We start from the raw sequence: 71139 nt of genomic DNA on the forward strand, positions 1-71139 counted from the left end.
GCAAATGAAAGTATATTGCCTTAATAGTGGCCCAAAGAAGCTTCAGATTTTTTCCTAGGTTTTGTTAGGAAATACTTAATTTAAATTTATAAAATTTCTCCTGCCCTCAGTGCATCATGCTGATCTCTGGGAAACGTCCTGGTAAGTTGGATAGAAAAAGACTGCTACTTTAACCACTTGAAGCTTACGGTTCAGTTCACATCCATATATTCTTTTGTCCTGTTTTCTGTACACTCTCTCTCTCTCTCTCTCTCTCTCTCTCTCTCTCTCCCTTCCCTTCCTTTCTTTTTTGAGCATTGCTCTCTATCTTTCCTTTTCCAAACAAAAGGTAACATGTTTCAAAGCATTTGCCTTTTCCTAATGCTTGAATTTATCTTCACCCACAAGGGATCAAAACAACTAAAAGACAATACACATTGGGGGAATATCGGTGTGGCATATTAGAATACATGGCTCTTCAGATGCTCGAAGTTATAGCAGATTGTAAGCCGTTGGACGCCATTATGTGTGACTATGTCTGCATAATATGCTCTTATTCACTTAATACACTTGACATGCTTGAGTTGAGAATAATATCTGAATAGTACACTTAGGACAGTGCATTAACAAGTATCGGTTCATTATCTTAACTTCAGCTTGCTATGATAAAACGAGGTTCTTATGAGGACATGATTCTGATCACGGGTTAATGAAAGGCGCCCCAATAAAATTTGCTAAAAGGGATAAAGTTGTGGAAGAGAACCCATTTTATGTGGCTTTGGGCGGAGAGGAATAATCCAATTCTTGACTTGAGAATAAGACTTGTTGCTTTATAGGTTTTAAGTTAAGATTCTCATATTCCATTCCTCTGGAATTGGAATCTGCTAACTTTTTTCTTTCCTCTCTCTATTCCTCATGACTTTTTTCCCTCCTCCACAAGGAATATCATTCCGTGGTCATTTCTCACTTTCCATTTGAGCCAAAGCAAATCTCCTGTGGTCAGAAACTTGTAACCAATCAGAGCTTCACAAGTTTTTCTGTCGTTGTGATGGACTAGTCGTATGATGATTCTCATATACTTTAATATTGCTTCTCTTTTCAGAGCTTGGTCTCACCCCAAAAGTGGCATTACGTATTAATGTATAAACCCACAAAAGGAGATGTAACTTGTAAGTACAAAGGAGGAACATTTAAGTCCATGTTCTGTCTCAAAAGCGTTAGAATAACATCAATGGATGAGGAAGTGAAACAATAGTTAGTTACCGGTTGTTAAAGGTAGGCGTTCCTGAGTTTCGGGCAACATAATGTGAAGTTTAATGCTTTAGATGTGCCGTTTTGGTCATCGAGTGTTCAGGGACATGAAGTGAAAGCAACAGAATCCTGATAGTTCTGTTCATGATTTGAGATGACTTTTGAACGCTTCGTGGGTACGGTGATTTGGTCAAACCAATCATTGAACATTGCACACAGGATTAGAGCCGTTATGCCAGTTGATGAGGATTCATCAAAGTTACATCTGCTCCTGCTCTTTCTAAAAGGTGCGACCTGTTGCATATAGATCTATGCTTTGGGCACATTCATGTAACATTTTGGGACAGTCAGTTGTTTATCTGCCTTACAAATTTACAGAAACGGGAGTTCCGTTGTGTGATTCTGGTGCATGCCCTATAATTTGTGTACAAGACTCGGCTTAAAACAGAAGGAGCATGAAGAAATGAGCTTGCTATAACGTTCTTGGCCATCTCGTGACAACTTGAAGTTTATTAGATCAGATGATTGTTTGATGGTATCAAATTTAGGTCGCACTTATGGTTTTCGGCACTGCCTTGTCTGTTTTAATGCTTTTATCATTTCATTATTGGTTTCCGCTCTCCCGGTCCTTTCTATCTGGTCAATTTTACACACCAAAATTCACGCGTAAAGTCCACTGTACACATGGAAAAATCTTATGGCTCGCTATGCATATCAATTTGTATGATTTTACGGGAGAAACAGTTGCCATCCTAGATTAGGTAGGACATCAATTTGTATGTTTTTTCTTACGGGACAAACAATTGCCATCCAAGATTAGGTAGGACATATCAATTTGTCCAATCTCATTCATTTAATGTTCTGTTGCATGATTAAGTATTCATCTCTCTTTCATGGGCATGTTCGGGTCGTCTCCCAGTTAATCTTTTTTTTAGAACATACACAAATTGAACACTAGAGAAGAGGGCAAGCAGTTTTTAAGTCTCTTGAAAAGTCTTACATGTAATATTCCTGTTATCCTTCAATATGCATGACAAAAGTGCAAAAATAGTTGGCAAAGTCAATGCAAAATAAATTATGTTGCAGGAAAAGTCGACAATAACATGAAACTGAGTTTGCAAAGCAGCTGCAAGTTCATGTTGCGACTGTCGGGGTATCGGACCGCGCCTTGTACAACTTATTCCTATCCACATGCCCAACAAATCATTCAGGAATTCCACCTTTAAAAAGCTTTAGAAAAAGCCTGTCACTTCAGGAGATTCTCCCGATCTGCATAAATATCTTTGCGATATCGGAATTGAATGGTTTTCCAGGAAGAGGCCTTTGGGAACCAATGGAACGATATTGTTCCAGAGATGTTAATGTAAGTCATGATTTATTTTGTCTGCGAGTTTGCGGGTGTCCTTCGATGGACTGTGATGTTTCCTCAAGACATGCTCCGAGTAGATATCATATAAAAACCCACCAATTACTCAATTTGAGGAAATACTAGATCCTTACAAATAATGCAAATGTGACTGTTTGACAATGGAACACTGCGCAGACAACATTTCTCAGCGGAAACCTTAGACACGTGATTTCTAGAATTCAAGCAGATTATCCATGTCTTTCCATACTTTTTATATGCACAGGCAGTGCACAAGTTTTTATGAATGAGCGACTTTATACTCGGTGGCGATGAGCACCCCTGCGCTGCGATACAAGGCCATGTGAAACGGCATATAAACATCAACAAAAGGGAAAGACAATAAGCGAAAAGTGTAGAGATTCACGCAATACAAGAGAATCCGAAAAGCCAAGGAGGTGGCAGGAGTCAAGGGCAAGGTCATGGGTACTCTCGGCCAGAGCTTGTCCTGTCTTTCATCAACTGCAAGTATGGAAGCAAGTACAATTCCTTTTTCCCCGCCTCTCCAATGGGTCCCAAGATGTTTAGGATTCTCCAATTCGCTGATGCGGGGCCGGCTATTTTATGCCAATTGAAGTATGAAAAAGATTTTGGACCAGCTTCCTTCTAATATTATGCGCTATGCAGGCTGAATAAGTACCAAACTTCTGAAGAAGACAAAGTGGGAATGTATTCCTTATTCCATGCCTTGCTTCCGACACTCCAATGAAGAGCATCTCATCACCGAATTTTTAATCTCCATTTTGTAATGTATCAATTTCCAATGCTCAAGTCAACAGAATCTTCTAACATTCTGCAAATACAACCAATAAAATCATTTTCTTAGGGTCTCAATTAGAATGAAGAAACCGAAAGGAAGTCCATCACAATCAGATTTAGCTTATTTACTTGTGATCGCGTAACCCCAACAAGAGGATAAAAATGAAAGCGAGTTCTTCAGAATCTTCCCTAAAGGTGAGAAGGCGAAACAAGGTCTTTGGAGCTTTCAAGGCACACAGATGTAGTGGATTCCCTTCATCCAAGTCAGAAATTCCCCCATAAATATCCGGGAATCAGGTTCCTGCTTTTGCCAGGCAGAGAAATATGAATTGCCTAGGAAAAGGAAAAAAAAAAAATATTAGACAGAGGGATCTATTCTGGTGCTCGTTGCGAGGCTTTAGGGGCTATGGAAAGGTGTATTGAAGAGATTTTCAAACTGGTGGGCACTGTCTGAGAATGGAAACTAAAGAAGGCGTGTATGGCCCCGCGCTTAACAAAGTAGGAAGGACAATATCTCTTTTTGATGTCGCTATGAATATTGGATTGGGTCCAGCCCTCCCCGTGGCTCTGTCGAAGATTCTGTCCTCTTGAGCTAAACTCCCTTTATAAATGTCATTCCCTGCCGAAACCTTTCATTGAGCAAGATCAGAAGGCCAAGGATCAACAGTATAGGCTAGAGAGATCTTAGGAAGTTATCTCTGAATTTACTCCAATTCTGGACGAGACGCTGCGTGGCGTGGAAGATAGAATAAGTTAGTTTTGTTTGGAGCATAAACATATTGGATCACGAGAAAAGTGAAGCGCAATTCAGGTAAATCCTAGAGCTCATTTTAAATCAGGCAATATTGTTGCCTGAGCTCGTGCATCGAGTTTGACATGAGCCAGAGTCATTTTGCTACAGAAAAGCAAGTATGTACCATCACAACCAGCATCTGGGAAAGAACATCAGTCCTCCTTCAAGAATGCCGATCCCTTCAGACAGGCATATGTTTATACAAGGTGGTAATGGTCCTGGAGATTCAGGACTTGTCCTGTCGACTGATGCGAAGCCTAGATTAAAATGGACACCCGATCTCCATGAGAGATTCGTAGAAGCAGTCAACCAGCTTGGTGGAGCAGATAGTGAGTAAAGAAACGTTATGATGCAGAGTTCTTTCTGGAAATTTATGTGGAAAAAAATGCTGTGAACACCTGCTGATGCAAGTATTATCCTTTTATATTGCAGAGGCCACGCCCAAAACAGTCATGAAGCTTATGGGAATTCCAGGCCTCACCCTATACCACTTGAAGAGTCATCTCCAGGTAAATTGTTCGTCTTTGCTGAGCATTCATTCTAGCGCTTTCAGTGGTTGACTTCCATTTCAAACTCATGGCATGTTACTTTATAGCTCATCGAACAATGGACAAGCAACCCTTCTTATTGTTGAAATCTATATATTTTTCAAGATCGTTGAGAGTGAGCAAGTTGGGATATGCAGAAAATTTCCGGTTACTATATGTTTGGCAAATAATTCTAAGATCAAGTGCCTGACAATATAGCATGACGTTTCCAAACAAGACACAACCTTTCGCTTCTTAGTTCTTTCTTATGTAATAACTATAAAGTAACCTCATTTTTTTCCGGTGTAGAAATACAGGCTCAGTAAGAATCTGCATGGACAAGCAAACAGCGGGAACAACAAAATCGGTATGTGGAGATTATTTTATTCTCTGCAGATTCTTTACATGACAAGAAACCTAGAGATTTGTGGTGGATTCTCATAGAGAAAATCTAACTGGAACAAATTGCCTGGCACAGGTACTGTCGCTGTTGGAGGAGACAGAGTACCCGAGACAAACGGATCTCACGTTCACAATTTAAACATCGTACCGCAAACAAACAAGTAAGAACACAAACATTCTCCGAGTGGCAACAATTTTCATAAACAACTTGGAGCCGGCGCCTATCTATTTATACTAGACATCTTTCCTGAGTAAACCTTTTCCGACACAGAAACTTGCCTTTCAGTGAGGCGCTCCAGATGCAGATTGAAGTGCAGAGGAGACTCCATGAACAGCTGGAGGTAAAGAAGATTCCAAGCTTGTCCTTCACATATCACTCATTATGAGCATTAGTAGTGATCCATGAATCGAAGAACCAAAGGAAGTTTCAACCACAAAGATAAAAATGATCATGCGGGCATACTATTTTCATTAGAAGCAGAAACAGTAGAACCTAGAAAGAGCCAAAAACCAAAAAATGGTTAATAGAGTGCAGATTTGGATTAATATCTTAAATGGATAGACCAACTCGTGGCATAACTTATTATCAAAGGTCAGACAGTCCGGTCACTTCTATCAAGATTTTGTAAGGACGGTTACTTCTGTCTCCATCTAAATTCAGATTTCCTCGCTACTCTTCTCATTTAGATGTCATTATTAGGATAAAGTTCACGATCTCCCTACTCTGTATGTCATTATACTGTCTGTATTCGTAGAAAAACGTCCTGAGAAACCTGTCCAAACTCCATCAGGTACAGAGACACTTGCAGCTCCGGATAGAGGCTCAAGGAAAGTATCTCCAGTCAGTGCTCGAGAAAGCACAAGAGACTCTGGGGAGGCAAAACGTGGGCTCGGCAAGCCTGGAAGCCACCAAGCTTCAGCTCTCCGAGCTGGTGTCCAAAGTATCTACACAAAGCCTGAACTCTGCATTCCCGGACTTAAAGGAACTTCAGGGCTTATGTGCACAACAAATACAGACGAACCCGCCTACTGATTGTTCCGTCGACAGCTGCCTCACTTCCTGCGAAGGATCACATAAAGACCAAGAGATTCACAACAATGGCATCGGGCTAAGACCTTATAGCGGTGGTAGTGTGCTCTTGGACCCGAAAGGAATCACAGATGAGCCCAGAACAGAGAAGATCGAATTTAAGTGGGGTGGGGATCTGAAAGAAGACAGGATGTTTCTTTCGTATGGAGTGAAGGAAATGGAGAGATCTTTCCCTGGAGGACTAGGACAAGGCCACTTGTCCATGAGCATAGGCCTTGAAGGAGGACTAGGCTGTTCCGAGGTGAAAAACAAAGCCAAAGAAGTCGGAGGCAGCGTGAATTTCCTCGAAAGACTACACTCCAGAGCAGATTCAGTGAATATGGATAGCAATCAGAGATCCTGCGGGAACCAATTGCATTACTTTGAGGCGAAACTTGACCTCAATGCCCGCGAAGAAACTGATGTCGCCTCGAGCGGCAAACAGTTCGATTTGAATGGAAATGGATTCGGCTGGGGCTGAGAAGGGTCTATCTCGAGCTAAACCAGATCAATTCAATGGACAAACGCTTCCCAAGCTAGCGTTCCCCTGCAGCGAAGGATCAGTAGCTGGGAAGATGGCCAGCCACCGGCCATTGAGCCAGGAAATAATTTGCGTCGCCCAAATGTGTACACTATTTATAAGTAGATAAGCAATGGGGGCTTTCTAAAGCATACAAAACTATATTGTCGTAGGTAATTTTTCAATAATGTCAAGTTATATAATTGGAGCACAATTGGTGCTTAATTAATCTGAATAGAAATGGTTGATGCATCCTCAACCATAGAACTGTAGATCACAAGTGTTTAGTCTCATCAGATGGGAATTCTGAGAAACTGAAAAGCAGACAACTTATATAAAATGCTCATTCCATTTTGTAGAAGCTCAGCAGCATTGGAAATCTCATTCCCAAGATCAATCAAGATGGGATCACTCTGTTCCAGGCTACTCGAAGACCTTTCGTTCTGATACGCACACGTTAATTAATTGAGAAAATGTTTACTTCAAGAACTGAATTTCAGATTTGAAAGTTCATCTCTAGCTCAAGAAACTATTCATCAATCAATGGATATGGTGATTAGCTTGATATCAGTTGGAGAGCTCATCCTCACAGTTCACAACTAGTGAACTATATATAGGATATATCCGACACCGTCGGTACTAGTATTCTTATCAGGGTTCTTCACATGATTATTCGTGTCATTATTTTCGCAGATTGAGCGAGGGCAAGTGGATTGAGAGGCGATAGTTTCCTTCTCTCCTGGTTATTATAATTAGGCTTTGCCGGCGTTGCTTGGCATATTTTCTGCTTCTCCTTCTTCACCTGTTCATGCTCATTCAAATTGAAGCCTTCAGATATATATATTTTGGTAAGGTAATAATATATTGAGCTTTAACCAAAATAAACACAAGATTCAGCGTCACAAAACTTACACTCAAAAGACAACAAGTCAAAATGAGTGGAAGGGCGCCGAATGCAAAAAGCTTCTAAAAAGGGGGCAAGAAAAGCAGGCAACAGCAGCACTGCAAACAACAAATACAAAAAAGAAACCAAAACAAGCCAGAGCTAACAACGGCCCGCATCCAATCCAAGCTTCAAGAATGGCAGCAAAGATAACCGGGTGAGCAAGAATTATTGAACTCTCATAGAGGCTAGAAGCAAGAATTATCGCAATGACTATTTTCGTGGATTTCAAGGTCATTTATTTATTAGGCATCATATATATTGTCAAACTTCAATCGTTGGTCATATAGTTAAATGTTCTCACTTGTGTTATTTATCTTTTGTTTCATAAAATATGAATGGTTCGAAAAATACTTTCCTAAAAATAATCGCTTTTAAAAAAATAAATAAAAGAAATGATTAATATCCTGAAAAATCTCCAAACTAGTACATCAGTGACAAATTTATTGCAAATTAATTTTTTAACTATCAAAAATCCCAAACCGGTACATCCATGACAAATTTATCTTGACTAATCATAAAAAACCATAAACTGATACATTTATGATAAATTTATTTCAAACTAATTTATGCGACTGTCAAAAACACAAAACTAATACATTTGTGACAAATATACTCTTCATTAAATTAGATTAATAGCACGAAAAATCAGAAAAAAATTGTACAAATGTAACAAATGAAGAATAAAATCTCAAACTAGTTATTCAATTTAATAATTTGACGGTAAAATTTAATGGAAACTAACAGAGAGTAAAATTGTCATAATTATATCGGTTTTTGATAAATTTGTCAAAAGTATACCAGTTTGAGTTTTTGGTGGTCAAAAAATTAGTTTAAGGTAAATTTATCGCAGGTTTACTAGTTTGAGGTTTTTCAGGATATTAATCTTAAAAGAAATAAAATTTCACTATTTTTTAAAATATTTTAACACAAATTGTTATTGATAATAAAAACGTTATTTCATTAATTAATTATTTCAAGTGATACAAACAATCATTTTTAAGAAAATATTTTCCAAATTATTCATTTTCAGTGAAACAAATAGAGTTTACAAAAAATGAGCAATTTAGAAAACATTTTCTTAAAAATGATTGTTTATATTGATTATAAAAATGAATAAATAAAAATATTCTTATCATTTACAAAAATATTTAGATATAAATTGTTATCATTGATGAAAGCATTTTTTAGGAAAATGTTTTCCAAATTATTCATATTTTTTAAACAAATGAAGCCTAGCATTATTTCTAAAAGGTAAACATTCTTATTATGGTAATATTTAGTCTACTTTTGTTTCATAGAAAAATAATAATTAGAAAAAAAAATTATAAAAATAATGCTTATGTTGCTTACAAAAAAGAATGGTTAATACCTTAAAAAACTCAAAACTGGTACAACTCGACAATTTTATCCCAAATTATTTTTTTGACTACCAAAAACCCAAAACTAGTACATATGTGACAAATTTACCCTCCGTTAGCTTCCATTCGATTTTGTCGTTAAACGTGGTTGCTGACGTGGCAAGCCATGAATTCACAAGTTTAATACCATTAAAAACCCAAAACTAATATATTCATGACAAATTTAACCCAAACTGGTATATTTATGATAAATTTACTCTAAATTAATATTTTTGATCATAAAAAACCTAAATTGGTAATGTGCGGCACATTTACCCTCTTTCAATTTTCCCAAATTTGACCGAGTTGTGATGTCCGATCAATTTTATTTTCCGGATTACTCTAACATTGCCACCATATCATTAATACTTGATTTTTTTTTCTTTTTATTGGAATCATTATTAGAAAACTATTCAAAGACTACCAAATGTGCACTTCATTCTTGTGCCGAGAGGATGCCCATTAACTAAAAGATGGACAGATCGCTTGCACATATATACAAAAGAAGTGCACATATCGCAGTTGCTTCGCTCGTTTTTGGTTTGTTACAAACTTGGCTTTATATTTATATGTCTCAGCCCCACATGGTTTACTGCTTGTCCACAATCTATTTGTACGCTTACATATTACTCTTGCTTTGCTGGTCATTCGTGTTAGTCCATGTCCTTATTAGCGTTACATAGTATTTCCTACCTTGCATGTGAATGGTATGATTGACTCGTACATCACATGCTCATTGAAATGCCGGAACCAAAATCACTTATGTTTGTCACTGATCAAGTGTACTTTCAGTGTGATTCTTTTGTATATGTGCGCTAGCAATCTGTCCATCTTTTAGTTAATGGGCATTCTCTTAGCACAAGAATGAAGTGTACATTTGGTAGTTTTTGAAAAGCTTTCTAATAATGATTCCAATAAAAAGAAAAAAAATCAAGTATTAATGATATGGGAGCAATGTTAGAGTAATCTAAAAAAAAAAGAAAATGATTAGACATCACAACTCAGTCAAATTTGGGAAAATTGAAAGAGGGTAAATGTGTTGCACATGTACCCAATTAGATTTTTTATTATCGAAAAATTAATTTAGAGTAAATTTGTCATAAATATACCAGCTTAGGATAAACTTGTCATAAATATACTAGTTTGAGGTAAATTTGTTATAAATATATTAGTTTTGGGTTTTTAATGGTATTAAACTTATGAATTTCCACATGACTTACCACGCCAGCAACCACGTCAGCAAGATTAACGGCAAAATCGAACGGAAGTTAACGGATGATAGATCTATCACATATGTACCAGTTTGGGGTTTTTGGTGATCAAAAAAATAATTTTAGGTAAATTTGTCACAGATGTACCAGTTTGGGGTTTTTTAGGGTATTAACCCAAAAAAGAATGAATGAAAAATATTTTTATTATTCACGAAAAATATTTAGGCATAAATTATTGTCTATAATGAAAATATTTTCATTTAATTAATGATTTCAAAAAGTATAAGCGATCATTCTTAGAAGGATATTTTTCAAATCACATTACCATGATACAAACAAAGCCTTAGAGTATATAACTAAGCTAATAGTCCCCCATCTTTTAACACCATTCGCAAGCACTTTACGTCCTCTTGGGATAAGTTGATTATAGTCCTAAAATTGATCTGTTTTACTGTTCGAAATTACTAGCCAATAAAAAAATGTATATGACATTTCAGTTCTAAAACTCAAATGTAACAAATATAACATGTCTCTTCTCTTAGGGAAGATTGCATTGCAAATTCTAAAACTTTCATTCCGTACATTTAAGTCTTAAAGTTTTTAACTTTATATACTCGAATTCTTCTGTTATCTTCGTGAATGGTAAACACCACGGGGATTTCTTTACTGCTTTTAAAATTTTATGTAGCCGTTAATGCTGTGGGCGTTTACTCTCAACGCCAAAGCAAAGTCGTTGCTTTCCCGCCACACCAAGATATAGAAAAAATTAAAAGCTGAAAAATAGTTTCTTAAAATAAAACTAAAAAATAAAATTGAAATTGAATGTGAAATAGTATTATTCTAAAAATAAAAAGGAAGGTTGAAAATAAAATAAAAATAATGATCACTGCGGCCTTCGTCCTACTGGACGCCCCTCCCTGGCTTACGAGCACCCTCGCCAGCTTCGATGTTGCCACCATCGGGCAGCGGCGATGCCCCCAATAGCCTACCACCCCACGATTTTTTTTTTTAAACTTTTTTTTTATTTCGAATTTTCTTCAGAAAATTCTAATGTCGTTTTTAAACGTGTCATTTTCAGTTAAAGGATTGAAACGGTAACTAAAAAAGCCATGTATTGTAAGATATTAAAAACCCATATGACTCACGCGACCTTTTTGTCGACTTAAAATCTGACGTAGTCGATGAATGAACTTAACTACATGGAGTTAATAAATTTTATGACTTAAATGCTCGATATTCAAATTTTAAAGTAAGAGTGAACGAAGTTAACGAGTTTTTAGATTTGCGACTGAATGTTTCCCCTTTTACCTTCTAGGAGTACTAGAATCAAACTCTAGCTTCGCAAGCGAAGGGCAATTATCATAAAATAGCTCGTTCAAAAAGAAGGAAAAGTATAAACCCTAAAATTCAATTTCTGAATTTCAAACAACGACAACGTTTCAAGGCTAAAATGGAAATAATTTTTCTTTTGGTATTTGTTAAACATACAAGGTAGAATGTAATTTAATGTAGGATAAGATTGACAATTTTGGTAATATGGATCCTGACATACCAAATTACATTCAATAACTTTTGTGTTCAATAAATTTACTAGACCTTATCTTACATTAAGACATTACCGAATGTTATATCAGACTACCTCATTTTTCAAACCAAAATAGCTAATGTTACCAAAATCGCTTTTAATCGTAATCCATGTTGAATACTTTAATTTCGACATTTAAAAAGTTACCTAAGAAGACCTAAATGCACCGAATAGGCAGATTTGCTTGAAATAATCGTAGCTTGAGAATTTAACTCAATTTCTCACATGACAAACAAAGATTATTAATTCCTTTATCTATTTAATTTCAATAAATAAACAGATCCTCTCATGCACCTAGGTAATGTCATTTTCAAAAGTATATATTAGATCCAGTTAGATTTCAAACAATAAAATACAAAACCGAGATCCCGTTGGGATTACCTCTTTAAGCACAAAAAAGTTACTTATCGACATTAAACTAAAAATCAGACAAAAAAAATATCTAAGCTACGAAAAGAATTAGGAAAATATATCGAATGCATCGGTATAATTTATATTTATATATATAAAGACAGATGAGAGATCATTTTGGAAAATTTATAATGCTTAACGCGGAAGTAAAAAAAATTAATATAATTTTACAATGCTATAAGCGGAAATGAAAATTTGAAAATCCAAGGATCGCTCCAATAAAAAAACAAATACACCCTTTTTATGCCTGGGGAGACCTATTATGGAAAATGTATAATTCTTTCAGTATTTGGGATTAAAAAAAAGCGATTTTTCTTCCTTTTTCGCTGCGTCGCCTCCTCTGCCAACCTCCCAGACCAGAGCCGAAAAGCGAAATCCCAGAGGGCCCCACCCCCCCCGGGGGGGTTCAAGTTCAATGCCATGCAAGCGGGCCCCGCAGCGACGTCGTTCCCCCGCCTCGCCACCCTCTCCCTTACTCGCTCGCGTCCCGAAGCGAACGACAAAATCCTCTCTCTCTCTCTCTCTCTCTCATCTCTCGTGTTCATTTGGTGGCGTTACGAGCGTTCGAGCAAAACACTCCCCCGAAGCACTCGCCTCGCTCTCCCCTCACTTCAAAAATTCCCAACTCTCTCTCTCTCTCTCTCTCGCTTTCCGCCGTCGCCGGACGACACCGCCGCGCCCGCCGGCCGGGGGATTCGCAATGGGAGCCAGCCGGAAGCTCCAGGCGGAGATCGACCGCGTCCTGAAGAAGGTCCAGGAAGGCGTCGAGGTCTTCGACGGCATTTGGAACAAGGTCCGCGCGGCCGCGATCGCTCCGAAAAATTCCCTCGCCTTCGTCCTTTCGTTTCTTTCCTCCCCTCGCGATCGGGAACGTGCGCGGGGCCTTCTTTTTTTTTTTCTCCGTTCGGTTAATCGTCGCGTTGAATTCTCTTCTTATTCTTCTTCGTCCGTCCTTCCTCGTCTGACTTTGGCTGCAGGTTTACGACACGGACAATGCGAACCAGAAGGAGAAGCTGGAGGCGGACCTGAAGAAGGAGATCAAGAAGCTGCAGCGGTACCGCGACCAGATTAAGACGTGGACGCAGTCGAGCGAGATCAAGGATAAGAAGGTCTCTCTCTCTATTCTCGTGCTCTCTCGAGCTTGCGTCCGTCCTCAATTATCGTTGTGTTTTTTTGCGATCGGTGATCATCCTGCGACCATTTCTGTTTCGATCGTGACGTTTCGTCGGCCTCGTTTAGTTTGTCGTTGGCTGTCAGTTGTTGTAACAGTGTGCATGCAGGGTGGCTATGTTGTGTCGTGCGTCCAGAATAGTCGCCCTCGCATTTGGAGTTCTCGCGCGGGCTGAATTTTTCGATCGATCATAATTCGTTGTCTAATTCTTTTGTCGTGCGTTTGATAACACTCGATTTCATAAGTTGTTGGTGGTCCGGAGACTTTCGTCGGCATTACTCTGTACTCTGTTTGATTTAGTCTCGTGATCTTTTCGAGCAGGGTTAAGCATTTGATTCCCAGGAATGGCTTTGCATATTGATGTATAATATATGACATCTGCTATCCTGGAAATCAACTTTTGTATAAATCCGTCCTCCTAGATTCAGATGTATATTAAATTAAAGCAGCATTTGATGATCTTAGGGCAGAGCAGCAGTGGTGAATATTGATGTAGAATCATATTTTAGTTGAAGCTACAGTTGGGCTAAATATATTGCTTCTGTAGTAAGGTTAGCCAGTAGCAGTCTGTGCTGGATGTGTATGAAGCATAGTGTGGGCCATATGTCCATAAGAGCATCTACAATGGTTATTGACCTGACTTTTTTGTCATTTCATGGCCGGTGGCTTACCCATTCCGCAAAGTTCACAAGTATCCTGTTGGTAACTTCTGTTTTTGAAGTTTGATGTTCTTTTCAAGTAACCGTTATTTTTTGTGTGTTAATTAGGCATTTCCCATGTCACAGGAAAAGGATTGGTATTATGATAGCTATTTTGTTTCACAAGTTTTGGTAGTTGTCAAAATAGTCTAAGTTCTATCAAATTCTGTAGTAATTCAGCATTTAATGTAGATGATAGGAAGCATTGCTGACTTTGTCGGAAAATAAGCTTCTCCGCTATGGTAATAAAATCGTGCTGGAAATTTAACGGCTACTTCTTCCTTCCAAGACTTCGTTGTGAAATCTTCATTCAGTGATATTGACACCATATTTTTGCATCTCTCTCTCTCTCTTGTGCATGCACATCAAGTCGCACGCTTGCTCTCGGCTATCTAAGATCTGCTGTTGTATTGAAAATTGCCTTTTTATAGCTCCCTGCGAAAAATGAATTTTCCATCGTTCCTTACATTTTCAGAAATGGACTTTATATGGCATCAGCCAAATCTCTATTCCTCACCCCAGATTGTGGGATAACAATGAGTAGTTCTTCAATTTCCAATCCTAATATTTGTGTTTATTACTGAATTTAACTAATATCTGCATCATCAGATTTCAACAAGGCACAAATTAATTCAAAGTGCAATTCTGGTTCCTCGCTCTTACAAGGGGTATTTGATAAACGTTACAATGAATCTTTTTTTGTCATGTCAGAAGTCTGACTAGAAGTAATCTTAATTATTGAAGTATCTGTAATCTTAATTATTGAAGTATCTCAAATTGATAAGATGAGACTTCCCACAATATACTGGGCTATCAAAGTATCTCACATCAATTGCATTTGAGGTCTGAAATGGCCTTGTATGCATGTGATACCCCTCCACCTAATAGTTTAAGCTTTTGGGGTTGAACCTACTAACATTGGACTCAGGTCAAGTTTCAACTTCTTTTGATTTTCTTTGAATTGCCAAGAAAATGATTGGAAATATCATCAGTTTCTAGGGATAGTAGGAGCTCCAGTTGCTCTGACCACTCCAGTGGACTAGGAGAGTCCCACTTTATTTGTTGTATGCAGATCCTTCTCGATCTCATTCACCATTCTCCATCTCCAAGCTCATTGGATGATGTCATTCTGGTTTGCACATGAGGAGGGGACTTGAAGTACCCCACATTGCTAGCATATTGGATTCGTGCATGTGTAGTATTTCCCCATTTAATAACTTTAAGTTTTCACGATATGCCAAGATAAGTTAATTAGAGCTTTGTTATATTCCATGCCAAATAAAAGCTGCCACAACTTCTACTATGACTGGACTTAAGGTTTGTCAATGCAAGCAACTAAATGTACTGCTTATGAGGAATTGCGAGTTGTGGAAAGTATGATCTAGAGTTTTGTCTAGATGGAGAAACTAGGAGCAAAGATGTCATTTTTTTTAGCTATGTATGATAAGCCAGGGTAAGGTTGTGTTTTACTTATTAGTCTTTAGTTGCTTCCGTTATTCCTAAGATTTAAATAAGCAATGAGTATGGATTGCACAATATCATTAACTATGGCTTCCTCTGCTAATTAACTTTATTAACTACGTGAATATTTCTTTAGCATTCTTTATGCTTTGACTTGTCTAGATAAAGTAGATATAGAGTTGGAGGTGTTTTACCAAAGCGTTCGGGCACAAGGAGCATTAATTTTGTACATTGGCCTGCTATTGAGTAGACTAAGAGAATTAAAAGTGTTGCTTTTTCTGAACAAGCATTTGCTTAAAATGTTCATAGGCTTATGTTTCATTATTAGTTACTCATAGAGGATGGCTTATTTGTTGGTTGAAGACTGGAAATTGGCTGGACATTGGAGAGCAAATCACCAATTACTATGGACAACATTAATTAGGCATTTATTCCTTCTCAATGTTCTTGTAAATGTTTTCAGTTTTCTCATAGGTTTTGAAGCCAAAAGCACACCGAGTGGTACCCTGCCTTTTAATATCCACTCTGTAGCATAGCATTTATATAGTATGAGGGCAGTAATTTTAATAATGTCCAATCATCTTATCTAGTTCTTTATTTAAAATATCCCCCCACAAAGCAAAAGAAGAAGTTTAGTGTAGTTGTCATTTTATTTGGTATTTTGTTCATAATAGGGCAGAAATATAGTCACGACAATGCAACTGCATTACGCCCTTTGAGTTTCTTCTAAGAAGAGTTAGAAGGCGATAGTGGAAAACCTGGAAAATTTCCCGCTTCACATGGCCCATTTTGGCGTAAAGATGCCTGCAATTCCAATTGAAAGATCAAATGATTATATTCCATAACAATGATAATCCTGATGTTTGTATAAAAGAGATTACATGCTTCATTAATACAATGTTCCTTGCTGGATAAATAATCAGATATAGTTTTAGTTCCGCAATGGGTGTGCTAAATCAAGTGATACCATAGTAATTGAAATCATAAATGTGATGCTTTTGGAGTTTCTTTCCTTTAAGACGGTTGACAGTGCCTTTATTTCTGAGTGCATGTATTGGTGCTGTGCTTTGAAGTTGACGATGTTTGTTTTGGAACTACAACTCTATCACTATTGTACTCTGTATTGTGCATCTTGCTGCATTATTATTCCTTTTGGTCAATAAGTGCACGTATCATCTACAGTATACCTTTTCCTTTGCACAGTGTTTCCTTAAGGTGGCAGATGTACTAACTTAATTATTTTTGACCTCGCTGGTGAGACTAAATTATGAGTTCCTTTTGAGGTTAACCAATATCGGGTGCTCCTTGAAATGGTCTGTTTGTCGTAACATTGGTTCTTTGAGCCGAAGTCATCTATTAAGTCAGTTGACTATAACATACTTTCTTTTGTTGATCTAGGTCAGTGCCTCTTATGAGCAGTCTCTGGTGGATGCCCGAAAGCTCATCGAGCGTGAAATGGAGAGATTTAAGATCTGTGAGAAGGAAACAAAGACGAAAGCATTCTCTAAAGAAGGCCTTGGTCAACAACCTAGAACTGTAAGAACTGCACACTTGCATTGTCCTTTTGCATGGTGTTAAAAAGAATTTGTCCTCTCCTGGTGGGACATAAGGTTAATTTGGCTATATATACAAAATTCTGAATATAACCCTTTTAATTCTAGTAGATGAGCTTCATGATTATTACTGGGCATTTGTTTTCTGTTTTTGGCTAATCTTTGAAGAATTAATCACCTTTTGTCTACTTGATGCAATCTCTTTCTGAAAAGAAACGAACTTGACAAATCTCAAAGGCATTGGCTGTTTTAAGTTTTGATGAATGTCTGTTATTACCACAATTTTTACTCACATGAAAAGAATTAATTCAGGTTGAAAAGAAGGGGTTACTAGTAATATGGGGAAATTGCTGTCGAACTAAATTTGAAGAAACTGCATAGGGTATTCTGTTTCTTTATTATTTTTTACAATACTTCATGGCAGTTCCTCTTTTGGTTGCTATATAGATAAGGATGCTTGAAGGACATGTTTGATGTTCAAGTCTCTTATGCTTTGTCCGTGGAACATGGAGAGTAGGAAAGGGGGGAGAATATTCAAAATCATCCTCATTTTCTCTTCCTAGAAATCTTAAGATTTTCCCATTTTCTACACCTGCCTCCCATTTTTCTGCCCCTCCCCTCCTTCCCAAACAAAGCATTGATCTTACTTTTCTTGGCCTCCTACATTTTGACGAGATTGGACATTTTATTGCTTAATTGAAGAGCCCCAGTAATATTAGTGTGTTTGCTTGCCTATTCATCTTCTTGCGATAGGATCCAAAGGAGAAAGCTAAGTCAGAGACAAGGGATTGGATAAACAATGTGGTAAGGGATTAATCTTTTGTTCCTTTATTTTTCCATTATGCTTCAGCACCTGAGAAAACTAAGTCACCTGAAAATGCTACTTGCCCTCTAAGATCTATGTGAAGTACTCTCGTAAAGAATTTTTAACTCTCTCCTTGGACAGGTTGGCGAGTTGGAAACCCAGATTGATATTTTTGAAGCCGACATTGAGGGGCTTTGTGTGAAGAAAGGAAAGACGAGGCCTCCTAGACTGGTAGGAACTATAAGGGAAAATCCAGTATTTTGTTAGTAATTTGGCTGGGTGTTGATTCACTTGGTTAACATTGCTCTTTTACAGACACATTTAGAGACATCCATCGCTCGCCATAAGGCTCATGTTATGAAGTTGGAATTGATTTTGAGGCTGCTGGATAATGATGAATTGAGTCCTGAGCATGTTAATGATGTCAAAGACTTTTTGGATGACTATGTGGAACGAAATCAGGTTAATTTTCAGTTTCTTCTGTTGTTCATTGTCGCATGGACTTGGCTGCTAATATGACAGCATTGATCCTACAACATATGCATACAAATATGAGATGCATGCAGTACCACCTTGTAACATTGGAAAGGATAATAAAAACCATTTGCTGCCCTGTTCTATCACTTTGTTTTCGTTTAAAGAAGAATATCACATGAACTGGAGATAGGATTGTTGGTGTACTCAAGGGCAAACTATGCTTAAGCACAGTCATGCTGTTGCATGTTTAAAAGAATGCAGGTAATGCTTGCAGAGTCTATTAGCTTAGGCATGGTTTATTCCATTGAATAGTATTCAAATAGATTGCAACTCATTTCATTCAACTGAATTGGGGATGTTATGATGTTTTGGCAGGGTCATTTGAAGAAGCAAAAATTTTCACTTTAGTAAATTTTACAGGATGCAATATTCATCTCTGATTTTCTTTAAACAACAATACCTTTTGAATTCATATTGAACAAAAGAAAATTTATTGTGTTCTTCCATATTCTTAAGAAGACACCATTTTCCTCAGGTGATGTGTCTGTCCGCAATGGACTAGCATCTCCTATAATACTTGATCTTTTTCTTTGGCGCCCTTGTTGGTACAATTCTTAATTTAATGCAGAAATTTTCAGTCTGTGAGCACAAGTTGTATTTTTATGTCACTTTTGTATAACAAGTGCTGTGAAACCCAGTTAATGGGACAATTGTTGATAAATTAAGTAACCCTGGAACACCAACTGTCATATGGTCTGTGGTGCTTGCATTATATACTGAACTCTTTATGCAAGGTTAAATTCAATTGCACTTCTGTCTGATTTGTATAGTCAAGTAAATATTTTTGGAAATAGTAGTTGGGAAAGCATACAAATGTAGTAGCAATTTATGTTTCCCACTTGGATGCACTATGGTACATACCTGGCCATTTCATTCCTCAATAAAGATTTATGCTTTTCTAATATAACAACCTAGTTTGGAGACATTAGAGCCCAGTCAATTTCTATATAAGACAGTTGCTGATACCTCTGACAACTTTACCTGATACTGTAATTTTAGTCCACGCTAAAGGTGTTCTGCAGGTGGGGCATTTTTCTGTTTAGTTACTTCTAATATTGCTCAGACAAATAAGTCCTTGCTTTAAGTTGATATATATTGTTGTTCACACTGGACAACTATCTCTGCAGGATGACTTTGATGAATTCGGTGATGTAGATGAGTTTTACAACTCATTGCCATTGGAGAAAGTGGAAGCTCTTGAAGAGCTGGTTACCTTCGGTCCTCCTGGTCTCTTTAAGGTGTAGTAGCCATGCTTTTAATATTTTTCAAGCTTCAGAATGATATTTTCTTTTTTCTTTTTTCTGTTTTGAGGTGCTGCACTTGAACTACGCAGGCAGCCATTGATGGTTAAATCCATTTCAAAAGTACTTGTAACATGGTGTATGTGGATAGGTCTTCATGTTTTCAAGTGTTATTATTTGTTTATAAAATGGTCCTTTTCTTTGCTCCACATGATTGTTGCAGTCCAAGGATTACGACATGAGATACTAATATCTTGAAAATATGTGACTGAAGACAATCTATTGTTTGACAGGGGACACAATTTCTGAGCTTGAAGAGTTCTCCAATTGCAGCAGCACCTCACCTGGTGGTAAATATTTATTATTCTATTTTCAACTTAGATTATATGATAAGGCCATGATTGTGCTGCTAAAGTCATGCTTGTTTCCTCAAAATTGCTGTGCTTCACCTTTATTTTGATGTTGCCTGCTGATTGTTGCTTCTTTAGGATACTACTACAACTGCTCATCATCAAGAAGGTTCCTTGGTCCAAGAGAAAGTTGAAGACACAAGCTCTAAAGATGCCAATTCAGATATTACTGCAGCAATTCAGCCAACCAAAACTAGTACCATAACTTGTGCCGTTTCAACACCTATGGGAACTCATGCTGATTCTGTTTCATCAAATATTCTTTCTCATAGCCCATCTGGTGTGTCAACTACTTCAACAGTTATTCCTGGTCCTACTCAAGTTTGTAGTGTCCTGGAAAATGAAGGTTCTGCCAATTCATCTACTTTAAATTTTTCTACTTCTGGCAAGGAGGAAGAAAATGTGAACTTCCCGGGTCGCCAACCATCTCCCTCCCTTAATGAGGCTGGGATTTTGAGTGGAATGGCTGGGGGTGCTCTATCCAGTCAATTGTCATCTAGTATACCTTCAGCCAACATGCTTTCGGGTAGTGGAACCAATATTTTGGCCCCTTCTACTTCAGACATAGCAAAGAGGAATATTTTAGAAGCTGAGCAAAGACTTGGAAGTAGTGGAACAATGCAGTCTCTAGAGTCCCCCTTGGACAATAGAATCTTCTTCCCTCAGGGGGTGAAGGCTAATGAAGTAAATGGATTTGTTGATTCTGGTAGTGGTGCTGAGGGTTCATCTATGGCTGGCAGGATTTTTTCACCTTCTATAGTTACTGGCATGGAGTGGAGGCCTGGAGTTTCTTTTAACCAGAATCAATCGGTATGCTATTGTGTACCTCTTTCAATGCTTGATTGGGTGCTGAATCATTTTTTAATTCTTGATTGTGCTTTGCTAACTCATGTTCCAAATTTGCAACCATAAAGTTCTCTGATTTGATTGTATGGCGGAATCTATCATTTTGCGTCAACTGAATCCTTAGGTTCATATCATTTCGCATTTATGTGAAAAGACTTTGCTCTGGTGCTGTGCAAGAAATTAAAACTTACTTTTGATGTCTGCTTTTCTGTCTGTCTTACCATGTGTAGAAATCTGCATAGCCACTTTTGAGTGCCATCGCTATTGGCATGTATTTGATGGTTTGCCTCAGTAATGCAAAAATTCATCTTGGACTCAGCTTTCATTTATCTTTTGTTGTCTGTATCTACCATGTTCGAAACATATTTACACCTGTTTTTATGTTTATAATGCCATGGCTTGCATTTGTTTGTTTAGATTCAGAATTTGTCCCTCTTCAGACTAAACAGTTCAAAATCATCAGTAGTGGTTACCAAAGACACTCTTGGAGAATTTTTTCGCAAACAAAGGCATCCCTTGAGGTTGCTTTTCTTGTGCCAAAGATTGCTTGAGATGATATTTTTGGGGTGGGGTGGGGGAGGGGGAAGGATTAGGGGGTATAATTAGCTATAAATGATTTGATTATGGTTGTATGGTAGTCAAAAGCACTATAGTCAGCACAATTGATGGAACTTGTTACTCTGGTGTCCGTTGACCAGAGATCTGTAAAGTGGACTGGTTATGACTTATTCTCTCAATGCAGAACAGAACTTTGGTAAGCAAAAGTCTTCCCAGAAGTTAAAGAAAAATGGAAAGAAATTTTTTCCTTAATCCTCTTGGTACTTTTAAGGAGAGTATATTGGCAGAGTTTTTAGAGGGAAAGAGACGTAATTAGAGAAAGATGGTTGGGCAGTCCTCATTGGGTAGGTGACTGAGCATTTTGTATATAGAGAGGCTACCACTGTGTGGGCCGGCATTTCCCTGATGCTTGTTTAATATAAGTGCTCATAGAATTTCTGTACTGCATTCGACCAGGGGCACGCCCGGGGGAGAACTGAAATAGCCCCTGATCAAAGGGAGAAATTTTTACAGCGTTTTCATCAAATGCAGCAACAAGGTCACAGCATCTTTTTGGGCATGCCTCCCTTGGCTGGAGGAAATCAGAAGCAGTTTTCTGCACAACAGCAAGGCCCCCCCTTGCAGCAGGTTCTTCCTTCTCGATTAATTTTATCTATTCTTTATCAAATACTCTTCCGTCAATAGTGAGTATATTGGGACACAATCTTCAGTTATCACTGGAAGTTAGTTGATCTGTGATAGATTTCAAATCTCTCTCTAGTTCTTGGCAGACACGCCCACTGTGTGCATTTTATTAGATACCTTGTTATTAGTCATGAGTAAAATTGTCTTGTCAATATTTGTACTATCTATTGAGCCAACACTTGAATTTAGATACCTTGTTATTAGTCATGAGTAAAATTGTCTCGTCAATTTCTGTACTATCTATTGAGCCAACACTTGAATTTAGTATCAGCCCCCAATAAGTCCATCTACTCCACACTATTAATGCCTATTGAAGATACAATTGTATATTCTATCCCTGACTTGAAGTAGGATCAGTGTATTCAGTGTTATTATGAGATGGTTTCTACTTAACAGTTTGCAAGCATTTCATATGCTGTAATCTTTGTGTTGTATTTTTTAGTAATTGCCCCATACGGGTAGCATTTTTTTTTTTTTTTTTTTGTGTGGTCATTTTGGCTTTGTTCTGAAGTTCAATTACTTTTTCATACCCTTTCTACAAAAATTGTGCAGTTCAATTCTCAAAGCTCATCGATCTCTCCTCAAGTCAGTATAGGGCTAGGATCACAAATGCCAGGTCTTAACAATGTATCTGGCTTGGCTCTGCAACAACAACTGGGTTCCATCCATCAACGGTTCAGTCAGCAATCTTTTGCTCTTTCAGGTCCAAGAGATTCCGCTACATAGCTCTTATTTGCAACAATATAGAGTACCATCAAATATTGGGATCAGCTTGACTCAGAATTAGAGTTTCTGAATCATTTGAGACATGTAATGGCTCCAATTTCTGGAATTTAGCCTTCTTTTGTCTTTTCGGGCTTTTAGCTCTGGAAGGAAGGGCCTGCTTTGCAGCCATTGGGTCATGAGCATTCATACTTGCTATCTGTATACTGTTGCTGGTCTGCATGGTTGTGCATGGAGCTTTATTATTCAATTTAGAAACTCAATTTGAATATTCCCAAATGGCTAGGATTGCATGGAGGCAGCCTAACACAGTTTTGAATAATTCTTCCTTGAAAGGACGTAACGAGAAAAAACAGTAGATGGAATGGACTGTGTTTTTGTTATCCATACATATATAATATTATTGTTAGTCATATAAGGCTTCAATTCATTGTCCTTCTTCAGTTTACTTTCTTTTTCCCCATAACCTGACTTATTGAATGAAGCCTTGTCACTTCAATTGTGAATCCCGCAAAGCTACACAAACCGGGTACGGGTATACCTATTGTTTAATGCATAATTAGGATACTTGACGAATTAACTTCATGTTATAGACTTTGCCCTGGGGAATTTTAGATTCCCCAGTTACATTTTCTGATCCAAACACTGATAATATGCCTGGCATCCTATATAAAACTCACAATTTTAGTTCATCCTTTTCAAAAGGTAATCTAACTCTTAAAACCCATCGATAGTCAAATGGTAAACCCATTTCTGTACTACAGCTTTAAATTATTGCTACATTATATATTTTATTTTTTCATCAAATAATTGATTGTGCATACAAAGAACTTAGGACTCTTCTTCATGGAGCAATTCTCTATCTTTATCTATTAAATACTCCAACCATCCACTGTTTTTTGTAATTTTGTTTGTTTGGGGGGACTTATGTTTTCAGCCTTTCTTTTGTTTGTTTGCGTGGTGAGCCTTGTTCACTGAGACTCCCTTTTTTACTTTTATTTAATGTCAAATATTTCAAAACTTCAAACATATAAATGAGTTTCTAAAATCATGTTTTCTTACCTTTTTTTTCTTTGTTTTGTGAAAGTCAAATGTTTGTATTTGAACTTTTATTTCCTTATGTTGATGAAAAATCTCAGTAACTTTGGGTGTGAGGCCACTTTATTTTTTCAACTTTGTTCTGTTAGAGTGCTTCAGCAAGGCTAGACTCCAATTGGAGTTATCTTAAGATCAGTTGTTGATGTGGTTTACTTCAAAAATATTTTCATCAGCCTGTATTGCAAACCATAGTTATTTGATACCAGGCATGCATCATGCAGAAGTTGGCAATGGGAAAATTCAGGAGCAGCTGGGGGAGCAGAATCTACCTGATTATTCAGGTGCTGATTCTGCTGTTAGGTCTGGAGTGGGCAAGAATACAATGAATGAGGATGATCTGATATTCCCACAAGCATCAGATGTAAGTTAATACATTTCAACATTGATGAAGCAGCTTTACTTGTCAATCTTCTGTTTCTCTTTTTCCTAGAAATGCCCTTTTGTATTTTTCTTATAATATCAATGGATACTGTTTGCTTTTCCTTTTTGATGTAAAGTCATGTGAAGCTTTGTGTCAACTGTTCAGAGAGTAATACTTCTCATCTGAAGTCATACACAATCTAATTTGAGCCATGTGGTTCTGCACTCTGCTAAGTGATTAATCCAAGCATCTGGTTTTCTTATTTTATCACGCTGGACCACTGGTTTTGCCTCTGGTTTATCAAAACAACAAAGTCATGTTGTCTGTCAGATTATCTAATGGCCACCAATTTATGGCTTTGCCCATGATGGCTGGCCTCCCTGTATTTCTTGCATATCTTCCCAATGCCCATGTGAAATGCTTGTGCTCTATCAAGCTATTGCATCATTGTTGAGGTTCAAATGCTTCTAGCTTCACAAGTCCTAAAATAGGACAATGATTTTTCTTTCACAGAAAAACTTGTTTCTAGTGGACCTTATGCAACTGTAGTATAGTTTTGACCATGTGATACTTCAAAAGATACTACCGTGAATCGCTTGTTCATAACAATCTTGGGCCATGGACCCAAGTTCCAATTTGGTATTTGGGCTGTACGAGGTGAAATTGCTAACATCAATGGTGCAGTGCCTTATAATGTATTTTGTTTTTTGATAACACAGTAAAATATATGCTTGAGTGCTGGGAACCTTATCACAAAAGTCTTGACTTTATTTAGCATTAGTTATTTAGCTGTAGATGGATCTGATCCAATCATACATATTCCTGGCGTAATTTGTGTAATAGGATCAATACTTAGAACCTTAGATTTATATGATGCAAGTATTATATCAGAGAATTTTGTTTTTCTCGTGTAATAGAATTAATATTTAGGACCTTAGATTCATATGATGCAGGAATTATATCAAAGAATTTTGTTTTTCTCTTAATGGCATCTAATCTTTTGGATTTGTTGGTTTGTTTTTATGGTCGAAATTGATATTCACTTTATTTTATTGCTACTGAAGTCAGAATCCTGATCGAGTTGACTATGCTTGAACTTAAGTGCTTCCTGATATAACATAAATGTATAATTTCAAACTGAATGATTAGTGAAATGACATGGTAAGTTAGGTGGGGACTCTGGTTGGTCAGTTTAAGTGCAGACTTGTGACTTAGCGTTGGGTGGCAGGGGTTCATGACTAGTGGGCTTGAACTATAACCAGGCAGACATTAGTAAGCCAACCATGAATTCCTAAAACATAGAGGAAAACATCTGAGTGATGAGGGTAATGTTAAATCTTTCTGAGGAGAATTCTTGCCTGGCTGTTGCTCGCCTCTTGGTACTATATCAGATGGTTTCATATGTAGAGAGTCTAAGGGATTGTTAACTGTAGTAGATTGGTCTGATGCTGGCTAGTTCTCTTGATTAAGTGTTTCTGATGTTTCTTGATCTTCATACATGTGCTAACTCCTGGTGCATTTTGTGAATGCTTCAACAGTATCACCTAAACGCAACCAACGTCTATGTGCATCTAATGTATATGCTTACATGCTTGCATAAGTTTTGGTGCTAAAGATGGTGTGAACATAGGTTCTTGTGTCTGCTTTATGCCACAGGCTGGATTAGTGGGCTCTTTTGCAGAGCCTGCTCAGCTTCTTAGAGATACTGACCTATCCCCTGGGCAACCTTATCAGCCCACTCAACCTTCTCAAAACCTGGGATTTATTGGGCGAAGCAGTAGCTCTGACCTTGGTGCTGTTGGTGATAATTTTGGTTCATCAAGTTTGAGTCATGGAGGCCATCGTGATCAGATATACAATCAGGCAATGCTTGAGGCTGCGTTTTATAACCTTCCTCAACCAAAGGACTCAGACAGGGCAAGTAGTTATATACCTGTGTTATACAGTTTTATGTTACGTTTTGCTTATAAAAGTAATAGTAATTCTAGTATATGCTCATACAATGATCTGATGTTTGTCTACTACAGAGGCGTCCTGTTGACACGCCTCCTAGCTTTCCTCAAGTACAAGCGCCCATCGTGAAGACAAAAGCTTTTTGGGAACGATTAGGCAGGGACCCTTGTTCTGTGGATACCCTTTTCTTTGCATTTTACTATCAACAGGTATCTCCTTATATGGATGACATGTTTTTTGACGCCTTACATGTGCATGCCCTAGAACGAGTGCCTTCTAGAGTCTTCCTCTTCTCTAAGGTAATACTTTCTCTGATTCACTCAATTGTATCATGCTGAAATGGTGTTCTTCAGAATACTTTTCAACAATCTATGGCTGCAAAGGAGTTGAAGAAGCAGTCTTGGAGATATCACAAGAAACACAACACATGGTTTCAGCGGCATGAGGAGCCAACATTTGCCACAGGTCAATATGAACAGGGGAGTTACATTTATTTTGACTTCCATGCTTCAGAAGACAACACGCAGCCTGGATGGTAAGTTTAATTGACTTGCAAGTCACATACATGCTCTATCTGGTAATCTTTACTTGATAAATAACACGGATATTATCAGGACTATTGAAAACCTGTGTATCAGCCATTCATCTTTGAATGTTACAAGAGGATGTTGATTAAAGGGGTTCAAACCCCAAGGGTTACTCGAGTGCTAAGCGTGTTCATTCTCCTCACCCATGGCTTGGTTTTAAATCACCACACTCACACATTTTCTTGGGGCCACACCCAGGAAAACAGACTTATGTGTCTCCAATAATTAGGCAGTGTGTATGGGAGGCGAGAATGTCACACCCGATGTAAGATTACTCAGGTGCTTAAAGAACCTCAGACACCCATTGATATCAACAGAAAGGAAAAGATTATAGAGGTCCCATACAACGTGCAGATAGTTATATCCTTATCGAAGTAAATTTCAAACCAATCATTTTGAGTCACTGAGAAAATTTTGTAGATCTATTTCTGTGAGAGCAATGTGGTTAAAGACGGACTTATACTATTCACATGCAATAGATGAATAGGATATCCTCTTAGTTGCCTACATCATAGTCCACTTGGCTTAAATATTGTAAGAAAATAGATTCCCATTGCTTACATATTTATAGTAATTAGAGTTTGATTGAATTTCTTGACTCTTGAAAGTCTCTCTTGTATTGTACCGCATCTGCTTTTTGCATTTGCCTCCACATGCTTTTGGGATGGAGTCTGTAAGCAACATCTTGGTAAATAAATCTTTACCTCTTCCTTTTCATTAGATATTTTGTTTTAATTTGATATTTTATACCCTTAGGGAGTGCGTGCATGCCTGTGTCCCAAGGCATGTGCTTGAACATGCCTGATTGGTCTATCTGCCTGAGCCACGCATGTTCACAGTGCACGTTTGTGTGATTGTTTTCTACAGTCTAAATGAAGACTTTATGTTGATTTCCAAGCTATAAATAATTTGAAAAAATGCAAGATAGAACTTTTATGGACTGTTTGCATGCCTTCATCAATTTGATTTCCAGGTGCCAGAGGCTCAAGAAGGACTTCACATTTGACTACCGTTACCTTGAAGATGATATAATGATATAGGTGACCAGTGGTTTCCAACCCTGACTCTCATTGTTCGTATTATACCGATTTTACTGGTAATTTTCAAAAAGCCCTTCTGTTTTCATTAATTTGCAGACGGTGTCATTCTATTTACATTCTGTTTTTTAAGCTCAACTCTATGATCCCTGCACGTGCTTACACGACCTTTGGCTTTGCCAGTGCAGATAGCAACAAACATACCGTGTCCTCATGTGCATTACAATCCAGTTGCAGGTTTACTGCTACATCGAGATTCTTAGCTTTCTCCTCTTTCCTTGGACCATCTGCTTTTCAACGGATGCCAAAATGTCATCCTTTTTCACAGCAACTATTATCCTCATCTCGGGACAGTTGTGTAAATTTTAATCTCCGTGTCCTTATGCACTTATATGCCAAATGGTTTTATCTGTTACCCTCACTTTAAACTTTCTCTGGACAGCTTGAATTTGAGGGAGAAACTTCTGTTTTTTACTGGAATCCTCCATCATCCAGATATCTGCATTTGGTCCATAATAATACTTTCTTGAAGAACAGTTACCGAAATCTTGTTTCTCATCCGTGTTGATATTAGGGTTGGCTTAGTCGACAAATGTGCCAAGATACAGCTTATGATCCGAAGGACTAGATACTTCGGTATGTTTGACTTACATCCTGAGTAAAACAGCACTTGCGGAGCCTGCTGTCTCTAATTTGGTGGTAATATGACCAAAGTAACTACCAAATTAGAGCGGACCAAAGTAACTACCAAATTAGAGCAGATCAAGGCCGCTAAATTTGCTCGGGGTAACTGTTGGTGTTCTGTCATTCACGTGAATCTGTTGCGCGGTTTTGTAATTTGAAGCTGGCATTTACGTTGCCAACATTATTCTTGTGGAAATCCCGAGAAGTCGGAAACGTACGAGGTCTGCGTGCTTTCTTCCTGCAGATGCGTAAAACTAAAACATAGTGAGTCAACAATATGTTCGGGCAGGTTAAAATATAAACCATCGTTTCATGTTGGTAAATCATGATAAAGTTGGTAGCTTTTCACCCGCGATCAAATTTTGGCTGGCAATTCGTTGAGTCCGTTACATGATAGTAAATTACCGGCATGTTGGTTTTACTGATCAGGCAGTCGATGGAGAGATGATCCAAGACTTAGTTTGTGCCCTAAAGTTCTCAGATTCGGCGTTTTGGTCTAAAAAATCTTAATAATCTACAAAGGACAAGTTTGGGCTTAGGTGTATTGTTGGTCTTGAGCGTCCTCGCTTTGTCTCTGGAGGGCTGCGGTGATGCACTCGTTCATTGGACTGTTGCTGCTTCACCAATATCTCAATCTCGTCTAAATCCTTTCGTATACATAAGAAACAAAAAAGAAAGAAACTACTAACAAAATTTGAAAGAATTTTCAAAAAAAAAAATTCTATACAAAATTGTCAACTGTTATTTGATGAGTTTAACATGCTAGTAATTGACTCAATAAATGTTGATAAATTAAAAAAAAAATCAAATAAACATTGGTAAGTGACAAAAATTACAGTAGGTAATTTCATAACAAATGAGTCATTTTACCACATTGGTAACTATAATTTAATAGATTCTACGAGCTTTAATGATTCTCTCGAAAAATATTAAGCATATAGACTCTACTATGACGCACAAAACAGTCATGCTTGTGTTTTCATTGCACGTGAGTTGTATTTCTCTTGCCATGAAATTATCATTCCATCTATTTTCTAAAAATCATTACTCAAAAGATTTAATTCAAGAGTTCATATTATTTATTTATCAAGTAAAGACTGACATTTATTAATTCAAGATCAATTATGTAAGAACGACGACATTTGGTGGAAGGAAGTTGAAAGTTTGCAGGAGACAATTATAAATTTCTAGATGAAATATCTATGCTTATAGAATATTTGCACCAAGAGCTAACCAGTCAACAGGGTTGGCAGCCGATCGAAGCCTTCTCTCTCCTCATGGCCTAACGAAACGAAGTGTTTGAAGTGGAGTCGAACTATTCACAGTTAATTATCAAATCAAGCTCCCTGGGAAGTACATGCACTTATCTTAAAGACTAGTTGATCTATGGGCCTTTTTGCAAGCCTGATGTTAACTCATTGTAGAAGAAAGGCAACCGAATAGCGGGTTGGTTAGCTAAGACCCAAAGGCAAAATGTTCCGTCTCCTAATCAAGCCGATTATTTTGGTGTTACTTTAGCGAGCCTTTATGTTTGAGAACCTTCTGATTCAATAAATTGGGTTTCTGACAGCAAAAAAAAAAAAATCAGGTTGGCAGCCCTTCCGCTAGCCCTTGCATTGAGGTGAAAGGGCAGGTTTTGCATTCAACCCAAAACGAAGAGACTTCGTTGTCATGGAGGGCTGCTACCATGTCAAAAATTAAAATAAAGAAAAATAAAATAAAATGAAAACGACATGAATCATGTAGGGGCTATTGTCAAATCTTAATATTAGCCATCAAGACTTATAAGTTGATCAAAGTAAGATGGATCTTACAAAATTGATGTTGAACGTTACTTTTAGGGCATGTTTGATAACGATTCTATTTTTAGATCAGAAATATTTTTTTTTTATTATAATCCTAGAAACAATTTCTAAGCATTTTAATATGTTTGGTAACTGTCCAAAATTTTTTATTCTAGAATAAAATTACGTTTAATACCGTGTTCATTGATTCCGTTTCAAATCATTTTTTTTAAAATTTTTTTACTTTTTTTCTTTTTCTCCTATTTTTCTTTTTCACCCAAACGAGGGTCGACAACCTCACCAAAGCATCACTGGCCCTCGGCCTTGGGCCTTGTTGGCCGAGCCTTGCCGGTGGCAGGCCAATTTCACCAAGGTTTCGCCGGTGGTTGGGCTTACCTCTGATGAGCTCGCCGGACCTCACCCTAGCCTAGCGAGCCTCCAACAATCGACGGATAGTGGCGGACAGCGACGGTAGACAGTAACCACGGGATGGCGATAGATGAAGAAGAAGAAAATAGAAGAAGAAGAGAAAAGGAAAGAAGATTTTATTCTTAGATTTATTCTCGAGAATAAAAATCAACTTTTTTTATTTTTTTTATTCTATTTCAAATCTATTCTCGAAAATAAAATTTTACCAAACGCGATTCTGTTTCCAAACTATCCCCGAAAACAAAACATTAGAATAAGTTACTATTCGGATAGTTATCAAACAAGGTCTTAGTTTTGGTATCGTTTGTGAGAATGATTTGATCCCAGCATGGCGCAGCAAGCGTCGTCTTTGGCCATTCAAACAAAGCAGGAGGAAACTGCAGGTGCCCTTGCACTTGCACTTTGCCCTAAGAGCAGCGGGGCATCAGCTCTCGCGCCTCTCCCTACGTAGAAGCCCGGCCACAACGGCTCTGTCGGTCGCCGACGCCGACCACGCACCTAAAAAGGTGATCTTGTTGGATTTTGCCGGTATCGATGTTGTTCAACAACGTAATCTAACACCTTGTAGACAGTGAATCAGAGAGGGAGAAAGTTGGCAAAGCTTGAAGTCATGCAACGTGTGACTTCTCCAGAGGGGAAGAGAGAGAGAGAGAGAGAGAGAATTCCCTCAAAAGCTCCCCTTTCTCTCGGACTATTTGACAACTCAGTTCGCGCTTTTTCTGATTTTCACATTGTCCGAAGCAGAAAAGCTGGCAAACATCACGGACCAAAACGGACGGAGGAGTTTGAAAAGGACGCGTAGTGGACGAGAAAAGTTCCCCTCTCTCCCCTTACGTGTCCTTCACCAAAAAAAAAAAAAAAAAAAAAAAAAACCACAAAAAACCTGAAACTTTATCGACATGACGCAAAAAAATCTCAAATTTATGCATACCCATTTACCTTAAACTTATTTATTTATGACATCAGTAATCCCATTTTTGTCGGTGACACCAAAACATCCAAAATTTGTATTTGTATGATACATTTATCCTAAAAATTTGACGTCATAAATAAAAGTTTAATATTTTTGATGTCATAAAAAAGCATAAACATAGATAAAAGTTCGGAATTTTAAATATCATAAAAAAATTTAGAATAAATGTCACAATGAGCAAATTTTAGTATTTTTTTGTGTCATTAAAAATAATTTAGGGTATGTCGCTCTATATAAAGTTTGGGATGATCATGTTATATGGATAAAAGTTTTGGATTTTTTATATTACGGAAAAAATTTAGGATAAATGTGTTATAATTGATAAAATTTGGGATTTTCTGTGTCATAAAAATAATTTAAAGTAAATGCTTCACTCTATACAAAGTTTGAGGTTGTTTGTGGCTTTTCTTCAAAAAAACAATAAAAAAAAAAAGGAGGATTGAACTTTTACGACGGCCAGAGTTCAAGACAATCCACCGATTCAACCTGAAGGATCCTTAGCTGTAACTTTTGTAGAGTTCCCAACTTCAAAACAATTCAATTTACAAAATATTGATTTTAGTCAGATATCATAACAATCCATCCATGCGCCGATTGAAGTCCTTTCAATCCCAATGCAATTTACTTTTTTATATCACTTGGATGTGAAGAATCGTCGCTTTATCATAGTCTCATATGCTCACTTTGTCGGATGTCGTGCGGTAAAGCAATCTCGACGCGTTCTTAAATCGCCCCGAAGCCGAATCGCCTTGACGTCACACGTCCATTTTCACTAAAAAGAGCACGGAGAAGAGGAGGGAATGCGAAGGCGGAGGAGGATAAGCTGGTCAATTTGGCGGGACCCCTTTTTCTTTCATCTCTCCTTCTGTCATTAAAATATTAGATCATAGTGTCTCCCGCGCGTGATTTTCCATGAACTCTGCTTTTAATGGATCGAGAACGACGTCACCGCTTTTTCTTCCCTAGGAGAATTTCTTTGCCCCCTACCTTTTTGCAGGTCAAAGTTATGTCGAGTGTCGACGACAGCACAGCAGGAATCGATGAGATTTTATAGCCGTTGCGCGGCGGGGGGCTCCATTTCCATTGTCAGCTGAAGCGGCACGCATGGCAATGACAGCTTCCCACTGATTATGGGACCGAAGTGACGGATTGTGACCTCAGGCGGTTGCCTGAACCATCTGTCCTTGTCCTCCTGATTCTCTCTCTCTCTCTCTCTAATCATTGTTTCCATTTCATGACCTTCATTTCCTTCCGTCTTTACTATTTTCTTGAGTTATTATTGTGAAAAATCCAATCATTAATTACGTGAGAAATTTACTTCAAAATCTCAAATCACTATATTTATCATAATATTACTCTCCATTAATTTATATTAAATTTTATTATTAAATTATTGAATTAAATAACATGTTATAGCGAGATAGGTACACCGGTTTAAAGTTATACATACTAGTTGATGGTTTTATGTGATATTATTTTAATTTACATTTGAATTCATCAATTTAGGATTTTTATTAGTTAAAAAATTAATTTGAAATAAAGTTATCATAATTATATCAATTTGAATTTTTTTGTAGTGTTAAACTTTTTTTTCCCTTGTTGGTAAGAAATTTGGGTGAATCTTGAAGTTATGTGATTACTCTTCCTAATAAAACTTAATCCTGGCTGATATCTCATCAATAAAAGAAATAAATCTCTTTAGCTGTGTCTAATTTGCTAATTAATCTGCACACGGAATTTTGCTTCCCTAAAAGGCATGCAGTATTCATTTCCTTCCTTCCTTTGCTTCTCTCAGAAAGCTTCTCCCTTTTTTGGAGCCTAACGCGGTTTGGGTATCGGTTTCATGCGTGTGCTCTGCTTTCCCTTCCCTCTGTTCTTCTTTTTCCGCTTTCGTCCTGGGAGGAGCGTCCTCCGTCCTTTGTCTTGCAGCTTCCTCGGCTTCTCTCGCATTCCCCTGTTCTTCATCTTATACTTTCCTCTCTCTCTCTCTCTCTGTGCTTTTACCCTTCTGGTTCGGAGCGTCGGATCTTCTTGCGGTCGTTGCGTTCTCCCATTTTGTTCGGTTGCTTCGCTGGTTCAACCATTACGTTTTTGCTCATTCATTCAATAACTTCGTTACTGCCCTCTCTCCCTCCCTCTCTCTCTCTCTCTCTCTCTCTCTCTCTCTAATAAACTCAATTCCAGAAACCAACGGATGCACAAACCAACAGTTCACATTGTACGCAAGACCCACGTTTCTCAAGAAGTTCTGGTTTTTTAACTCCGAAATCACTTCTTCATCACCATCTCAGTTCTTCCTTTCGGGCGTTCGCCGGTGATTCTTCCTCCCTTTTTTTTTTTTTTATTTTTTATAAAACGATTCGCAAACCATTTTCCCCTGTTTCTGTTACATATATATTCCATATATATTCCTGAAGTGACCTTTTCAGCGCTGGGATCTTTCCCTCGCGTTCCTCCACGATCTCGCTTTACGTGCGCGTGAGCCGCGCACATTCCGCCCATATTCCAAAACCCACCTCACAGAAAGCCGTTTTTTTCTCTCCCTTTCCCTCTCCAAAGTGAACCTCTCAATAAGGAGGAGCTTCTTTTTCGCCTTTTCCGTTCTGTCCTCCCTCTCTTTTCAGTAAAATCCCTGCATTTCCCGGGAAAAATTCAGGGGGGCGGAGATGGAAAAATTCGATCTTTTCAAGTGGGTCTTGTGCGGTAGCATTGTTCTCTTCGGGGTCGGTTGTGGTCGTGTCGATGGGCTCGGTGTGAATTGGGGAACATTGGCGACCCACAAGTTGCCTCCCAAGACGGTGGTGCAGATGTTGAAGGACAATGGGATTCAAAAGGTGAAGCTTTTCGACGCGGATCGTAAAACGATGAGCGCCCTCGCGGGGAGCGGGATCGAGGTCATGGTCGCGATCCCGAACGATCAGCTCGCCGTCATGGGCAGCTACGATCGAGCCCAAGAGTGGGTGAAGAAAAATGTCACCGCCTATAACTTCACCGGAGGAGTTAATGTCAAGTGAGTCTCTCTTGGGCCCCTTGTGATAATCGAGTTGTAATTGATCTTCATGCGGTAGTTGCTCGTTTTTTATCTCTTTATATATGTCGGCGTAGTAGCATATGAAACACAAGCTGTGGGAATATTTTAACCATGCCCGGAGCAACTTGTGATCTTTAGCTTGAAGGTATGTGCATAGGCATTGTTCATCCTGTGTCGGAATTGTTATGCCGTTGTTCGGTTCCAAGTTGCAGATGCGACATAAAGTTTGGTTCACTTGGTTTTGCATTTTCTTTAGGCGTTGTGCTTTGCTGAAGATTTTTCTATCAAGATAGACTGGAGATTGTAATCTTTATGAAGTCACGGTTAATGACCGGCACTGCGTCGTTGGATTGGAATTAGTCTGATTTTGTGCGGTCGGCAGTACCTTAATGTGCATCCCTGTTCGCAGGCAACTTGCTTGACATGTCTATATAAAAGTAATGAAGCTTTCTTCATTCTTATGAGGAATCGACGGAATGGCTAACATTGTTAATTCTCGACTCTTGTGCTCTGCCTCTTTCTCTTGATGTTTTGTATATAGATAGGCCAGGCAAAAGTGTGTTCGTGTGATCTGTTTCGAGTGGTAATTTAGTTGAAGAAATGTGATTTTTTTCCGTCGCAATTATTGAGACTGCTCGGGAGTCGAATCTAATGGCATTTAGACTACCAAATGTTTTTATCTTACCCCCGAATTGATTACAGTACTGTTCATGATATCTAATTTGCAGTAGATACAAATTGAGAAGACTAAAATGACGCAGCGATCTGCATTTCGTATACTGGTTTGTTCACTATTCTTGTTGGCTTGGTCCTGACATATTTCCTGGTTGGTTCAGATATGTAGCTGTTGGAAATGAGCCTTTCCTCAAATCCTACAATGGCTCATTTGTGAATACCACCTTGCCGGCCCTTCAGAACATTCAAAAAGCCCTCAATGAAGCTGGGCTGGGAGACACTGTGAAGGCGACAGTTCCTCTAAATGCCGATGTATACGAATCACCAGAAGACAACCCACTTCCATCCGCCGGAACGTTCCGAAGCGACATAAGTGATGTCATGACCCAAATCGTCAAGTTCATGGCTGAGAACAATGCACCCTTCACCGTGAACATTTACCCGTTTCTGAGTCTTTACGGCAATAATGACTTCCCTTTCAATTATGCTTTCTTCGACGGTGCAACTCCAATTGTTGACAAGGGGATTGAGTACACCAATGTCTTTGATGCCAACTTTGACACTTTGGTGTCGGCTCTTAAAGCAGTTGGACATGGGAACATGACCATCATCATAGGCGAGGTGGGTTGGCCCACAGAAGGTGACATAAATGCAAACAACGGTAACGCGTACAGGTTTTATAATGGGCTCTTTACAAAACTTGGAGCGAATAGAGGGACTCCACTTCGGCCAGGTTATATAGAAGTGTATTTGTTTGGTCTTATTGACGAGGATGCCAAGAGCGTTGCACCAGGCAATTTTGAGCGGCACTGGGGGCTTTTCAGATACGATGGACAGCCTAAATTTCTAATCGATCTCACTGGTCGGGGTCAAAATAAGTTGCTAATTCCTGCACAGAACGTGGAATATCAGCCTCAGAAGTGGTGCACGTTTAATGCAGGCGCCAAGGACGTGAGCAAGCTAGTAGATAATATAAACTTCGCTTGCACTTATGCAGACTGCACAACTCTCGGATACGGGTCCTCCTGTAACAGTTTGGATGCCAATGGGAATGCTTCATATGCGTTCAATGCATATTTCCAGACTCAGAATCAGGATCCTGATAGCTGTAATTTCCAAGGTTTGGCCACAGTTACCACTAAAAATATTTCGCAAGGGAGCTGCAATTTCACAATTCAGCTAGTTGCATCCTCCACTTCTATATTGCGCCCACTGATTGTGTTGACGGTGATCTCGATGGCTTATACCTTTTTGTTACAGTAGTTTTGATTGTAGATATCAGTATGATGATTTATTATTTGAATTTTGCTAAGCCGTCTCTTGTATCTCCCATTTGATTGATTTGCAGTGTGACATTACAATTTAACAGAGTTCATATTCCTTCTATTTCTTATGTTCAATGGTTTGATTCTGGTCCCACTGAATATGCCGGTGCAAGAAAATTGGGTTTGTGGCCATTCACCCTCGATGTAAGAGCCCAGCCTGGTGTGTTCAGCTCGAAAAATATTGTGCCGAAACAGAGCCGAATCTCTTCTGCAGTGGTGGAAAAGAATGGAGATGAGAAGGTCCTTCTGAAGTCAGGAGTGTTAGACAATTCATATAAAACTTGATGCGGAAATTCATAACAAATCAGTGATCTTTTGATCTTCATGATTTTCACAATTAGATGAAGACATACCTTTCTCCGTAACGTTGCACTTGATGATGATCGTTGTAGAAAATCGAAAGAACTCGAACCAAATGAAGAAATCCAATTTTTCTCCCTTAACCCACTAAACCTTAATGTATTCAATTGATGGAGGAGAGAATACGTTCTTTCAGTTACTGTTGTTCGTTTGTGGGTGGAGAGAGGACCGGACTCTTTTATACGTTCATTGAAAATGTGTCTTCATCAAAGCAATATACCCTTTCGTTTTATTAGAGTCGTACATTCTCATAACCAATATTATTTATAATATTTCAATCATTATTAAACCATAAAATAAATCACATAATATGGGCCACAATAATTCTTACATTCTCCAACTTGGCTCATATGATTCTCCTTTCATGGTTTAATGAAGACTATAATGTGCACAATAAGATTATGCTATAAAATTTCATTAAATTGGCAATCACATAATAATCACAATTAAATAAAGAAAACTAATGCGAGTCATAGCGGTTATATGTCATTAATCGACATAGTCCATTTTATGTACTATAACTATAGCACTTTACTTAACATGATCCATAAATGAGAAGTACAGTAATAGTCCAACCATAATGTTTCTTTAGAAACTATCTTGTTTAACATTGATCTATTTCCATAATGTATACTAAACATAAAACAGGAAATATCAGAAACATGTAAGTGAGCTCAAAGTGTCAAATGTATAAACTTAATACAATCATAATACAAACATTAATGACATCCAATAATGCCCATCATTTCAACATGCTCATTAAATGTTTTGGGCGGCAATCCTTTTGTTAAGGGATCTGTTATCATAAGATTGGTGCTAATGTGCTCAATTGACACTCTTTGTTTCTGAACTTCTTCTTTGGCAAACAAGTATTTGATCTCCATATGCTTAACACTCTTAGAATACTTGTCGTTCTTAGAGAAGAAAACTGCTGCAGAGTTATCACAATAGATTTTTAGCGACTTGGCAATACTGTCGACGATCACAAGCCTTGAAATAAAATTCCGCAGCCATAATCCATGAATTGTGGCCTTAAAGCATGCCACAAATTCAGCTTCCATAGTGGATACAGCAATAACTGACTGCTTCGCACTCTTCCATGAAATTGCCCCTCCAGCTAGAAAAAACAAGTAACCAAATGTTGATTTTCTTGTATCGGCACATTCGGCTAAATTTGAATCTGAATATTAAATCACCTCAAGATGATCAGATCTTTTATAAGTGAGCATATGATTCTTCGTTCCTTGCAAGTATCTAAGAACTTTCTTTGCAGCTTTCCAATGATCCATTCTAGGATTACTTTGATATCTACCCGGATTCCGACAGAAAGCGATGTCCGGTGCAGGTGCAAGTTTGTGCATACATTAAGCTTCCCACAATAGATGCATAAGGAATATTATTCATTTGTTCCCGTTCCAATTCACTTTTTGGATATTGCATAAGGCTAAATTTATCACCTTTTTGAATTGGAACTATTCCTGCTGAACATTTACTCATATTAAATCTCTCTAAAATTTTCTCAATGTAGGTTTTCTAAAACAATCCTAATAATCCTTGTGATCTATCACGGAATATTTCTATTCCTATCACATATGTTGCCTCTCCCATATCCTTCATTTCAAAATTCTTAGAGAGAAATTTCTTGATTTCATATAACAAACCAAGATCATTAGCAGCAAGCAAAATATCATCAACATATAGAACTAGAAAAATAAACTTGCTCCCACTAATCTTCATATATATACACTGATCAACGGTGTTTTCTTTAAATCCAAATGAAGTTATGGTATCGTTAAATTTAAGATACCATTGTCGGGAAGCTTGTTTAAGTCCATATATTGACTTCTTTAATTTACATACCATGTGCTCCTTTCTCTTAACTGAAAAGCTTTCGGGTTGGTCCATATAAACCTCTTCCTCTAAATTCCCATTAAGAAATGCGGTTTTTACATCCATTTGGTGTAACTCTAAGTCATAATAAGCCACCAAAGCCATAATGATTCTAAGTGAGTCATTCTTAGAGACTGGTGAAAATGTCTCTTTATGGTCAATGCCTTCTTTCTGAGTAAAACCCTTTGCAACAAGTCTAGCTTTATGTCGTTCAATATTGCCTTTTGAGTCGCGCTTGGTCTTAAAGACCCATTTACACCCGACCTTCTTACATCATTTAGGCAATTCAACAATATCTCAAACTTGATTTTGATGCATGGATTTTAACTCTTCTTCCATGGCATTAAACCATTCATTAGAATCTTCACATTCCATGGCTTAGGAAAATGAATCTAGATCATTTCCAATTCCTAAGTCAATTTCTGACTCTTGTAGATAAACCATATAGTCATCAGAAATAGTCGACCTCTTTTTTCTTTGAGATCTCCTTAATGTTTCTTGTGACTTGACTATTGGAGGTTCATTATTGACATCTCAATTATTGAGTGTTTGTTGTTCTCGATTATTGTTAGATTGTATTACAATATCAGAAACAACAACTTTAGAAGCTTTAGGCATAAGAACTTCTACCCTTACTTTTTGAATGCAAGCATCACGCATTCTTTCACTCCCACTGATGTCACCATTTTCAATTAACCTAGCATTTCCAGATTCAACAATTCTTGTACTATGATTAGGACAATAAAATTTATATCCTTTGGATTTCTCTGCATAACCAATGAAATAACCACTTTGGTCGTTCTTGAATCCAATTTCCTTTCATGTGGATTGTAAATTCTTACTTTTGCTTGACAACCCCAAACATGCAGGTGTCGTAAACTAGGTTTCCTTCCCGTCCACAGTTCAAATGGAGTCTTTGGAACTACCTTACTAGGAACCCTATTTAATAAGTACATAGAAGTCTTTAAAGCATATATCCACAAAGACATGGGTAAAGATGAATGACTCGTCATACTCCTAACCATTTCCATTAAAGTACGGTTACGCCTTTCTATTACACCATTTTGTTGTGGTGTACCTGGCATTGTGTATTGAGCACAAATGCCATGTCTTTCAAGGAATTTAGCAAATGGACCTGGACATTGTCCCGATTCATCATACTTTCCATAATATTCACCACCTCTATCCGATCTTACTATTTTCACATTTCTATCTAATTGCCTCTTAACCTCTTTAATATACACTTCAAGTGCATTTAATGATTGAGACTTATCATGCAATAGATAAATGTAACCATAACGTGAAAAATCATCAATAAATGTTATGAAATAGCTTTCCTTACTAAAAGATGGAACATCGAAAGGACCACATATGTTAGTATGTATAATCTCAAAAAGCTCTTTGCTTCTTGTAGCACCTCTTTTAGTGTGTTTTGTTTGTTTATCTTTAATACAATCAATACACACTCCAAGGTCAGTAAAATCCAAATTTGGAAGAATTTCATTCTTCACTAATCTTTGCATTCTTTCTTTGGATATATGACCCAAACGTTTATGCCACAAGTAAGCAGAATTTTCATTCACCAAATTTCGTTTAGTACCAACATTATGATGCAAGGTCATTAATGTCTCAACAAAAGTATTATCAAGTCTAAATTTGTAGAGACCATCACATAAAGTTCCGGTTCTAATAAGAGTATCACTCTTAAATAAACTGAAAGATTCAAATCCAAACTTACAATAAAATCCCGCCACATTAAGTCTTGGCAAAAAAACTAAATTGCGAGAAAATGTAGGTATATAAAGGGTTCGAAACAAATCCAAATAATGCCCAGTATCTAAGATCAAATGATAAGTGCCAATGCCTTCAACGGAGCTTTGTCTGTTCCCGTAATCACATAACTTTCATTTGGCTTTATAGTTTGGATCGTAAGAAATCCCTGCATCGTATTTGACACATGAGTGGTGGCACCAAAATCAATCCACCAAGTATTATAAGGAACTTTAGTAAAGTTTGATTCAAAACATACCAAAGCACAAGGCTTACTTTCTTTTCGAACCAAACCTTACATTTCAAACAATCTTTCTTCAAGTGTCCAATTTTGTTGTAAAAATGACACTTAATAAGATTGTGTTCCTTCTTGTGGATTTGAGAAGCCTTTGAAGAGTCATTTAGGACGTGTAGTCATTTCTTCTTGCTCCTTCCATCTTTCCTCTTAAAATTCTTTCGAACTTCTTGATGATTTGAGAGATGAACAGAATGAGCCTTTTGATTCTTTATCCTTGTTTTCTCTTGAACTAACATACTGGTCAATTCGTTTACATTCCACTTATCCTTTATAGTGTTGTAATTCATTTGAAATGACCCATATTGCTCATGAGGCAAGGAATTAAGTATAAATTGTACTAAAAAATACTCATCCATGTTCATTCCCAAAGTCCTTAACTTTGCTGTTAAATTCGTCATCTCAAGTATATGCTCATGCATGGTACGCGAACCATCATATTTCATGGTGGTCAGTGTACTCATCAATGTACCAGCAAGTGACTTATCATCAGTTTGAGAACGCTCTTTCACAAATTTCATAAATTCCTTAGCATTGTTAGTCTTAGGAAGAGAAGTCTTTAAGTTGTTTGCAACTATCATTCGCATAAACATTAAGCTCAATTTGTTCGATCTTTCCCAAGCTTTATGGAAAGACTTTTCATCATTGCTACTTTCATCAGTAATAGCAGCTGGTTTCTCAGCTTGAAGTGCTAAATCAAGATCCAGGACACCTAAGTGAAACTGGACTTGTTCACTCTAATCAGGAAAATTTATCCCATTGAATAAGGGAACAAATGAGGCGTGTGAATGGAGTGAAACAGGTACAGATACTGCAAATGTGCAAAAAAATACTCATATATTAATGCTTTGAGAATATCACCTAATCAGATTCAAACTAAATGACACATGTACATCATAGTTCTCCTTTGGGCGATCCTATGATATATAAATATATATAAACCATAACGATGCTAATAACTTTTATTTGATAATTGTAAATATATCTTATTAAAATTTATTTGTTATCTTTGGATATACAAACAAATTTAATAAGTCATATTAATTATCAACCATCATGTTCATGAATTATAAGAAAATAATTAACCTTTGGGTTAATCCTAAGTTCTTATAATAAATGAACTTCAATATACCCATAACTCCAATAATAATATAAAACATATCAATTTCATACATAGCATCAATTAATCATGGGTAATTGAATAAAATAATTTACAATATCAAAAATTCAAAAAACTTCAAGGTTCGGTCACTTTGGTGACTAACAAACCGTTCATAATATGAATTTTTAATATTGTAAAATACAAATATTTACCAAATTTGCACACAAGGACAAAAACTTAATCAAAGCATAAGGGTAAAATTGTAAAATCCTAATTCCATAAGGGCATAATCATAAAGTTATAATCCAGGGGCAAAATGGTAAATAATTAGCAATAGTAGAACTGTAATTATTAATTAAACAAGGGTAGAACAGTAAATAAATTGTGAGAAGGACAAAATGACATAGGGGCAAAAACGTAAAAAGGGCGCGCGGGGACGTCAAGCGCGTGCCCCGCACGCGTGCGGGAAGCCCCCGCATGGATCGTGACGCGTGACGGCGCGTGGCGCGTGGGTTCCACGCGCCCGCAACCGCAGCGCGCGTGTGGAGCCCACGCGCCTTCTTCCTCGCGCACGATGCGATTTTTGCCGGTTTTTCGCCGTTCCTCCGTGGTTTCACCACCCGTTTCTTCTCCGGTAGCCCATCCCAAACACAAATAAAATAATGGGTTTTGAAGAGCATGCCGGCAAGATCACATGGGTCCAAGTTTCGGCGAAAATGACCAAGAAATTGGCCCCAAATCAAACCAAAGTTTCAGAACACAAAACCTCCACCACCGTTTCCGCCGCTCGATTAGCCTCCGACGAACACCAATATATCGGAAAAACTCATGACTAATGTTCCTCATGGTAGTGCGACGGTGTGGGTCCGAAATCAAGCGGTGGGTTGCCGGATTTTCCCCGAAACCGGCGAGTTTCTTACTTGCCCTCAAAATTCCGAATTTTTCCATTTTCGTCCATTTCTACTCGTGCACAGTAACTTTTCTTCACCATTTTAGTCCATGAAAAACGTTCCATCATTCGGATTTTCTTTAACAGAACCTTCCAAAACATTTCAACAACAACAAATGCTACGAACAGGATCATTCAACAAATCATCATGCATAAATCATAATATTTCTTTAAACAGAAAAATCATGAGATCATAAATCTGGCTCAGATACCAACTGTTAGAATATAATTCATTTATACGTTCGTTGAAAATGTGCCTTTCATCAAAGCGATATACCATTTGGTTTTATTAGAGTCGTACCTTCTCATAACCAATATTATTTATAGCATTTCAATCATTATTAAACCATATAATAAACCACATAATATGGGCCACAATAATTTTTACAATGAGAGCTTCTCTCTTCTGTGCCAAAGCAAGCTGATGATGAAATTGTGCATCTGACTAGTGCACGAAGTCGGGATGAAACCGTTAAAATTGGATTTCATTGCTGAATTAGTGCAGTCTAGGACATTAAGATGAATGCTTGCTTGCACATATGTGAGACCATTTGCCTTATTAACCTATGGCACAGCCGCTAATGCGGTTTTCCCTAGTCCTAGTCCATTTCTCAGCTCAATCCGATTAGAAACTTCAGTCAGTCCAACAGTATGGATAATCTGACTGCTTGTACTTATTTATCCAGAAAGGACATAGAGATGCGTTGTTCTGTCGCATTCTCGGGCAAAAAGCCACAATATTTCCTCAGGCTTTGCTAATTTCATCCCTAAAATTAGGATGTCCTTTTCTGTTCTTTCCTAAGTTCAATGTTCTTTGGCAAGACCATATGGCTTAAAAGCCACTAGTAGCACTCTACACTCCTTTTGCGAGTGGTTACCGAAATGAGGAGAATGACTATTGCCCTTCCTAAGCCTTAAGAGTATAATCTAAGATTATTAATGGTCAATCCATCAAGGTCATGCATTAGTTTGTTTTTCTTTTTTCTGTCTTCAATTAAAAAGCCCGAAGTAAGTAAGAATAATCGATTCCTGAGCAATCTAGCTCCCATTCAAAAACTAGGAACTGGACCAATTCTTATTCCTTAGAACCGAGAACAAGACTACCTAGTCCAGGGACTAGATCGATCTAGTCTGGTTCTCGAGTGGTCCTATGAAATCAGTTGCATTTTCTTTTTTCATGAGTTGTGAAAACCATAAGCACTTCCACCACTATAAGCAAAATTCTGAACTACAAAATCACGCAGGGGAAAAGTATCAAAAATGTTATAAACCTATTGTATTGGTACCAATTCAGTCATAAACTTTTTAATTAAACCAATTTAGTCCTAAACCTTTTAATATTGGTACCAATTCAGTCTATCTGACTAATTTTGGCTGGCCGACACTGACGTGGACGTTGGTCGGTGACCAGACGCTGACGTGGCAATTTTTATGATTTTTTTTATTAATTTATTAATTTTTTTCTTTTCGTCTTCATCCTAGCCTCCGGTGAGGCTCGCCGGCGAGGGCCGTGAAGCCCTCGCCTGCCACCAGCGAGGGTCGTGGCCCTCACTCGGCCTCTCCTAGGGCCGTCGGCGAGGCGGCTTCACCTAGATCCGGGCGAGGCTAGCCTCGCCCGGGCTGGCGAGGCCATGGCTGCCGGCCGCGCCGAGGGTCGTGACCCTTGCTCGGCCTCGTCCAAGGCCGCCTCGCTCGTGGCTTAGCCTAGATCTAGGTGAGGCTAGCCTTTGCCATCAGAGTAGCAAGTGGGATTGCTCTCGGCTTTCTGCTCATGGAAGGAGAAGAAGAGCAAAAGCTGGCGGCGACGAAGTGGAGGAAATCAAGGTCGGAAGCTGGGCTAAGCCGCGGGTGAGGCGGCCCTGGGCGAGGCCAAGCAAGGGCCGTGACCCTCGCCTTCGCCCTGGTGATGGCCACCATGGCCTCGCCAGCCACGGGTGAGGCTGGCCTTGCCCAAATCCGGGTGAAGCCACCTCACCGGCGGCCCTGGGAGAGGTTGGGCAAGAGTCGCGATCCTCGCCGGCCACCACCAGGAAGAAGCAAAAAAGAAAAGGAAAAAGAAAAAAAATCAAAAAAATCATAAAAAAATCATAAAAATTGCCACATCAACGTCCGGTCACCGGCCGGCCAAAATTGGCCGGATGAACTGAATTGATACCAATATTAAAAGGTTTATGACCAAATTAGTCCAATTGAAAATTTTATGACTAAATTAGTACAAATATTAAAAAGTTTAAGATCGAATTGGTCCAATTGAAAAGTTTATGACAAAATTTTTACCAATGCAAAAGGTTTAGGACTTTTTGGTACTTTTCCCCGTAGCCTCACATTCCTATTAGCATATAATTTGTATTTTGTATGAAAAAAGGCAAAATACAAAGTATTGGATATTACCTTGATGAGATGCCAAAAAAGAGTAAAAGAGAGGGACGAGACTCAATACTCGAGATGAGACGAGACTGCGAGAGGGAGGCATTGAGTTCAGTGAGGGGAACAACTAAGGCAAGAGAGGGTAACGCCATTTGGGAGTCAAGCAAGAGAGGCAGGAGAGGGAAGGAGCGACTAGGGTCCATGATTGTGAAAGAAGTGTGAGCTAAGAGAGGAAAGAGTGAAGTGTTGAACACCTGAAGTACTAAAAATTAACATGGGATGACATTTAAATACAAAAACTTACGAAAGCGAGACTTTGCCACTTTTTTTTTTTTTTTTTTTTTTAAAGACACTTGAGTGTCAAGTCCGACGAAGGTGGGTAGAAATCCTATGTAATAATTTTTTTAATAATATAACTCGCCTACGTGGCACGCCGAAAAAACTAAATCAGCAACGAAGAATCAAAATAATGTTGTTTTGCCTTTTTTTTTTTTTAATTTTAATATAAATATTAATTAAATTTTATATTTACAAAAAAGAAAAAAAAAAAAAAGAGAGAGGCAAAAGGCGAGGGCTCAGCCCTTAGCCGCTTGCAATCTTCATCTTCTTTCTTTTTTTAATAAATTAATATATAAATAAATTTAATTTTAAATTTAATTTAATTAATATTTAAATTAATTATCTAGCCACATCGGTTAAACGACGTCATATTTGTATTTGTCTAGCCACGTTAGCATTAGCGTGCAAAACAACGCTATCTTACATTTGTCTTACTAGAAAATTGTCACGTCAACATTTTAGCCGGATTTTTCACCATCGACATTTAATTAATCCATTTTGCTCATATTTTGATACTTACATGTTACTTTCATATCTTTGTGCACTTTGTCTTCCGTGCTAAGTTTTGGCACTTCAAGTATTCCTTTGCCGGAAAGAGTGAACGTGAGAGGTAACAAGGAAATAGAGTGTACTTGTGAATAGTATTAGAATTTATATAAAGATTTTTAAGATATAAAAAAATAAATAAACAATCCGGTCAATGCAATCTGGATGGGCAGTTTCGTCCCTAGAAGGGGGAACATGATCGAAAATCAACAATTTCAGTTTTTGAAATCGTAAACCAGGCCAACACTCTCAGCTGCCGTCCAAAATAGGCTAGTTTGATCCGATCTAGGTGGTTTCCAATTTGCGCAATTCCCGTTGCTCACCCCTAGAAGTAAGTGCCAACATTCCTGTTTTCGACATCACAGGCGACACCTGACGGGAGAAGTGGTTCGCCATTGTTTAATACCCTAGGGTTCCATTTATTTCATTAAGTGAAGATAAGGGATGACATCTTAGCGACGGTAGCCTACTCGAGTATACAAAATCAGCCAACAACCTATAGAGTCCAGTATGCTGCTAGTTACAAAAGGGTCGACCTTAAGAACTCTGGTGTTTCATTACTAAAGAATGCATAATTTCCGATTTACCTTTCCTCTTTAATCCAATCTAGGGATCTTGATACAGAGGGTCATCAAATTCTCTATGGCCTCCACGAATAATAGTACATATGCATTTTAGTCTCTGATTTAATACACTAGGAATAGAACATTAATATGCTGTGATGTACACTGAACAAGCTCTCACCCCCACTTGCAACACTCAAGACAGAAGCAATGGCAGCAACGAATGGTTCTCAAAAATAGATGCAATGCCGGATGGGCCTCAATTATCAGGCTCAGAACTACGCAGTTTTCTTCTTCCTGGTGACCCAGAGCGTAAGCAAAAACTTCCCAAAATTACTCAATTTTTCATATTGTACAGGAAACAATCGTCTTTGTGGTGTCCTCACAAAAGCAGATGAGTCAGAGGCCATAAATACTTCTTACCCCAAGGGCAGATATGGAGTACCGTAAATTGCAGCAAAGAGATCTCTATTCCATCAACATGTTTACCTGGTACAAATACAGGGAACATCAATGTACAAATGCCATCATATATAGAATCATGGCTATGACGAACGCACTCCTAGATATTGAAGCCACTCTTCAGGCGTTTCCTTCCTCATTTTCAGCATCTTTATTGTGGCACTTGTCAGAGGTATGGCTAGTATATCATAGTCTCTTGGAGCCTGCAACACGACATCATTTTTGAGTCAGTAGGACAAAATTATGAGCAGCCCATTCAATAGAGACTGCGACAAGTTGATCAGAACAAGAATTAAGCAAAATTAAAATGTCAAGTTTCAACAAAGCAGCAAGCTTCTTCTGCAAATGGAACCGTGACGACAGTGGAACTGATCAATGAAAGGAAACCAGCTCAATAAAGTTTGTAGAATTAGCTTTCTCAAGTTAACCAGCAGTACATGGAGAGTGAGTTCACACAGCTCGGTCAAAAGACGAGTTTTAAATATCAGGAATTCATTTTTTAAACAAGGTTTATGAGCTTCTTCTGCAAATGGACTTGTGACAACAAAGGTATGGATCAATGAAATGAAACCAGCTTGATAAAGTTTGTACAATTAGCTTTTTCAAGTTAACCAGCAAGGACATGGAGAGTGAGTTTCACACAGCTTGGTCAAAAGACCAGTTTAAAACATCAAGAATCCATTTTATACTAGGTGCACATCACTCATCTTCCTGGTAAAGGTTATAGTTTCATACCCAAGAAAACCATTGTAAATTTTTTTTACTAATTCAGGCATAGTAAAATTTGGAGAATTTATGTTCTCTGCACTCCACGGACAGCTCTATAACTGGAAGACTTAACATCTTACAGCAGTAATGGTCTTAGCTATAAACCTTGGGGACATTAATCAGTTTCATTTTGGTTTCCTCCAATGTTTTCTGACCTTTCCTTGCATTGCATCTGGCGCAAGCCGTGACCTGTCAAAAAAATCAAGCACATCAATAAAGATTCCTTGGGTAGTCCCTAAAAGAGAAATTTGTGTATTTGATGCTTCACATATTACTCAGTTTCAAACAGAATGTTAATGATTTTCTTCATAGCATCAAGATGGAATCATTTTATGCAATCAAAACTTCAATGTGGTATATTATCCCACAATTACAGGACCCACATTATTAGTCCTCTTGCTCATGCCTTCACAAAACCATTTCCCTAGGCAGTCTTCTCATTTGTGTGTTTAATTTGTCATCAAAATGAAGGCAATGCATGTATGTAGAGACGTGATGAACAAGATACAGGCCATAAAATTCCCCGTCACAATAACACTTTAAACAAATGGTCAAATCCAAAATAAAACTATGGTACAATTAGACTTTCCAATAATCAGTTATACCAAGCATATCATTTTACCAAATTTTCCCATTTCCATTCTCCACCTCGTGCAATTGGAAGAACATGATCAATGGTCAAATTCTCACTTGATGAACAATACCTGTGAAATGACAAAGCATCATGTCAACATGCAGAAACTTCAAATGGTAGAAGTGTAGGGTCCCTGACGGGATAATCATTTCTCTTCAGTGCTAAAGAATATGGAGTTGCATCTGGCTGACATGATTTTGTACAATTACTCTAGAGGAAAAGAAAAGTTACGAGAAAAAGATCGCTGGTAATTGCCATGATAAATCAACTAGAATTTATCCAAAGAGACAGCATATTACTTAATTCTAGCTTGCAAAGTTTAGGAATCCAGCCTCAGAAAGAATGATTAAATGGTGGAGAAGAAAAATACAAAAGAAAACAGATCATGCTTTATGATTTTGAAAGAGAACGTTTACAATGACTTTATTTTGGCCACATTTACACATGACCAGAGTCCAAATCCATTAAGCTTTTATACGCCCTCTCTTCTGATAACAATAGTTTACTATTCTAATACAAGGATAAGGAACGAGGTTCTCATCCCATCTCATTCAGCAATAGTACCACAGAACAAAGATAGACCAGAGAAATGACTCCAAAAGGCAGATTACGCATCCATTTCCACTAAAAGTCGCAGCAATTGCAGCCTTTTGTACCAGAAGCAGAGTGTCACCAAAACTAGACAATGAATTGCAGCACCATCCTAATCTTCCACCAACCACCACCAATTAAAATATGAGGGGAAACGAAATGATTTGAAAAGAAAATACTTACTGGCAACTATAACCGTCTCGATAGAATATGCTCTTACGGTTAAGATTAGTTCTGATTCTTCTCCTCTTGATAACTTGCAGTAGATGAGGAACCTGAAGCAGAATGGATACGGTATTTATGCAATTAGGAGGATAAAGTAGGAGACTAGATCAATGTTCAAATTAGAAATGAAAGGAATTGCCTGCAGAAGTAAAAGCGAACAAAGTGGAAAATACAGAAGGAAGCCCAAAAGAGCTCCTCGAGTTCATACCCTTAAAACAGCAGGTATGTAGAATGAACCGCTTGGAGAGTTTACAGTCTGATCATAATACTCAAGCACATCAGCCTGGAATGAAAGGCCGAACAGTCAACTTTTAAAAGCTAAATCCCTGCATGCGAACTAGTATGAAGTAGCTATGAAGAAGGCAAGACCAATAAGCAGGTATTTGTTGAGACAAAGATTTAAAAGAAGAAAAAAAAAAAATAGATGACAAACTGGAAATCCATTAAATGCCAACCACTGCACTTAACGATGCTTGCTAAACATCACTCTAGTCAGTTGTTGCGTGAAATACTGAAGGAGTGCTTCTTCAATTGACACTAAAATACCAAAACTCCCTTGATAATGAACTTTGAATGATAAAGCAATCATTGTTATTAAAAATGACCTTCCAGCATGACGTCTAAACAAGATACAAATTAATTTCGTGTGTTCTTAAAAATAACAAAGGTCCAACCTTCTCCATGAATTCCAGGCAAATAGCACGTCTCCAGCTCACGACATCAACAGGCCTGGAGCAGTGTAAAAGCAGTTAGAACTTCTCTTTTTCATGGATAAGAGGCAATTCGGACATCAAGGAAACCACTAGGCGCCTATCCTCCTCACGGAAAGCACAGACACAGTGTCACAACACAAAAGGGAGGAAGAACTTATCAACAACTTATGCACATACGCAACCTCACACAAATTGTTGCTTCTTCCAACCCCAACTACCTACTACCAGGTAATGGCGCAATAACTTAGAATACTTTCAGTTCTATCACAACAAACTGAAGAAAGTTTCGATCTTCTTCCACAATCGATGTGCTCCAGGAACGAAACATTTGATGACAATTACGCGAGAGAAAATCATGTGTTGGTTTTTACTCATATCTCGTTTACCCTCTGGATACTTCCTCAATTCTACCAAGCAGGTATGACAAACAACCGAAGGGGAACGAAACAAGCAAGCTGAACGATCCATTATCACGCGAGTTACAAGTTCCCCATGAACAGAGGAAATCACCCAGAGGAGCTTCCAGTGTGTTAATCAACTACTACATCGAACTAACAAGACAATGCTCATTCAAAGCTGCGATTTTGCAGAGGTCAAAAGCACGAGAAACGCAAGCCTCGTGGTTTCAGACAACACTGAGCAACGGGAAATCGAAGGAATCGACGAGGGACCTGTAAGCGATGTCCAAGACGAGGCCTCGGAAACACGCCAGGTCGTCGGTCTCGGCGTCGCTGTCGTAATCGTAGTAGTCGAAACGGTCGGCCCAGACGCCGCTCGAGCGCGCCGACTCCGCCCCGAGACGTCGAGATTCGCCGGCCACGGAACGCGACCGGAGGAACCCGAGGCCGCGCCTCCGGACCCGGGCCGGAGCGCGGTTGTTGCAGAAGAGCAAGTCTTTCGGCTCAAACGCGGCGGCGGCGGCGGAGGAGGAGGAGGAGGAGGAGGAGGACACTCCTCCGCCATCGAAGAAGAGGAGCTTCACGCGTCCTGTAGCCGCGAACTGAGCCATTGCCGAGCCGAAGAGCCTCTTCCTCTGCTGACCTAGAAGCTTCTTAGAGAGGGAAAGCAACGGAGGTCTCCGTCCTCGACGACGACGACTCCGCTCGCGTCCCTAGCGGCGACCATCATCTCTCCATCTCCGCGACTCCATGGCCACGTCTGCATCACCATATCCGCATCATCCCCGCCGTTTAGCTTTCTTCAGGCGGCATGGCGTGAGCTGAAATGAAGAATCTTGCCCACCTTCAAGCCCAAGCAAATCGGAGCCCACTATCGGCCCAAGAAAAGTGCCATCGTCTTCCGACCCCTGTCGTCGTCTGCAGGTACCATCGTCTCTTCCGTTCTGGTCGGCGTGAAGAGGCTGCTTTCCCTGTTCTGCCCGCGAGGTTTGTGGCTGAGAATTGGGTCTCATTTGAAGTTTGCCAACGTGTTTGTTTATTCGCATGCATTGCAAATGATGTCTTCTTGTGCTTGTGCGTGTGATGGGAAAGTGCTAGTTTGGTGGGCTGAAGTCTGAGTAGAGTTGCTTCGCGAGTTGGACCTCGTGAACTAATTTCGACCTCGGGGCAGTTCTTGATGTTGGTGTCCCTGAGGGAGGATCGTGTATGTCGTATTTATGCCGACAGAATGATCGAAGAGAATCGGATAACGTCGGAGCTGATTCGTAAGTTTACCCCGGTTGAAAACAGCGTTCGAGCGTCTACACTGAATAAAGTGAATTTTGAATTCTAGGAGGCAATTTTGAAGAGGATATCTATCAGTAGGAACTGCAAGAAGACGCATGAAATCTTGGTTAGCGTTCTGTGAAAGGAAGTTGAATAAGTGCCTCTTGCTTTATATAGAAGCATTTTCAAAACCGATAAATGAAAAATAACCAGAGGATTTCCTCTTGGAAATCTCAAATGAAGATATGCTTAAACCAAATCCAGCCAGGAAGCGATTGAAGCAACCATTGATAGGGTGATTCCTTACTAGTGTGATAGAGGAAAAGGAGATCACTAAAAGTAGCTTCTGGTGCAAGTCTAAGAAGAATACGCTCTGCTTCTATCATGCTTGCTTCTCCCCCAATCCACCTGGGAAATCAACTGAACTGAGAACACTGGTGCAACGAAAGAAATTTCAACAAGCCAACATGCCCATAAATTTCAGTTTGCGCAACCCATCGGTATTTTTTAATCAGAAATGCCCCTTATTTGGCAACTAAGATATCAGACAATGATTGTACTTGTGAACCTCAGCAGACTAATTTTGGCTATCTATCCACTCAATTGGCACATTAAGCATGGTGAAGGAAGTAATTGGGGGGACATATACTTTTATGTGCATTTAACTGCATGTTCCTAGAATAGTCTAATAAGTAATAGGTATAAGCTTTTTTACATGAGATGTATACAAGTACTGTGGGAAGCCACAGACAGTATATGTGCAGTTAGAATCTCTGGCATAAAATGGGAACAATCAAATATATTTGCAGTAACAATCAAAAGAAAGCATCATTATCTGGGGGAACATGAATAGCATCATTTTTAGGGACTAACCTCTTACTATTCTGGCTATGAAGAACCACTTGTTCAAAGTGGTCAGAGATAAAACTATCACATTTAGGAACGTTGATGATAATTTTAGGAACAGAAGGTTACAGCGGAGCTGGGGCCTTGACCCAATTATTTTCTCTAGGGACCCCTAACCCTGCCGTGCCGTTGCTAGGGGTTTTCTTCTAAGCTGCGGTGGTTGTTTTTGTAGCGGTGGACGAGTGGTTTCCCTCCTCCTTTGAGGAGTTTGTATTTTAGTTGTCGGTTGTTTATGCCGTGCTTGTCTCTTATTAGCTTGGCTTCCTTTTCCTGGTTGCCTGTGTTGTTGCTTTTACATCTCGGCATCCGTCCACTCATTATATCCTCTTATCTTGAGTGTATGTTTTTGATACCATGACATTTTATACATTTGGCATTTCCCTTATATATTTATTACCTCTTACCATAAATAAATAAATAAATCAAAAGAGAGCAAACATACAAGAGAATTACCTGGTGAGGTGAGTAATAGTAAACTGTCATCAACTCTTCGATTTAAATAATAGACAGATCCGGGAGTTGCCTTGTCAAAAGGAAACTAGGCCTTGAATGGACAAAATTAACAATCTTATCAAAACCCCAATTTCCCTCCTCTCACTGGAAAATTCTGGACCTGATTCGGACAACGCAGCTGCCGCTACCGTCGCAGCCCTCAATATCCACCGTCTCTGGGTGCATCTCTCTCTCTCTCTCTCTCCATCTCCATCTTTGGTCTCGTACTCCTTCTGTCTCAAACTCCAACTGTTGCTGGATGGTTGAGCTCCTCACCACGACACAGCTTGATGCTGCTCAAGTTTCGTCTCCCTCAATGAGCTGTATCTCATCTATGGCGGTGAGTTCAGTGGCTTTCACCCACTCGATGGCCTCGAAGGCGCCAAGCTCCATGCCGTCGAGGAGCTTAACGCCGGGGAGCTTCTTGCCGTCACAATCACAAGAACAAGTGATTTCCTCATGTATGTGCCTGGCATTATGCGGATTAGCTAATCCTTGTACTTCGTGCTCTTTCAGGTGAATTATCGGTGTTGAATTGCGATAAGCAAATCGAGATCTTTATAAAGAAAAATGTTGGCTCTTGACTCCTCGAAGAGACTATCCTTCAATAGGCTCATTGCCGATGGAGGTTTGGTGATTGTGTACGAGAGACACGATTTGATGAAGGGCGTTAACGTCTGCAAGGGGTCAGTATTCCAGAACCGTTTTGGCGTGTTTAAACATTCCGACTCGATAGGGTCACACTTTGTGTTGCGAAAGGCGAGCGATCGAACAATAATATAGATAGAAGAAGAAAATAAACCGAATATCGGATTTACATAGTTCAGTCATAAAGACTTACATCCACGGGGAGAGCAGCAGTAAATTTCATTATAAATCAAACAATACAAGGAGATTACACACTCGAGTCACTAAAACACTCTCTTTGTATTTCCCAAACTCCAATTACACCAAATACACCAATTTTTCTTGGATGTAAATCACAAATAAGTTTTACCGCACGAAAAACACGAAGACCCGCTATCAAGCACCCAACGCCTATGGACGTCTCTCACAACGACACTCAAAGTAAAAACGGTACTTCGATCAACAACAATGCTTCGGTAAAAGAGAGTCCCACGAGCGAGCCTTGAGAAGAATACTATATTCCACCACTAGAGAATTGCGTGCATGAAGAAACCGAATAATCCAAGATTCGGTCAACAAAAATAAAGGATTGACTTTCCCTTTTTCATCCAACTCCATTAAGAAATAGACTGCCTCAGTCAATACTTCCAAGGTTTGTTGACCAGCTTTAGCTTTAAGAATATAACGTCACCTAGAAGACTAATTCGTGTACTCATCTTCCTTTATTTCAATTTAATTTATTTTCAAAATTCAGTTTTTTCGCTTCGAATTTAAACTCGAGACATATTTTAACAATCTCCACATTAGCTCGATGTTTGAGCCAAGTTGTAGTCGTTTCGCAAAAATTCAAACTCTGCTGCAAAGCCCTCTTGATAGGCTCAACCGCCACAAATATTATTCAAATCCAAGCTTCGCTTAAACTTCACCATAACCGAGGATCTCATCAGAATACCAACTCTACATGCACTTTTAACTACTCCGCAAGGATTTTCCGACACAATCTCCTTAACTGCAGATAAAGCAAAACCATTGTTGTATCCATATTTGTCATAAGATTGAATACGTACCTTGTTAATTTCAGCAGTTACGGCAATCATTGACTCTATAGGCTCCATCTTGCTATAAGCACCATCCGTGTCGATTACTTTGCTAGTACCATAGGAGTTTCTGGTCACAACTCCACCTCAAGCTGAACACCATCCAGATTCATATTAACACTGCCACAAATACTCTTAGCCAGAAGTACTAGAGAAACTTCTTTGCTGTTGACATGTGAATTTAGATCTGGGCACTACAACTGATCGCCTTGCTCACCTTGTGCATAGTCATGAAACATGCACCTTGCGCTCCAATCGAGCTTACCATCACTCACTCGAAAATAATATGGGCAACCAAACATTCTAATAATAGAATAACCAGTAACGTTACTTGACCACACTTCTTCAGGAGTCCGCCATTCAATAGCAATTGATGGGGATCCATTCACCAGGCAGCTTACTATAAGCACATCAACTAGGATTCTCCTAGCAATACCAGCACTAGAGATAATTTTTCGAGCCGTCTCTAGTAATGTTCTGCTCATCAATTCTGCAAATTGTTGTAATTTACTAACACTAGTGCGATGTTTCAATATGCCATCTTTCATGTAGAATTTATTTGCCAGCTTCAAGTAGAACTCCATGCTATTGTCAGTCCGCACATGCTTGATCGACTTACCAGTCTCCGTCTCGATCAAAGCTCTCAACCACGTGATCCTAACACCATCATCAAACTTATGCATTGGCACAAACACCTAGGTCTTCCTCGAGCAGTCAAAAGACTCTCGAACAGATGCATTCGATGTCTCTGGAGCGAAACCTGTCATTGTCTCACCTTGAAGTTTATACAGGCCTCCATGCTTGATTTCTTTCATTATCACCAAGGCACCTCGAACAACCTTCAGAACTTCACCTTTTGAAGAATACTTGCAACTAGCTGAATCTAGGGCACTCAAGGAAATTAAGTTCTTTTTCAATTTTGGAACATGTCTTACTCTAGTTAATGTCCCATCATGCAATCTAATTTTAACATCACCAACACCCACAACATCGCACTCAGCGTTATTCCTTAACTAGACTTTACCACTACCCATGCACTGATAAGTGATAAACCAATTTTTATTTGGGGTGACATGAAAAGAACAACCATAATCCATCCATCAAACGATGAATCATTAGTGACAGACAAGACATAATCGGCATTATCTGCTACAGCTAAAACATTATTTACAGAATCAATTATAATTCCCTTACCATTCTCATTATTCAGCTTAAGGCAATCCCTTCTAAGATGCCCCCTCTTGTCACAACTCCAACAAACAATATTAGCAGTTCTAGATTGACTACGTCTATTTATATTAGTACTACTCTTACCCACACGTGTTACAGATCTTCATCTATTCTCACCTACTAAAGTAGTAGATACAGATTCGCTAGATTCTCTTCTACGAATATTCTCGCTCAGAATCAAATTTCGAACCCCATCAAATGTCAAACTTGTTGACTTAGAGAATTACTAACAGCAGTAATAGTAGTATTCTAACTATCAGACAATGAAGATAACAGAATCAAAGCACGTACTTCATCTTCAAAATCAATCTCAATTGAACTCAATTGATTAACAATCACATTGAATTCATTGATATGATCTGCAACTGACGCACTTTCGCTTATCTTCAAATTAAACAGACATCGTATCAAATAAACCATGTTGATTGCAGAGGGCTTCTCGTACATATTTGACAGGGCTTGCTCTTCTCATTTAAGATGTTGAATGCGACATTACGAGCCAACGTCAGTCGAATAACACCCATAGCTCATCTATCCAGTAAATCCCAATCAGTTTGCTTTATCGTCTCTGGTTTCTCCCCAGATAAAGGCAAGTGCAAGTAAAGATAATTTTTAATCTGCATCTTCCAGAAACTAAAATTATTTCTATCAAATCTGTCGATTCTCACTTTTACTTCTTCTGTCGCCATCGATTCGCTTCAACTTAGCCAAACCTAGCTCTGATACCAATTATTGCGAAAGACAAGCGATCGAACAATAATACAAATAGAAAAAGAAAATAAATCGGATACCGAATTTACGTGGTTCAATTGTAAAGATCTACATCCACGGCGAGAGCAGTAACGAATTTCACTATAAATCAAGTGATATAAGGAGATTACACACTTGAGTCACTCAAACATTCTTTCGGTATTTCCCAAATCCCAATTATACCCAATACACCAATTTTTCTTGGATGTAAATCATGAATAAGCTTTGCTGCACAAGAAACACGAAGACCTGCTATCAAGCACCCAGTGCCTACAGACGTCTCTCACAAACAGAGTAGACCACGACACTCAAAGTAAAAACGGTACTTCGATCAACAACAATGCTTCGGTAAAAGAGAGTCCCACAAGCAAGCCTTGAGAAGAATACTATATTCCACCGCTAGAGAATTGCATGCATGAAGAAACCGAATAATCCAAGATTCGGTCAATAGAAATAAAGGATTGACTTTCCCTTTTTCATCCAACTCCATTAAGAAACAGACTGCCTCAGTCAATACTTCCAATGTTTGTTGACCAGCTTCAGCTTTAAGAATATAACGTCACCCAGAAGACTAATTCGTGTACTCATCGTCCTTTATTTCAATTTAATTTATTTTCAAAATTCAGCTTTTTCGCTTTGGACTTAAACTCGAGACATATTTTAACACTCTGGGTCCAAGGTGCATAGCAACAAGAGCGGATACGTCTACTTGCTGGCTCCTTCTCCAGAGTTGTGGACTCTGGTATTAGGCCACAGTACTCAAATACTTTACATCGTGGACATAAGCTTCGTGATCATGTGCCTGGAAAGAGTTCCCGGTTGTCCGGTTCTCGAATTGGGAATGGGAACTGGGTCGTTAAACACGTCGCTGGCGAGGGCTGTAGTTTCTACCGATCATGGAATTTTGTCTCGAAGGCGCACGCTTTGTGAAGGTTTATACCTATTCCCTTCTTGTGATCTAGAGTACCTCCTTCGAGAGAGGGAAGACGACTACTCGAGTCTTTGCATTACCTTCTGGGCGATTGTATTGATTGATCTATCAAAAAAGAGGTTAGTACTAGGTGCAATGAGTGCATAGGGTTTAAGGAGGCATAATGTAAGGCAAAGTTTTCCTTACAAAGAATTTTGAATTGGACATCGCCATAGTTTCCTCGACCCTCGGGATTGATCCTCACATACAAGAGCAAATAAGAAAGGGATTGGAAATTGAGAGCAATTTCTAAGCTGGCAGTTGAAAGATGGGATTCAAAGGATTACATTTATGAAAAATCGTATAATGAAAAATCAGACTACTTCCAAAGAGGGAGCCACATGTGTCTCACAATTTGAGAATATCATTTTTAAAATAAATAATTTGAAAAATATTTTCTTAAAAATGATCACTTCTATTAATTACAAAAAGAAATGACCGAATTATAATATCACAATTTATAAAAATATTTAGATATAAATTGTTGTCCATGATGATAACATTTTTTTATTGATTAATTATTTCAATTCATATAAATCATTATTTTTAGAAAAATATTTTTCAAATCATTTATTTCCATAAAATAAATGGAACGGTGATGAGCTTAATTAAATCAGGGAGTCCAAATCATACAAAAATAGAGTCAAGCAAAGCAAGTGCAATTAGCATATTTAATGGGCCTCATGACCCAATCGGACCTTGATGAAGGTTCAGCAAAATTTATGTCTTGGACCAACGGCTCAAAGTTCAAGATCTAGCTTACAAATGAATGAAACAAACTGAAATGAGAATCAATTCACAAGCAAAGGTAAGTATAAAAGACAAAATGAAACTAGATGATAAGCATCCATACTCAGAAGGGTTGACAGGAATTACTCAGGACTCAGTCTCTTCATCATTGGTGCGTGGGTCCAACGTGTCCGTTATTGCCATCGATACCAATTTTATGGAGATAAGTTCAGTGTCCCACCAATTGAATTCCATCAGATGTATGATCCATGGCCATTTTTTAGGGCCTCAAAAGCTCTAAAGATGGGGTTGTCACCATGTTTCCATGCAAATATCCCATTGTACTGATTAAGCAATAATAATTATTATTTTCCTTAATAATTTTTTGCCAATTGGGGATAAACACGTGTCACAAGCCGATTGTTTGGTATTGGAACTTAGCTTGCTCTCCTGGAATCATAGAGAGAGACAGTGTTTAGAGAGAGAAACTGTGATAGAGAATGCTTTCTATTGCTCAAGTGTTGAATTGATGCAAATGAGGAGGAGGACATCCTCATTTATATAAGAGTCCTTATCATTAAAATCATTGATTAGCATCCGATGTAATTTTGATATTGCATCTCTCTATCTACCAATTACCGACATTTATGACATGAATAATTTTGAATACTATACATTTACTGTATTACCCATCCCCAGAAACATTTTAGAGCATTCCGAAAACTCTAGGAGATCTTCTTGGATTATACACAGCCCTTCATTCATGAGACCTCGAGACCGTGACACATGTATAAGGTATTTGACCGATCGGAGTTAAAAAAAAAAACTGAAAATTCAAACTACACTTATCTCTGTTTGTGTTGCGAAAAATAAATAATTTGAAAAATATATTCCTAAAAATGATCGCTTGTATGAATAAAAAAATATTTTAATCATTAATGAAAATATTTAAATATAATTGTTGTCGGCTGTGAAAGTATTTTCCCTTAACTAAATATTTTAAGAGATATAAACATTTAGTTTTAAGAAAAAATTTAAATTGTTTGTATTTTGCGAAACAAATGAAGCCTTACGATCTTCTCAAAGTTACAATATCTTTCACCAATATACGCATTTATGACGCTAAAGGGTTGAAGAAAGTTCCTTTGTAGAGAATTTCCAATTTTCAAACATTATAATCATTCAGATGCTTCTTACATGACTTAAAGAGGTAAGGTTTAATCTTTTCCTGAAAAGAGAAGTAATTAATAAAACTCTCACTTAATTCTCTATGACAGGTTTTTGGTGACATTATGAATATATATCTTGATTAGTGTCATTGTAGAGATTACATGCATATATTTCGCTCAAATATAATTCTTTTTTGTTCCCATCTAGGAAACTAGGTTAACACATGCATATGTAACAGAATTAGACCTCTTCCACGTCTATCGCATAAATCATGTCATGGTCTCTATATAGAGAAAATAGAGAAAAATAAAGATACAAAAGAAGTCTCTATCTCACATGCTATTACTAGAACAACAACATTAGATATCAAATAAGCAAACTGGGAAAAACCCACAAGATTAGCACAAGGACAACATTTTCAGAAGCAGCTGTCTTGTAAGGGTATTTATTATCCACCGGGGCTTCCATGAATTCGGAATTAGCCACTTTGCAGAGCGATCATCTCGAGCAAGTCCAGCTCCTTCTTCTCCTGATGGTGATGGTGATTAGGGTGATGTTGGCGATGATGGTGGTGGCGATCGCCAATCTCCAAGCTCATCTCCAAGTCCAACTCATGATCATTATAATCGCTCTCTTCACTCCCATCACCGCCACCAGCTTCACTCAGCACCTGATAATGGTGATTGTGATGATAATACTGATGGTCCTCAACAGGATAAAGCCCAAGATTCCCATTCCCATCGACCATCGGAAACCCCAAGACACCGCAGGCTGGCCTCTGAGCTGGCAGTGGCCGGTGGAGGTGATGGGGCTCCAGCAGCTGACGAGGGCAGTTGGCTGCTTCAGGCTGCACGTCCGAGCCATGGAAAATGGCCGCTGCCGACAAGGATAACGACTGCTTCTTGGTCTTGTCGGGGTAGTGGTCACCCAGGCCACGACCGCTAGCCATTGTCAACCGTTTTGGAGGAGATGGAGTGGTGACACTCCTGATGTAGTTTTGCAGGATATTGGAGCTGTTGGTGTGGGGGAGCAACTCCTGCTTACAGTATTGCCTGCGTTTGACAGCGTTCCAGTGATTCTTGATGGTGTTTTCGGTCCTTCCAGGCAATCTCTTGGCTATCTCGGCCCATCTAGTCCCCATCTCCTTATGTGACTGAATCAGGATCTTGTCTTCCTCGACACTCCACGAGTCCTTCTGCTAAGAAAATGATGAGGGCCAACGAAGAACAAGAGAAGGAGGAGGAGGATGAGAGAGAGAAAAAACTTACTCTAACGTTTGAGTTTGGGTTTTTAGCGTAGTCTTATAAACTGAGAGTGTCTTTGATTACACTTCATTAGTACAATCAATAGTAATCAGGATTTTCAGTTTGAATTATCAAATAGATTACCAAGTATATGTACTTACCATGTAGATGTAGCGAGTTATTTATGTTTTCTTGATACATATAATAATGAAGTTTCTTTAAGGGGAAAAGCAAGGAAAATTCATAATGAATACATTTATACCCTTATGAGTATAATTGATAGACCTTATTCATGTAAATAGGGGTGTGCAAAATACCCGGGAACCGCTCGTACCGCCCGGAACTGGCGGTTCTTAAGAGAACCGGTCCGGTTCCCGGTTCCAATTTTTCGGAACCGGTGGGTACTGGTCTGGTTCCTGGTTCCATGGGCGGATCCGCCCACCTGGACCGGACTGGAACCTTTTTAATATTAAAAAAAAAAATACTAAAAGAAACCCTAGATTAGATCTTATTTCCTCACTCCCTTTGTCTTCGGTTCTCTCTCTCTATCTCTTCCTTGGTTCCTCCTAATCCTATCGCCATTTTGATTCCTCCTTGAGTGTTGACGCCGCCACCGTTGCTCCTCCGCCGCTATTGGTCGCCCCCTCGTGTCGGCCACCACCTGCCACAGCCGCGGAAAATTGTTCCGCGACTATTCTATGTTGAATACCCAACCATAGACCTCCTCCCCTCTTTCTCAACTCATAGACCTGATCGTTCTATGTTGAAAACCAAAATTGTTTCGCGTCAAGATCGGTTCCTTGGATCCCAGTTCCAATTTTTTGGAACCGGTCCTTAGTGGGCGGTTCCCGGTTCTAGGTTGGGAACCGCCCGCCTGGACCATGCACACCCCTACATGTAAGGCTTAACCGTCGTGCTTTCCTAAATGTATGTTTCGGGTAATTTACATAGTTATATGTTGTGTTAAATGGAAGAATTTGGACTTCATCAAATGGATTTAACCTTTTGTGTTGTTCCTAATTAACTGCTGAGCTGGGGCATAGAAGTGCATGAAAGGGTTCACGCAATATTTACATAGGCATCTTTTGATATTTTCACAGCCCTACTTATCAGGCATGGGCTCCGGTAAACCCGGTTCGCATGAGCACTCGTCGCCATGCATGCCTGTGCGTTGTCGCATATGGACTAATCCATGCTGGATGAGAAGCCCGTCGGGAAACCTTATAAAAGTGCGTTACTGAGACACTTACTACCGACAAAAGAAAAAAAGGAGATACAAACAAAATGAACACAACAGTGTCACAAGTTCCACGCACTGGACGACACATGTCGGTAAAGTAAGAAAATAAAGTCATTTTTTCCGTTAGAGGTAATTAAAGAAATGCGAATCGTCCGTTATGGTGTATATCTGTGATTTTTTTTATTGCATGTTTTAATGGTAAATCAACTTTGGCAAAATCACAAAAAGACTTGTTGAATACGCATGTCCTTAAATATATATTCATATCGTGTATATGTGTCTAGATACACATCCTTTACGTATGTGATCAGTTATAAAATTTTACTATGATTCTTCTAATGAATAAACTACTAAATGCGTATGGCGATCAATGTAGATTCAAAAAATGGAAGGTATAATGGTGGCGGAGTCTAAAGCAGGATCGAATAATGGGCAAGAAAAAACATTTTTGAACAATAAAAAAGGAAAATTGACCTTGATATCTGGCCTCAAATGGTTATGCCATCTCTCCCTGCATTGCTTTCCGACTCTGCCGTCCATCATCTGAGAAATCAGACACCAATTTTTCGTTCCATGCATCTGAACCAACCTCATCAACTGCCTGCACAAAAATGAGAAGAAGATGATATGTACGAAGAACAATTTTCTTCATCGTATGTCACCCACAGAATTTTATTTTTTTAAAGTAAGAAAAAACACACCCAGAAACCCTAAAAAGGAAATTAATCTAACAACATTGATTTCAAAAGAAAACATTCAAAACCGAGGGAAAAAAATAGAGGAGGAAGAACAAAGAAAATGAAGGGAATATTTTTCAAGTCTTAACTTGTCTTCTTCAAGAGTCCATTGACCTTTGATGACCATGGGCTTCTTCTCAACCTCGTCATCTCCAGTCTCTCTCTTCTTCTTCTTCTTCTGCTGCTGCTGCTGCTGCGGCAGACCTAGCACCACCGTTCTCTTGCTCCGATCATTGCTGCCATCGTTCGGCTCACGACCCCATTTGCTGTCCGAGGTCACGCCACCCAAAGAGACCCTTTCACCAAGCCTCGCGTTCAGCGATCCTAGGTCATTAAAGTCGAGTGCAGGCGTCATCTGACAGTCCACCATCACCGGATTGTGATAAAGATGGCGATCGACCAGGCCGCTTCTCTGAGAGTAGTCGAAGAGGCTCTTGAACTCCAGCTCGCCGTGCGCTGCTATGCCGAAGCTGTCATCCCTGCTCTCCGGCAAGGCGTCCACGGACGGACGAAGAGGGGGCGGCGGCGGCGGTGGCGTGTGGAGATCAAACCCTCCAGGGAACGTTGCGGTCTGGTAAGGATCGTGAGGTGGGTGACGAAACGGCTGGTCGAGCTGTGGGGTCGGGACCACCGGAGCGAAAGGGTCGGACGAGGAGCCCTCGCCGGCGAAGTAGAGGTCATGTTCGAGATGGTCGGGGTTAGGACTGTGGAGGAGCCTGTAGAAGAAGCCGTTCTTGTTCGGAGGAGGCGGAGGAGGAGGAGTCTCGAGGTCGAGAGAGAAGCCGACCACGGGTTTCGGGGAGGAATTTTCCAGGAAAATGCTGGAAAGGAAAGGAGGATCTCCCCGGAAGGTTGAGGATGGGGTGGAGGAGGAAACGTTGAGGTCCATGCAGAGAAAGAGAGAGAGAGAGAGAGAACAAGAAAGGAAGGAGTGGTCTAATGCTGGTTTTGGCTTTGTGTGTGTATTGAGCGAACTGCGTGGGGTAGAAACGGGAGGCGGGGCTTTTTAATAAGGCGAAAAAGGGGGGGCGTGGAAGGTGCGATTGACTCCACCTTGATTTCACATGGTTCACCAGGAATCCGACGGTCAGGATCGAGAGCTATGGAATTCGATTTGACTCGACTCGACTTATATTTTCCAAAACTCGAGCTCGACTTTGATAACTTTTCGACAAGGTGGAACTTGACTTGACTAGTCAAAAAGATTTTAGATGGAATTCGAGTTACACGCACACTCATGCTTTTGAATATTTACTCCGAATGAGCGACCGACTATTCTTACTAATCTATATTTATATCTTCAAATATATGTAATTAACATATGTTAAAAGGATAGTTAAAGGTCGAGCTTGACTCGATTGTTTACTTGAGATATTCGAACTCAAAAGGAGCGGGCCTAAGTCTGATGTTCAAGTTGAAATCCTATATTATTTTACACCTTGGAATGTGATTAGACTAACTGATTCTATATACCACATCATTTCTAAAGACAAAGGATGCATTGACAGATTAAGAGATCAAAGTTTTGTATACAGATATCGCCATATTATTAATATTAAGCATTTTGATTTAAGTAATTTTCTTTTGATCAAAAAATGTTCGTTAAAATTAAGCTGTTTCACAAAAAAGAAAAAGAGATCATTAGAGATGGACGTCACTTTTCTGCTCAAAACTATATATGCACCTCTATTTTCCGAAAATACTTAATCATAATTGACTTTTCCCTTTTGGAAAGCACTTTACACCTTCACAATAATTATTGCTGGATAATTATATAAGTTATAAACTTATGACAATTTTACACCTCTATTTTCCGAAAATACTTAATCATAATTGACTTATCCCTTTTGGAAAGCACTTTACACCTTCGCAATAATTATTGCAGGATAATTATACAAGTTGTAAACTTATGAAACCCATTGTATCTTCAATTTGGCTAATTTAATTGTAAACTTATGACAATTTTACAACGTAGTCTTTCTAATAATTTTGACCAGACATTGGTGACATGAATGATGTTTGTGAAATCTTTCCAAATTTTTCTTTTTCTTTCTTCTTTTTCTCCTTTTTTTCTTTCTTTGTTCTTTTTTATCGTTTCTTCGCCAATTGTCGGCCACAAGCAATGGAGTCATGGCCCTCACCCCAATCTAGCAACACCATCGCCTCATCCAACTACAACGCCTTTGCCTGTGGCTGGCAACCGGCGAAGGAAAAAAAAGGAAAGAAAGAAGGAAAATATTCAAAAAATTACAAAAACTTATCCACATCACTGCCGGTTTTGCATCAACTAAATCACTGCATCAATACTTTATGCTCCAAATTGGCCAAAATGATTTTATTGGAAAATCATTTAAGACTAAATTAGCAAAATTGAAAAGTTTAGCTTAAAAGCCATAGCATAATAAGTTTGGAATTTTGTGACAATTTTGCCATTATCGGTGTATCCATATTTACAATATATATATATATATATTGTCTTTATATAAACACTTATGTCCAAAAGGACATGATAATTGTGTGAGTCCTTTACAAAAAAGCAAAAGCAATGCTGAATACTGGATACCAATTAAAAGCCAAAGTACCCAATTCCCAAGCAAGATGTTAAGTAGTTGTCCGCAGAGACGGGAATTTGGTCTTTTTTTAGAGGCGTTTAAGTGGCTATTGAGTTAAAAAGTGAGGTAAATTTTTCTGTATTTTTCCTAAAAGGAATCATACAACCGAAGTTCTAGCGAAACTTTTGTCTCTCCAAATAAGTTATACCAGAATATTTTCTTTGGCCAAACCAAATGCCTAATTTTCATATGCAGCTGGAAAACTACATCAACAATTAACGTTTTTTCTTTTTTAATCAGGCATTGCTCTCATCATGTGCAAAACAAACTGCCCAAATTGAAAACCACTCAGACCATATCGGATTGGCTAATTCAGTCCGGTTCTTGAGTGTGTCAATCTACTTCCCGATTCCTAAAAATGGAACTGGTTTTTTGATAATTTTATTCCCAATTCCAAGAGGAAGTCGGACCGGACCAACTTCATATACCCTTTTTTATTATTATTTTTCAAAAAAATTAGTAAAATGTGAACTAAATACTATTTTGTCCATCGGTTCCACAAGCGATGGCACAATAACTACGATCTGGTCTGGTTTGGTTCCGAATCTGTAATTCCCAAAATTGGGAACCAAACTAGGAACCGATCACCCCTACTGAGCATGATCTTGCCTAAATTATATTATTTTCCTTTTTCTATGATGGCCACAAAAAATAAAAAAATAAGGGCATGCTTTAGGGGTGCAATAAATTCAACAATTGCACGAAGAATGAGGTTTTTCTAGCTATCTTGATAACTTTTATGTTCTAGAAATCAATTTCTAGCTAAAAATAGCTTCTTCTTTTTTTATTTATATTTCCTAGACGAGTTTTTTAGCAAGTATACACATTTGAAAATAACACAAAAAAATTTCCTCCCAAGTAGGCCATAGGAGGCACGCAACAAGTGGACAATGACGATGAGCAGCAGGTGGCAAGTGGGAGCCCGGCTACTAACGAGGACAATTGATAAAAAGAATTTTTATTTCTCATTTTTATTTCAAAAATAAAATAAAAAATAAATTACTGCTCGTTTCTATTGCAAATCTCTTTTCCCCAAAAAAAAAAAAAAACACAGACACATAAAAGTTATCATGAGCGCACTAGAGTTTCATGTGCCATCATGAAAGGTACTTCTTTAGGAGAGCTATATTATTATATTTTTGCTAGAAGTGCTATGAGTATATTGCATGAGCGCGATCACTTTTGTAAATTCGGTACATGTACATATATATATATATATATATATATATATATATATATATATATATATATTTTTTTTTATTTCGCATGAATATCCTTTTAAACAAAATAAAATGTGGAATTCGTAGTTTATATAATACATAAACGTAAAGCATAAGAACCCTGTAACATCCACATTTCTCATCGTAGTTGTCACGTGAGATGAGGAACTTTACATGTGGCCTACTACATTATTGTAATATTAAGAGAAAACAAAATAAAAAATTAAAGAAAAGAATTAATAGAAAGAGTTACGAGCAGAGGGGGTAGACGGGTGCAACAGTCTCATTTTCTCCCCTTAAGGGATTCAACGAGATTATAGAGTAAGCATTTCATGTGGCCCATTTAAATATAAAGACAACTGAGCATCGACGTACTACTTTGGTTATGAGTCATGAAAAGATCCTACTATTCAGAATCTGGAGCAACTTGAACAAACTAACAAACTTGATGATCTGACCACTATTTTTATATAATGTTCAAATATTTTAAAGTAAAGGGCGGCGGAGGGGGCAGTAATTAATAGATAGCTTATGCTGGGAGCCGCAAGAGCTAACAACTCCAAAGACTACCACAGAAATCAAATTTTGCTTCTTTCCCTTTTCTTCTTCAATAGTACAAGTAAATCCAGAGTGTATCATGGCGCATTGAGTCCAACTAAATTTCACAAATTCAGAAAACTTGAGGTCTACTCCATATACATAACACCTCAAACCAAAATCATGCACGAAAGGATAACCATCAAACGTCTTTCCATTTCGCACATGCCTCTCAACCATAGGTAACTAATTACAACAAAATTTTTGGAGAATGCCCGGTGGTGCAACCATGGTTCGACCTGCAGAGACCCCAAAAGACTTCCAAGTTTTCAAGTCAATCCTTTCAAAGATGGACCATCTTTGCTCCTCTTCTCTTCAAGTATTTACACTTGAAACTACTAGCAGATGGAAATACATTTTGCCCCAAGAATTTCTGCCAGAGAGAGTTAAACCCATTTCAGAGATCTGCCGCCACAAGTTTACTAATTTTCATATATACACACTCGTGATAATATTGAGCCCGCACTCTTAAGTAAGCAAATTCAGACAGTGTCTTTAACACCCAGAACAATAGAGCAAGATATGTACCATTGTTGGACCTTCCTGAACTCAGTGAGGACGGGGTATATGTTTTCAAAGGCGGTGTAAATCTCATCCCTCACCTAAACCAGCCAAAGAAGGAAGGTCAGTCCACTGATCACATCAAAGTAGCGAGCAGACAAGTCAGGGAAGAGGCCTATCACCTTTGCCCCAGTAAGTACAATCTTCCCGGAAACAAAAATTAAGAGCACTATCTTGGGTTGTTTCATGCGATATATTAGACCAGGGAAGAGTTCGGGCTCATACTGCATCACAGTGAGAAAGAGATAAGTCCTCATTTAGCTGGAACATACAAGTAAAAAAAATCCAAAGGACAAACTTTTGACTGAAAGTGATAATGATTATAAGCATTTCCTATATGATCGAGAGCGGACAGATTCCTGTGAAAGAAAATTGGAAAGGGACTTGTGAACTGTTCTTTAAAGTTTATGGCAAAGCTACCCTGATTAAGAATGCTACTGATGTAAAAGGTGTTTCAGAAGTCAAATAAACAGAAAGGGCAAGGGAATTAACACTTTCTCACAAATCTCATTCGGCAACTTCGATACTGCTGATTTTAAACTTTTTGTTAGTGCTGAAGCAGGGGGGAAAAGGCACTCACGCTTGAAAAGGCACCGTGAGAGTATGCAAGACCTTCAAGTCTGATTGGAAATTTCACATCACAAGAGGCAACAATGTTCTGAATCTTAAAGTCCTACAGTCATTGTAAACAAAAAAACATTGATAACGGCAACAGCTCCACAAAATGGCCAGTACGATAAGCCTGAAAAAAGTGTATATCAACATCAGAGAGTGAGAGAGGAAGGACAATACCTTAAATGTGGCAGGAAACCCAAGCTTTTGGATAATCCTTGCATACTGAAAGAAAGCAAAACATCTTCAAATGCGATACTTGAGAACTAAATGCTGTTCTAATTTAACTTAAATGGACAAATCACTAATCACTGCAATAATTACATGCAGAAAACAATAAAAGACGAGATCTTGTCACTTTAGGTAATATATTAATTCTGGCTAAGTTGATGCTAGCTAAATCTACTTTAATCATGCGATTTTCCTCGGGGGGAAAAATGATGGGTGTATGTGAAAAGTTGATGTACCTTTCTTGCTGCCAACTTTGAATTTTGTTCACTTTTGGCCCCAGTGCAAACCTGAAGCAGTGCAATTTTAGCTTTTTTGATCAAGCACAATAGCAACAAAAGAGAGTAATAGACTGAAATCTTAAACGACAGGATTTCCCATTTTATCAAGACAGTAGTATTAGGTCAATCAATATAAATCCACAAATCTGATGCAAGTTCCTATGCTCAATGGGAAAAAAAGAAATAAAAGAATCTTCTTAAAAAGAGCAGTTTGGATAAGAACAAGGACTTAAGCACTTAATCCAGGTAACACTGTTGAAGAAGTTAAAAATAAAGTGATGAAAACTTTAAAATCCTCATAATTGTCAGGCATCATTGGGCCCACAACGGTACAAAATCTATCGATCACGGACAAAAAGATACAATCAAAACCACAGAGGTATCTCCAAGATATATAAACAGAAATGTTAGCTTTAGTTTTTATCTTAACAACCTAAATTCACTTACCATCTTTCCGGAAGCAAAAATTAAAGCTGTCGTTTTAGGTTCCCTGATCCTCATGATGACTGCAGCAAAACGCTGCATTGTCAAGCCGAAAACAAAGTTAGGCACTAAACCTGAGCTTGACCAAATTCTGAGCACCAACCATGCGTTGGCCAGATCTTAAGGAGCACAACAAAAGTAGCCACTATAGCTAAGGAGAGTAGCAAGAAATAAAGCCCATAACCATAATAAATGGAGGAAAACAGAGAGAAGTTCTTTTGCCACGAATTGCTCTATAGTATGATATGTTTAGGAGAAGCAACTCCAAAGGTTTGATTTAAAACACAATTTGCAGAGCTCTATTTCTCAACATCCACCACATCCAAAAGTTAATTAACTTTTCAAAGAAAGGGCACCACAATAGAGTAGGTCCTTCACAAAATTTCAAGTACCTTTGGGTTATATTCAGCATTCCGAGCTTGCAGGGCAATAGCTTTAAGATCCAACTTGCAATCCAGATTGACAGTCGAGACTATGTTCCTATGAACATGTGATCACAAATAAACATTCAAGTTCCCTTAAGCCATAATGTTCATAGTATTATAGTGATATATAAAGCAAGTTGAAAATCAGATGCTGTTGTCATAGCCTCACAGGTCGCTCTTGATAGTCCAACCCACTCGACATCAAACTACTCTAACATAGACAAAATAGATCCAAAGTTGACACAAATCAACAAACGGAAATCACAAGTTTGTCTCAATGGTTTTAACAGTTAAAACGATTGGGAATAAGTTAAAAAAATTAGACCCACTATGTTTCCTGGGCAATAAATATAAAATAGAATGGTCAAAAGAGAATCTAGTAGAAAGGGTATTATGCCATGACCTCATTTATCGAAGAAAGAGAAGGAAACAGTCCAAAGTCTAAAGTAGTACCGAGTATTGCCCAAAATGCAACGAGCTCTCACATTAAGTAAATTGCCTTGTACGGTACTATATTTGCTTCAGTGAAAAGGAAACAAAAGCTTAGTCTGCCATCTACTCTTCAATATATTTCCAAGCTACACTTTAAAATATGGTTCTATTGCAATAAAAAGACCCATAAGAGGCAAATTCTAGCCACTATATTTTTTCAAGTGCATTTCGAAATTGTGAAGCCCCGGACCTCAAAACCCCTATCAATCAGGCATTGGAGCTGGGTCTTCCCTAGGTCTTTCATAGATAAAGGTCTAGTCTCACTCCATCTATCGAGGGGGTTTCCTCCTCAGCTGCACACCATGCTACAAAGCCGTGA

The 71139-nt window shown here is 38.5% G+C and overlaps 6 protein-coding genes across 7 annotated transcripts in view; 3 read left to right on the top strand and 3 right to left on the bottom strand.

Moving 5' to 3' along the window:
• The first annotated feature begins 3969 nt into the window (after positions 1 to 3969).
• LOC104425247 (myb-related protein 2) lies at positions 3970 to 7066 on the top strand. Of its 2 annotated transcripts, none has more exons than XM_010037886.3 (7): positions 3970 to 4205; positions 4296 to 4516; positions 4620 to 4696; positions 5024 to 5081; positions 5193 to 5277; positions 5403 to 5457; positions 5908 to 7066. In XM_010037886.3, exons 2-7 carry the CDS (start codon positions 4306 to 4308, stop codon positions 6664 to 6666), a joined length of 1245 nt encoding a protein of 414 aa, XP_010036188.1. In that variant the 5' UTR covers positions 3970 to 4205; positions 4296 to 4305; the 3' UTR covers positions 6667 to 7066. The 2 variants fall into 2 exon arrangements, with proteins under 2 accessions (XP_010036188.1, XP_010036186.1); XM_010037884.3 differs by having other exon boundaries at positions 3974 to 4205; positions 5388 to 5457.
• Positions 7067 to 12955: 5889 nt separating this feature from the next.
• LOC104425248 (CCR4-NOT transcription complex subunit 3-like) lies at positions 12956 to 27981 on the top strand. The gene is made up of 16 exons (XM_018864848.2): positions 12956 to 13048; positions 13233 to 13364; positions 16984 to 17121; positions 17892 to 17942; positions 18085 to 18174; positions 18259 to 18405; positions 19608 to 19718; positions 20015 to 20071; positions 20210 to 20941; positions 21992 to 22162; positions 22772 to 22922; positions 24247 to 24401; positions 26058 to 26336; positions 26429 to 26563; positions 26708 to 26889; positions 27915 to 27981. The coding sequence occupies exons 1-16, from the start codon at positions 12956 to 12958 to the stop codon at positions 27979 to 27981; spliced, it is 2691 nt and encodes an 896-aa protein (XP_018720393.2).
• Positions 27982 to 33619: 5638 nt separating this feature from the next.
• LOC104425249 (glucan endo-1,3-beta-glucosidase 8) lies at positions 33620 to 36940 on the top strand. The gene is made up of 2 exons (XM_010037888.3): positions 33620 to 34858; positions 35716 to 36940. The coding sequence occupies exons 1-2, from the start codon at positions 34515 to 34517 to the stop codon at positions 36815 to 36817; spliced, it is 1446 nt and encodes a 481-aa protein (XP_010036190.1). The 5' UTR covers positions 33620 to 34514; the 3' UTR covers positions 36818 to 36940.
• A 10433-nt stretch (positions 36941 to 47373) lies between these two features.
• LOC104425250 lies at positions 47374 to 51781 on the bottom strand. The gene is made up of 7 exons (XM_010037889.3): positions 51125 to 51781; positions 50415 to 50469; positions 49949 to 50023; positions 49699 to 49790; positions 48913 to 48994; positions 48396 to 48479; positions 47374 to 47725 (listed from the first exon to the last, which is right to left on the bottom strand). The coding sequence occupies exons 1-7, from the start codon at positions 51460 to 51462 to the stop codon at positions 47606 to 47608; spliced, it is 846 nt and encodes a 281-aa protein (XP_010036191.2). The 5' UTR covers positions 51463 to 51781; the 3' UTR covers positions 47374 to 47605.
• An 8785-nt stretch (positions 51782 to 60566) lies between these two features.
• LOC104427383 (MYB-like transcription factor 4) lies at positions 60567 to 61229 on the bottom strand. The gene has a single exon (XM_010040482.1). It carries the CDS (start codon positions 61227 to 61229, stop codon positions 60567 to 60569), a length of 663 nt encoding a protein of 220 aa, XP_010038784.1.
• A 6479-nt stretch (positions 61230 to 67708) lies between these two features.
• LOC104425251 (TATA-box-binding protein) overlaps positions 67709 to 71139 on the bottom strand; it is a 4624-nt gene continuing 1193 nt past the window's right edge. The window contains exons 2-9 of the mRNA XM_010037891.3: positions 70296 to 70383; positions 69868 to 69939; positions 69379 to 69429; positions 69092 to 69136; positions 68880 to 68972; positions 68422 to 68523; positions 68267 to 68340; positions 67709 to 68111 (exon numbers count right to left, since the gene is read on the bottom strand). Coding sequence (XP_010036193.2) covers position 68111; positions 68267 to 68340; positions 68422 to 68523; positions 68880 to 68972; positions 69092 to 69136; positions 69379 to 69429; positions 69868 to 69939; positions 70296 to 70383 — 526 coding nt within the window. The 3' untranslated portion in view covers positions 67709 to 68110. The remainder of the gene's footprint in view (positions 68112 to 68266; positions 68341 to 68421; positions 68524 to 68879; positions 68973 to 69091; positions 69137 to 69378; positions 69430 to 69867; positions 69940 to 70295; positions 70384 to 71139) is intronic.

The sequence above is a fragment of the Eucalyptus grandis genome, chromosome 11 (assembly GCF_016545825.1).
Source record: "Eucalyptus grandis isolate ANBG69807.140 chromosome 11, ASM1654582v1, whole genome shotgun sequence".
Lineage (NCBI taxonomy): Eukaryota > Viridiplantae > Streptophyta > Magnoliopsida > Myrtales > Myrtaceae > Eucalyptus > Eucalyptus grandis.

Excerpts from the sequence above, each read along its gene's own strand:
- LOC104425247 (XM_010037884.3), top strand. The coding sequence starts at position 4,306 with ATGTACCATCACAACCAGCATCTGGGAAAGAACATCAGTCCTCCTTCA. Across the intron at positions 4,697-5,023 it reads ACTTGAAGAGTCATCTCCAG|AAATACAGGCTCAGTAAGAA; the intron begins GTAAATTGTTCG and ends TTTCCGGTGTAG. Across the intron at positions 5,278-5,387 it reads ATCGTACCGCAAACAAACAA|AAACTTGCCTTTCAGTGAGG; the intron begins GTAAGAACACAA and ends TTTCCGACACAG.
- LOC104425248 (XM_018864848.2), top strand. The coding sequence starts at position 12,956 with ATGGGAGCCAGCCGGAAGCTCCAGGCGGAGATCGACCGCGTCCTGAAG. Across the intron at positions 18,406-19,607 it reads ACTATGTGGAACGAAATCAG|GATGACTTTGATGAATTCGG; the intron begins GTTAATTTTCAG and ends CTATCTCTGCAG. Across the intron at positions 20,942-21,991 it reads CTTTTAACCAGAATCAATCG|GGGCACGCCCGGGGGAGAAC; the intron begins GTATGCTATTGT and ends GCATTCGACCAG.
- LOC104425249 (XM_010037888.3), top strand. The coding sequence starts at position 34,515 with ATGGAAAAATTCGATCTTTTCAAGTGGGTCTTGTGCGGTAGCATTGTT. Across the intron at positions 34,859-35,715 it reads ACCGGAGGAGTTAATGTCAA|ATATGTAGCTGTTGGAAATG; the intron begins GTGAGTCTCTCT and ends TGGTTGGTTCAG.
- LOC104425250 (XM_010037889.3), bottom strand. The coding sequence starts at position 51,462 with ATGGCTCAGTTCGCGGCTACAGGACGCGTGAAGCTCCTCTTCTTCGAT. Across the intron at positions 50,470-51,124 it reads GTCTTGGACATCGCTTACAG|GCCTGTTGATGTCGTGAGCT; the intron begins GTCCCTCGTCGA and ends ACACTGCTCCAG. Across the intron at positions 48,480-48,912 it reads AATGGAAATGGGAAAATTTG|GTCACGGCTTGCGCCAGATG; the intron begins GTAAAATGATAT and ends TTTTTTTGACAG.
- LOC104427383 (XM_010040482.1), bottom strand. The coding sequence starts at position 61,229 with ATGGGGACTAGATGGGCCGAGATAGCCAAGAGATTGCCTGGAAGGACC.